We start from the raw sequence: 72089 nt of genomic DNA, 5'->3' as shown, positions 1-72089 counted from the left end.
CAGCAGTACAGTGTTCAATGTTATGATTTACAAATTAATACACGTGATAGGAAGAATAGCAACTCATACTCTGTTTTTAGTGCTATAAGACTAGCGCAAGAAATTAGATTCCTACCTTGGAGCACATTCAAACCTCTCAAAATACGAAGTCCCTTCAAAAGTAAGGTACGATAGCGACCATTCACCTCCCACCATTCGTCTCTACCATTAGATTTCACTCGTTACCAACGACATATCTACCTCCTTCTAGAACTCGCGTAAAAGTGTCAAGAATTGCTTCCTTGAACTCTTATTAAAAGATCATATCTTATCGTTCTGATGTTCTGCATACGTAGCCGAGCGGTCTAAGGAGCTGCATTCATGGACTTTGCGGCTGGTCCCGGTGGAGGTTCGAGTCCTTCCTCGGGCATGGATATGTGTGTGTTTGTCCTTAGGATAATTTAGGTTAAGTAGTGTGTAAGCTTCGGGACTGATGACCTTAGCAGTTAAGTCCCATAAGATTTCACAGACATTTGAACATTTTTTTTCTACATACATAATTAGACTCAACAAGACCACTTTAGAGACTAAAGTAATGTACTACCACGACATTTAATGATATGTTGTAAACTTCCGGTCACATTCACAAGGGAGGCCACGACGTCGGAATCAAACTTTGTACACCTTTATTAGGCCGCTTAAACCAAATTAAATGCAAACAGTAAGGTGCACTACTCTGGCAGTTCCGAGAAAATCGAAAGCTTTACGCTCGTATTATGTAACGGATGTATTTGTGCGCAGCTGCCATTCGTTGGAGTTCGTGATAGTGAAGTGGTTAGCGTTCGAGCTTCGCAAGACGAACGTTTTTGGGGCGACGATTCGACTACCTCTCAAATCTTCATTTCTTTAGTAAAATTGTAGATTCCATGTCATTCATAAAATTTGCACCTACGCTATTGGTTCTTGCTACATCAGCAACGTCTCACCGCTTCACAGATTAACTGCCAAATGAGGCGTGGCTCTGTGTCTGCAACTAAAAGCGTCGAGGTGCGAAATAGTTCCAGGTGCCTTACCAGACTTGCCTGTGTAAGGGATTTCGTAAATCACGACACGCAGTCATTTTCAGGAAGACTCTATGCGTTTCTTTATATACTTGTCGATAGTTCTAAATATCTGTGTTTTCATAATTAAATTTCATTATAAACAGTAAGTAGTCAAATAACACGAATTTCACTAAACCTTCAAGCAAATACACATGATTTTTTAAATTATATTAACTCTGAAACGACATATAAATTAAATAATATGACAAGTGATGAAAAAGATAAAGTTTAAAAATTGAGTTTGGATGGGTGTCGAATCATCGTCTAATACACGTTTTTCTTAATAAGCTCGAAAGCTAACCGCTCGACGTACATGAACTGTAGCATTCAACCCGTATGCACAGATACATCCGTTATATAATAGTCGCGTGAAGCTTCTCTTGCGATTGTCTCGGAATTTCCAAAGTAGTGCAACTTACTGCTTGCACATTATGTTGTTTTAATGGGCTACTAAAATATACAAAATTTGAAGAAAAATTTGCGATCCCACCGTCGTGCCCCTCCCCCCCCCCCCTCATTCGTCAGACAATTCACAATAAATATAAATAAAGGTTTGTCCATAAATAAATAAGTCCTTATTCTTGTGCAAGTGCACTCAAGATAAATAGCCACAGACTGTCGTTAAAACAGTTTTAAATAGTTGCTTAAGCACGCCTGTCAGAAGCGTCTATCCGCGCTCTTTACAGAGGTAGTGCCAGCTAGCAAATGCAATTAATTACATCTTATATTACGATGATTTTGTATTATCACTTTGTAATTGATATTATAGACCCTTAGTGCAAAAATAGTAAACTGTTCATTAAATAAATACTCAAGTGCGACAAAATGTAAGGTATTCATACTGTATTCATCTTCGTGTAATTATGGAGGATATGATGTTCTGACGAACATTTTCATAGTAAAAAAGGAACAAAAGACGTCGTAAATCAGTGAATAAAACAGCTAGAGATACGTGGCTTTCAGATATGACATCTACAGTACAGTCTGAGATGATAGGACTGCACTGCATATGCTGAAAATGCACGAAGCGTTTAAAAGTTGTTAACCCAGAGGTTCACTGTAAACATGTATATTCATTGTGAAATATTAACTTCGGTAGTTTTAAAGGCATTGAAGTTATTGATGTGTCTTCGGATGCAACTCATCTTTCTCAAATAGATCGTCCACGTTTCCAGATTGGCTTTAATATCTAACTGTGATTTACTGTCGAACTTCAGAAAGCTGTAACGTAGCCATCTTTAAGGTTGTCTGACACTCCACCACTCCTCTTAAACAAGCATATGCGTTCAAAATCCCCATACTGGGATTTATCCAGATCCGACCATGTGCTGACGCCCATGCATCTGGCTTACCTGCGGAGGCCGCTGAACTTGCCTCGCCGTGGTGCATTGTGGGCTCTGACAACTGTCAGCTCTGCAACAATTTCACCTCTCCTCATACCACCTCCAGATGGCCAGATCGCTCGCCTATGTATGCGTAACGTTACACACTACCACTTAACGTGACACATTAGCTCACAAACTTGGCACGTTAATTCGTACCAGATCTGACATAGTTACTCGTACATAACATAATAAATATATACATAATATATATTTGCGTATCAGAACAATAGTGTAAGTATCTTTGTGGTGGTGTATGAAACAGCAAGTACCTCCAAGAACATGACATAACACATTATAAGCATTCATTTACTAAAAACAAATTATAAAATGTACAGCATAGTAATTAAATGTCCAATAAACATAAATCATAAAATTTATGAAAACGTTTGATATGAGTCGACTTTTATTCATTTGAAATATCATTTTGCTTTGAGCACTCCTTCGTAGCACTTCGGCAACATAAACACAGCACATACTCGTATCAGTTTTCTGGCATCGAAACTCAGATTGTTCGTAGTTCAGCCGTCTGCGCAGAATTTCATTTCCGCTTGTTCACGTGCTGCGCCGAATATGCGTCAGTCCGCAGTCACCTTCAGTGTTGAAGGACGACAGCTGTCGAAATACGACTTTAGTGTAGTTACCAATAATAATATGACTTCCCGAATCCTCTGAGATCAGGCAGCGATCGATACATTCACAAACAGGATAGCAAGCAAAAACTGTTGTATAGAATACCTAAACACTTGATTCAGCTCGACATTTCAAGCACTCTGTCCATGTTCCCAATAGAAGAAACGTCATTCGTGCTATAAAAGTTGTTCGAACACCATACATCAACTAACATTTTATGATTTCTTAACAATTTTACAGATTATAGTTGGAAGCCTTAAAACTAATGCTTCCTTGTGCAGAAATCGGCAACTTTCCTTTCAAGCCAGCAGAAAACTGCATTTAAAATTAATCAACATATCATTTTCATAATGAAACACTTATCCTCATAATTATTCTCTTAAACATATTTCTAAATTGTCCCTGTAGTTTTACGTGCATAAAGGTGTTCAAAACCATTCGAAAATGACTTACATTACCGAATTATCCTACATAATATACCTCCCAAAACTCATCGCATACTCTGCATGTAACTAAATGTTGCCTCCTCCCCAAGTACTTCAAGTTTTAATGAGTTCTAATGACCTACACACATCGGATTTTGTGCAAGCAGTAATTACAAATAAAATATACATATTACACTAGAAACCCTTTAAAAATACTACAAACAACACATTTATATAGCCCCTAGAAGTTGTCCCTCAAATCTTCTTTACAAACAATTCATATACTTCTCTTACGTGAATAATGAAATTTTCCAACCTCTGCACACCAAGAGTTTTGCGGCCAATATATACTTACATTGAACTGGGCTTCCCTCCTTCATGACATGCATTTTAAGTTCACCAACACTTTACACAAAACAGAAATAACCGCCAAAATCCTTAAAACTACAAATGAAAATACGTTATTTACACACTTATATTAATATACGTCCCATTCTTCTCCTACAAGGTATCATTCCGCCACCGTCTCGACCTATAACATTTATCTACCTCGCCTGAATATGTTAAATATCACTTCTTTATGTTTATTGAACTGCTCAAATAGGATGCCTCTTTCCACATTCATTAACGGACTTTTACATTTGCAGATAAAAGTTGTGAGTACCATTGGAACAACATTCTTACATTCGAGAAACGCACAGTTTCTTTCTTCATCAACATCGTTTATTTCACTTACAGGCAACCCATTTTTAATTTCACGCCTCTCGAAACGCTGTTGCCTCAATAGATCATTTTCAACGTCCCTTTCTTTCCCCTCCCCATTAATCATATATACCAGATCAACCCTTAGTCTCACTATCAACATCAGACATCACATTGTAGATTTCCTTAGCCCCGTTTTCGTCTTTCCTCCCTTCAAGACCTCTTGCTATTTTACATTTCCCTTATGCCTACCAGTGAAATAGTAACGATTTCAGTATTTTTCCATACCATGTCCAATTGTTTATAGAGTAGTCATCACTTTCTTCCGTGCTGTACCAATCAATACTAACATCGTAGCCTAAATGAATACTTGACCCGTTATCCGTTTTCATATTCTCCCGATGCACTTCTAAATCATTTGTAAGGTTTAAATCCTCATAGACCGTGGTTTCATCATCCCGTAAACATCAAATATACCATTCCCTGACTCCGAATTACGATACCAGTAAATGCAACATACAATTAACCACTCAAAACTTCATCTCTCTTGAAAAAAGCCTCATTTATTTCCGCCGAAACAATATATACTTCATCAAAAATTAACCCCATTAACATCCACCGATACCTCACAGGCTACGTTACTTAAAGTATCGATTACATCCGTCAATACGCTATAGGATTCGCCACCAATAACTACGTCAACTTCCCCCGATCCCATATATAAACTACCGCTACTACATCGTTCCACATTAGAATTCACAGTATCCTCGAACTGTGCCAAACTCCGATCTATCTCTGTTCCCGTTACATTTTCTCTGCTCTCAGATTCCTCCGACACTCTCGATTCTGATCTACTACCTAACACATTACTATCAAATTCATCCTTCCACGTCCTTAATTCATGCTCATCAAGAGCCACCGATTCACTTCCATTAATAGAAATAAATGCACAGACTCCTTCCTCCGAGATATCTAGATCAGTACGTTCAACCGTCGCAACTTCATCACCTAAAACATCACCTTTACTTCCCATTTGCCGGCACATAATAAAATTAATCACCAGCTGACGCGACGACTGATTCCCTGCCTTCAGAAATACTTCAGTCGATACATCACAAAATACACCTCCAGCTGATGAGGCTACAGCTTCGTCATCTTCACAGATAGCTGCATCTACTCCCTCCGGGACCAAACCATCCACATTACTTTCAACTACCGTACTGGCCATTAAAATCGCAACACCAAGAAGAAATGTAGATGATAAACGGGTATTCATTGGACAAATATACTATACAAGAACTGTCATGTGATTACATTTTCACGTAATTTGGGTGCATAGATCCTGAGAAATCAGTACCCAGAACAACCACCTCTGACCGTAATAACGGCCTTGATACGCCTGGGCATTGAGTCAAACAGAGCTTGGATGGCGTGCACAGGTACAGCTGCTCATGCAGCTTCAACGTGATACCACAGTTCGAGTAGTGACTGGCGTATTGTGACGAGCCAGTTGCTCGGCCACAATCGACCAGACGTTTTCAATTGGTGAGAGATCTGGAGAATGTGCTGGCCAGGGCAGCAGTCGAACATTTTCTGTATCCAGGAAGGCCTGTACGGGACCTGCAACATGCGGTCGTGCATTATCCTGCTGAAATGTAGGGTTTCGCAGGGATCGAATGAAGGGTAGAGCCACGGATCGTAACACATCTCAAATGTAATGTCCACTGTTCAAAGTGCCGTCAATGCGAACAAGAGGTGACCGAGACGAGTAACCAATGGCACCCCATAACATCACGCCGGGTAATACGCCAGTATGGCGATGACGAATACACGCTTCCAATGTGCTTTCACCGCGATGTCGATGCGACCACCACGATGCTGCAAACAGAATCTGGATTCATCCAAAAACTGACGTTTTGCCATTCGTGCACCCAGGTTCGTCGTTGGGTAAACCATCGCAGGCGCTTCTGACTGTGATGCAGCGACAAGGGTAACCGCAGCCATGGTCTCCGAGCTGATAGTCCATACTGCTGCAAACGCCGTCGAACTTTTCGTGCAGATGTTTGTTGTCTTGCAAACGTCCCCATCTGTTTGCTCAGGGATCGAGACGTGGCTGCACGATGCGTTGCAGCCATGCGGAGAAGATGCCTGTCATCTCGACTGCCAGTGATACGAGGCCGTTGGGATCCACCACTGCGTTCCGTATTACCCTCCTGAACCTACCGATTCCATATTCTGCTAACAGGCATTAGATCTCGACGAACGCGAGGAACAATGTCGCCATACGATAAACCACAATTGTGATAGGCTACAATTCGACCTCTATCAAAGTCGGAAACGTGATGGTAAGCATTTCTCCTCCCTACACGAGGCATCACAACAACGTTTCACATGGCAACGCCGATCAACTGCTGTTTGTGTATGAGAAATCGGCTGGAAACTTTCCTTATGTCAGCACGTTGTAGGTGTTGCCACCGGCGCCAACCTTGAGTGAATGCTCTGAAAAGCTAATCATTTGCATAACACAGCATTGTCTTCCTGTCGGTTGAATTTCGCGTCTGTAGTACGTCATCTTCGTGGTGTAGCAATTTTAATGGCCAGTAGTGTACATTATTACAATTGCTGCTACAGACTACTCACTCATCAGAATTCGTCATACATTCCACTTTCATCAAATGTAGATCCACCTCAGCCTGTCTTATGATCACAAAAGTTTCTAACAAACATACATTCATTTCTTCATTCACTTCACTTTCACAAAAGAAATTTTTCAACACATGCTCATTATCAAATTTCTCTACACATTTGATAACGTTTCGTGCGCCCTGTTTATTATTCATTTTATTCGTACTTGATACATCTACATCTACATCTATACTCCGCGAGCCACCTTACGGTGTGTGGCGGAGGGTACTTATTGTACCACTATCTGATCCCCCCTTCCCTGTTCCATTCACGAATTGTGCGTGGGAAGAACGACTGCTTGTAAGTCTCCGTATTTGCTCTAATTTCTCGGATCTTTTCGTTGTGATCATTACGCGAGATATATGTGGGCGGTAGTAATATGTTGCCCATATCTTCCCGGAATGTGATCTCTCGTAATTTCGATAATAAACCTCTCCGTATTGCGTAACGCCTTTCTTGAAGTGTCCGCCACTGGAGCTTGTTCAGCATCTCCGTAACGCTCTCGCGCTGACTAAATGTCCCCATGACGAATCGCGCTGCTTTTTGCTGGATCATGTCTATCTCTTCTATTAATCCAACCTGGTAAGGGTCCCATACTGATGAGCAATACTCAAGAATCGGACGAACAAGCGTTTTGTAAGCTACTTCTTTCGTCGATGAGTCACGTTTTCTTAGAATTCTTCCTATGAATCTCAACCTGGCGCCTGCTTTTCCCACTGTTTGTTTTATGTGATCATTCCACTTCAGATCGCTCCGGATAGTAACTCCTAAGTATTTTACGGTCGTTACCGCTTCCAATGATTTACCACCTATGGCATAATCGTACTGGAATGGATTTCTGCCCCTATGTATGCGCATTATATTACATTTATCTACGTTTAGGGAAAGCTGCCAGCTGTCGCACCATGCATTAATCCTCTGCAGGTCCTCCTGGAGTACGTACGAGTCTTCTGATGTTGCTACTTTCTTGTAGACAACCGTGTCATCTGCAAATAGCCTCACGGAGCTACCGATGTTGTCAACTAAGTTATTTATGTATATTGTAAACAATAAAGGTCCTATCACGCTTCCCTGCGGTACTCCCGAAATTACCTCTACATCTGCAGATTTTGAACCGTTAAGAATGACATGTTGTGTTCTTTCTTCTAGGAAATCCTGAATCCAATCACAAACCTGGTCCGATATTCCGTAAGCTCGTATTTTTTTCACTAAACGTAAGTGCGGAACCGTATCAAATGCCTTCCTGAAGTCCAGGAATACGGCATCAATCTGCTCGCCAGTGTCTTCGGCACTGTGAATTTCTTGGGCAAATAGGGCGAGCTGAGTTTCACATGATCTCTGTTAGCGGAATCCATGTTGGTTATGATGAAGGAGATTTGTATTATCTAAGAACGTCATAATACGAGAACACAAAACATGTTCCATTATTCTACAACAGATTGACGTAAGCGAAATAGGCCTATAATTATTCGCATCTGATTTATGACCCTTCTTGAAAATGGGAACGACCTGCGCTTTCTTCCAGTCGCTAGGTACTTTACGTTCTTCCAGCGATCTACGATAAATTGCTGATAGAAAGGGGGCAAGTTCTTTAGCATAATCACTGTAGAATCTTAAGGGTATCTCGTCTGGTCCGGATGCTTTTCCGCTACTAAGTGATAGCAGTTGTTTTTCAATTCCGATATCGTTTATTTCAATATTTTCCATTTTGGCGTCCGTGCGACGGCTGAAGTCAGGGACCGTGTTACGATTTTCCGCAGTGAAACAGTTTCGGAACACTGAATTCAGAATTTCTGCCTTCATCGTCAACATTTGTGGCTTCTTTGCCGAATTTTCGACACCACAGGGTTCTTAAAGTAACGTGTCCTTCTCAACGCCGGTTTATTTCGCCACCTACGGACCTGAGACGTGGTGACCTCTAATTTCTCGACCATGTATTCTCGCGCTACACATCATGTGGTTTCTATCTCTTAAATCCTCATTCCCGGTTTTGATTTTCATTGTTATGAATTCCTATTTCCATTTTCCATTTGAAAATTATTCTTAGTGTGATAACTGCATCTGTTACGATCATTATGATTCGCATTCTGCTACCCATTTCCGTGCTTACTCTTCCCATTATGTGACTTGAATTCAACGGCTGGTCAAATTTCCCAATAAAATCTAAAACTCGTCAATGAAGTTTGTCGGGATGTGGAAAAGATCCCATTGTAAAAAGTCTGGTAGTCGTCTCTTGAGCGTGGTAATGTCAGTCAGCACTCCCATCTGACGATTTATATGCGTCAACTTAGGCAGTTCACACACATAGAAGTCCCGCATCAACATGCTTCCATGTATGAAACTTGGCCCGTTTAGGAACTCATTCTGAAGTCGCGTTTGTTCCGCTTCACTCCAGAAATTTTTCAGGGAACATTACTGAACTAACCTGTGGAATACGTATTAAAGCAGTAGCCTGCTTCACTGCTTAATATTTTAATTCTCTTTAATCTGCTCTTCTCCTTGCATAGGTTTTTCATTAGCGCCGCACTCATTAAATCTGCCCATGACTGTGCGCTGCCTTCAAGATATAGTCTAGCGAACTTAATTTTTTCCTCTTGCGACATTTCTCTCACAAAACCATTTCTGTATGTAGCAAGAAAATCAGCTGGATAATTTTTGCATCATTTGTAAAGCACTTTGCCGCTTCTGAACTAACCTGTGGAATACGTATTAAAGCAGTAGCCTGCTTCATTGCTAAATATTTTAATTCTCTTTAATCTGCTCTTCTCGTTGCATAGCTTTTCCATTAGCGCCGATTCAAAATGTTCTCTATTTTTAAGGACCTCCTTTTCACAATACGACAACCATCTTGAGGTCATTTTTCATGCTTTTTTTGTCTTAGCATACAATTCTCAAAGTTGTACCCAGCTCGTCCTGTATCTTTTCGAACTTGTCCCCTAACGTTTCTCCACTGTATCGACTCTGGTGTTAACCAGTCCAACATTATCAGAAATTTTGCTCACATATGACTTTTTAGCTTCTAACTTTGAATCAATCATCCCTCATATCGTATTTAAATTTCTTCACCTCAGATTTTATACTTTCTTTTCTACTTGTCTCTATATTCTGAACTTTTGTCCTAACTGAACCAAGCTCTTCACAGAATGGAGTTCTGTACCCCCACCACCATACTAGACTGCATTCCTAGCAAAATTTTGCATTAATTGCGACAATGTATAACCTGAAAGCTTAGTTCCCCTCACTAATATTGGACTATCTGCCCCACTAATGTCATCCCTGTCAACAGTACCAAGATCACATTGTGGGCTAACTGGCCCAATAACATTATCTGAACTACATACGTTGGACTATTGCTTATTCGTTGGAAGCTCCATCACTGACGTTAGCCCTACAAGTTCACACATATTAACACTGTCCGTACAAGTACTTAACTCGTCAGTTACCCTGGGTGTGGATCATTCTGCTGTACTGATGCTGCAGCCGAAAGCCGAGATGCTGTCGATGCGGATGCAGATGACGCAGGTGGTCTTCGCTGCCCTTTCCGCTGTTAGTCTCCTCTGCTGCAGGCCATTGCAGACTCGAACTCAGCGCGTCTCTGCATGTACTTCTACTTTCTTAAGGTTCCGTGCGTAGCTCCCCCACAACTAACTTATGCTACTGCTTCTCACTTACCCAATGCTGCAAATCCATATGCTCAGAACCCGTAGGCAAACTATCTGTCATAAAATAGGTTTGGGACTTATATCACAAAATATATTAAAATGTTAGAATTACAGCTGTAACTCTAAAGTGATTAAATTCATATCCCAGATAAGCCCCCAACTGCTATGATACCTAACGATTAATACTGGTGTAGATGTTCTTCTAAACAGCATCCCATACTAGAAAACTAGTTGTGCCCTTACCTGAGGCCACTCATACTTTGTCTTTCTTTTATATTTCCATCTGCTTTAGTTTGTTCACAGTGCAGTAATTATGTAGCCTACGTTTTAAATGCTTGAATGACGATTACTGTGCAAAAAAAATTTGCACATCTGGTAACAAAAATGCATTTATCACACCACCGCACACACATATATATATTATTTCATCATTATTTTTTAAGTGGTAGATTGGAATTTTCAAATAATTGAGCATTATTATAGATAAGTACAACTAAATTAATATTCACAAAAATTCCGATGGAAAAATGATATAAGGAAGAAATTAAACAAATGCAAAAGTTCATACAGTGATTAAAATTATACATTAAAGGAATAGGTATAAAAATTATATTTCAATCAGTTACTCGAATAAAATTAATGATCGAAGTAGTTTCGATAATGATTAAAAAAACTGTGCATATCATAAGATTCAACCCACAACCTGTGGTATATAGAACTTTCATCCTATCCATTACATCAATGTCTCGTTATCAGTGCTCATGGATCGCTACCTGAATGTCCCAATAGACTGTTGAGGAGTACTTGGTTGCCAGATGACAGATCAGTTGCCATTGTTGGAATGCCCAGTTTTTCTCCTTGACGGCCTCAAGAATGGGAGACGTCAACTAGGTGGCACTGTGCCATCAACATCCATATGAAGCAGCACCAGAAAATGCTCAGATAATAGAGCACAGTGCTTCGACACAGACATGAACTGCCAGCCTCCTGACGTCCAGGACATCAGGTGGACCCCAGATGGGGTTGATCTTGGGATGGTATGACTTGAGGATGATTGCACCATGTTGCTGTGACACACAAAATATATGCTAGACATAGTTGTTGGTGACCCACAGCTTCCATTCCATGTGTTTAATGTTAAGGCCACGATCAGGGGGCAGCTTGCTCCACATCGATAGGAGAGTGTCGAAGTCTGCCTCCTCGAGAGACCCTCTATGCAGGCGTTAGGCTTCAGTGAAGCTGATGAGTGAAGCTCAAGTGTGGACAGAAGTATCCAGTGTAGCCAGGGCCTCTTGACATAGTTCGCGGTTCTGCAATCACCTATCGGCCTGTCATTTCGGTAGTTAGAGTAATTAACTGCATACACGTAGGCCGGTGGTTTTAGATGGGTTTCTCAGATGAAACAGCCATCGTAAAGAAATTGACAGAAGTCGCTAACCTGGGAGCGGAGTCTGTTAGCATTCCAGACACAAAAGGTGAGACCATATATTTTAGCATTAGCCATTGCGCTTCCATCAACGTACGAGAAATATGACCTGGACGGTAGCGACGACCGTGTGCATCAAGAGTCCTTGGAGTTGCTAAAGAAGTTCCCTGAAGAACACAAGAATTTACTGCAGCTCGGTAGTCTCTGTGCCGCTGGCAGGTTCCACAGAAGTCGAGGTAGAAGAGGCGCTGGTAGCCACAGCCACAGCTTGAACTTCTGACAGCTGCAGCGAAGGAAAAGTCAACAGCTGATCTGAACGCTCGGCCACCAACTCCACCTGTAAAATATTTCTTTTCTCCACATTGTCGTCGAGGACAACAATATACATTGTTATATCCTTGTGAGTGCAGTGGGAGTTCATGTTGGACGTGGACTGTATGCCAAGCTCTTCCATTAAGTAGTTTGGACAACACAAATTAAAGGTAAGACAGTGGAACACCACTGAAACAGTGAAGCTAGCGAGGAGCTGGGATCAGTAAGTCGCTGCGTAATTAGTCAAATAACATCTATATCACAATAAACATTTATTAGTAAATACCACATATCGTTATTCTTTAACACCTCTTTAGAAGACTGAGAGTTAAAATATACACAACTGAACAGATAACAAAATTTAGCAGTTTGTAGTTGTGCAATTTAAGATCAGTTGATTTTAAGCTCTCCAGTGGGTATTTCCAACCTTAGTGGGCCAGCGCTTATAAAACAAATCGAAGAATAAAACAAATTACTTACTAATAAAGATAACATAAATGGACATTTGGTTATCGGCTCCAACCAGACAGAGACCCATAAACGCAAGGCTCTATAAGAAGTGGACAGTGATTAAAACATGTACAAGTAAAATTCACGACAGAACGCCCAACTGATTTCAGTAACAAGTCATGAGCATTAATGAATAACTAAAGACAGTACACGCACACGGTACGAGGAGTGAGCGATGACAAACAGTATGTACAAGTGAATACTAATAATTAATTTGAACCAGAAGGGCCACACTCATGCGCAACTGATCTCAGTGGATGGCAGGTAATAAGAAATTACAATTATTTTGAGTCCAAGCCCCACACAGCTCCATTCAAGAAAGAACAGTATGAAATAAATCGGGCAATGGTAAAAGGTATATAAATACACTCCTGGAAATTGAAATAAGAACACCGTGAATTCATTGTCCCAGGAAGGGGAAACTTTATTGACACATTCCTGGGGTCAGATACATCACATGATCACACTGACAGAACCACAGGCACATAGACACAGGCAACAGAGCATGCACAATGTCGGCACTAGTACAGTGTATATCCACCTTTCGCAGCAATGCAGGCTGCTATTCTCCCATGGAGACGATCGTAGAGATGCTGGATGTAGTCCTGTGGAACGGCTTGCCATGCCATTTCCACCTGGCGCCTCAGTTGGACCAGCGTTCGTGCTGGACCTGCAGACCGCGTGAGACGACGCTTCATCCAGTCCCAAACATGCTCAATGGGGGACAGATCCGGAGATCTTGCTGGCCAGGGTAGTTGACTTACACCTTCTAGAGCACGTTGGGTGGCACGGGATACATGCGGACGTGCATTGTCCTGTTGGAACAGCAAGTTCCCTTGCCGGTCTAGGAATGGTAGAACGATGGGTTCGATGACGGTTTGGATGTACCGTGCACTATTCAGTGTCCCCTCGACGATCACCAGTGGTGTACGGCCAGTGTAGGAGATCGCTCCCCACACCATGATGCCGGGTGTTGGCCCTGTGTGCCTCGGTCGTATGCAGTCCTGATTGTGGCGCTCACCTGCACGGCGCCAAACACGCATACGACCATCATTGGCACCAAGGCAGAAGCGACTCTCATCGCTGAAGACGACACGTCTCCATTCGTCCCTCCACTCACGCCAGTCGAGACACCACTGGAGGCGGGCTGCTCGATGTTGGGGCGTGAGCGGAAGACGGCCTAACGGTGTGCGGGACCGTAGCCCAGCTTCATGGAGACGGTTGCGAATGGTCCTCGCCGATACCCCAGGAGCAACAGTGTCCCTAATTTGCTGGGAAGTGGCGGTGCGGTCCCCTACGGCACTGCGTAGGATCCTACGGTCTTGGCGTGCATCCGTGCGTCGCTGTGGTCCGGTCCCAGGTCGACGGGCACGTGCACCTTCCGCCGACCACTGGCGACAACATCGATGTACTGTGGAGACCTTACGCCCCACGTGTTGAGCAATTCGGCGGTACGTCCACCCGGCCTCCCGCATGCCCACTATACGCCCTCGCTCAAAGTCCGTCAACTGCACATACGGTTCACGTCCACGCTGTCGCGGCGTGCTACCAGTGTTAAAGACTGCGATGGAGCTCCGTATGCCACGGCAAACTGGCTGACACTGACGGCGGCGGTGCACAAATGCTGCGCAGCTAGCGCCATTCGACGGCCAACACCGCGGTTCCTGGTGTGTCCGCTGTGCCGTGCGTGTGATCATTGCTTGTACAGCCCTCTCGCAGTGTCCGGAGCAAGTATGGTGGGTCTGACACACCGGTGTCAATGTGTTCTTTTTTCCATTTCCAGGTGTGTAAATGCAAACACTCAAAAATGTTCAAATGTGTGTGAAATCTTATGGGACTTAACTGCAAAGGTCATCAGTCCCTAAGCTTACACACTACTTACGTTAAATTATCCTAAGGACAAATACACACCGATGTGGCCGAGCGGTTCTAGGCACTACAGTCTGGAATCGCGCGACTGCTACAGTCGCAGGTTCGAATCCTGCCTCGTGCATGGATGTGTGTGATGTGCTTAGGTTAATTAGGTTTAAGTAGTTCTAAGTTCTAGGGGACTGGTGACCTCAGAAATTAAGTCCCATAGTGCTCAGAGCCATTTGAACCATTTTTTCTTTAACAAACACACACACCCATGCCCGAGGGAGGACTCGAACCTCCGCCGGGACCAGCTGCACAGTCCATGACTGCAAACACTCCCAGCCGGCTTCCACTAACAGAAAATTTATAAGATAGTCAGATAAACGCTTTGTAAAGCTTAGCACTTGCGCTCTTGGCAATTTAAGAAAGATATACACTCCTGGGAATGGAAAAAAGAACACATTGACACCGGTGTGTCAGACCCACCATACTTGCTCCGGACACTGCGAGAGGGCTGTACAAGCAATGATCACACGCACGGCACAGCGGACACACCAGGAACCGCGGTGTTGGCCGTCGAATGGCGCTAGCTGCGCAGCATTTGTGCACCGCCGCCGTCAGTGTCAGCCAGTTTGCCGTGGCATACGGAGCTCCATCGCAGTCTTTAACACTGGTAGCATGCCGCGACAGCGTGGACGTGAACCGTATGTGCAGTTGACGGACTTTGAGCGACGGCGTATAGTGGGCATGCGGGAGGCCGGGTGGACGTACCGCCGAATTGCTCAACACGTGGGGCGTGAGGTCTCCACAGTACATCGATGTTGTCGCCAGTGGTCGGCGGAAGGTGCACGTGCCCGTCGACCTGGGACCGGACCGCAGCGACGCACGGATGCACGCCAAGACCGTAGGATCCTACGCAGTGTCGTAGGGGACCGCACCGCCACTTCCCAGCAAATTAGGGACACTGTTGCTCCTGGGGTATCGGCGAGGACCATTCGCAACCGTCTCCATGAAGCTGGGCTACGGTCCCGCACACCGTTAGGCCGTCTTCCGCTCACGCACCAACATCGTGCAGCCCGCCTCCAGTGGTGTCGCGACAGGCGTGAATGGAGGGACGAATGGAGACGTGTCGTCTTCAGCGATGAGAGTCGCTTCTGCCTTGGTGCCAATGATGGTCGTATGCGTGTTTGGCGCCGTGCAGGTGAGCGCCACAATCAGGACTGCATACGATCGAGGCACACAGGGCCAACACCCGGCATCATGGTGTGGGGAGCGATCTCCTACACTGGCCGTACACCACTGGTGATCGTCGAGGGGACACTGAATAGTGCACGGTACATCCAAACCGTCATCGAACCCATCGTTCTACCATTCCTAAACCGGCAAGGGAACTTGCTGTTCCAACAGGACAATGCACGTCCGCATGTATCCCGTGCCACCCAACGTGCTCTAGAAGGTGTAAGTCAACTACCCTGGCCAGCAAGATCTCCGGATCTGTCCCCCATTGAGCATGTTTGGGACTGGATGAAGCGTCGTCTCACGCGGTCTGCACGTCCAGCACGAACGCTGGTCCAACTGAGGCGCCAGGTGGAAATGGCATGGCAAGCCGTTCCACAGGACTACATCCAGCATCTCTACGATCGTCTCCATGGGAGAATAGCAGCCTGCATTGCTGCGAAAGGTGGATATACACTGTACTAGTGCCGACATTGTGCATGCTCTGTTGCCTGTGTCTATGTGCCTGTGGTTCTGTCAGTGTGATCATGTGATGTATCTGACCCCAGGAATGTGTCAATAAAGTTTCCCCTTCCTGGGACAATGAATTCACGGTGTTCTTATTTCAATTTCCAGGAGTGTATAAATACAACTATAACCAGAACGCCACAGTAGGCTCTGTTAAGACAAAAAAATACAACTTTTCTCGATCTGAGCACGTGTTACAGGCGAGCTCCCACTGTTCGTGATTAATCGACAATGGTCAAATTTCACAGATGCAACTAAGTGTAAGACATAATCCAGTTCACAAACATAACTGCCGGTAAGCACACCTTAGCAAGCGGATCAACTGAAGCACAAAGTACGGGCAACCTTGAGCACAGAATAAGAGGCTCACCAAGTCCACATGCTTCCGCCACGACACTCTCCCTAGGCAGTTACCAAACAGCAGGGTGACACCAAGGCCGCCTTTCAATTCGCGCGCCGTGTTTCCCAGCCACGTGAGTTGAGCAGTTCAAGATTTCCGCTCAGAATACGATCCCATTCCGGCAGATGCTTTCACCCCATAGGTTCCACATAAGTGCCAGCTGAAGCTGTTTGACGTCCTTCTTCCTGCTAGCGCTAGCAACGACATCACACACATCCATGCCCGAGGCAGGATTCGAACCTGCGACCGTAGCGGTCGCGCGGTTCCACACTGTAGCGCCTAGAACCGCTTGGCCACCCGGCCGGCGCCGAGAGGATCCAAGAAGACGCTAACACGACAGACCGTGCTGAGCGGAATGTTGCTTAGGGACCGGCAGAGATTCTACATTGAACTTTTGACTAGATACCGAAAGCTCATACGGCCCACTCATATCCATTTTCAGATGCTCTGATGAGTATGTATATCAACGGAAAGCCTACTTGTTGATGAGCTCCATCTCCTCGCCGCAGTCATCAACAGTGTGTAGGTCGATTCTGTAGATGTCGAGCCTAGAGACATGGATAGATGATCGCGTTGTCGTTCTCTTGATTTTCAGTTTCAGGGATTTAATATCTTCCGTCCACAGGATGACGGCAGGCGGCGGGGAAGCACCTTTCTTCGCCTCTGGGGCAGTGTCACATATGCTGACTGAATCTGAGTTGAAAGGGTTGTCCTCCTTCACAGGGGGAACCTATTCAAGCACAGCAGAGCTGCAAGTATGCTTGGACCGGAGTACGAGAACCTCTAGGTCCGAACGCTGTTGTAAAGGCAACGGAAAAAGCATGCGAAGTTCAGAAGATCGCGAAATCCCGAAGATTGACTAAAATTTACAGACGCGCTAAATTTGGCACGGACTTCAATGCGAGATGCCTTTAATTGGTTCCACAACGAAACATTGTCTCGATATTTGGTAGAAAATCCGAAGAAATTCTGGTCGTATGTAAAGTACACAAGCGGCAAGACGCAGTCAATACCTTCGCTGCGCAGTGCCGATGGTACTGTTACCGACGACTGTGCCGCTAAAGCGGAGTTATTGAACGCAGTTTTCCTAAATTCCTTCGCCAGGGAAGGCAAATGGAATATTCCAGAATTTCAAACACGAAGAGCTGCTAGCTTGATACGGGCAAGTCTTCAGGTCCACATTGTATACCGATTAGGTTCCTTTCCTATTACGCTGATACAGTAGCTCCCTATTTAGCAATCATACACAACCGCTCGCTCACCGATGGATCTGTACCTACGGATTGGAAAACTGCGCAGGTCGCATCAGTGTTTAAGAAGGGTAGTAGGAGTAATCCATCGAACTACAGACCTATATCATTGACGTCGGTTTGCAGTAGGGTTTTGGAGCATATACTGTATTCAAACATTATGAATCACCTCGAAGGGAACGATCTATTGATACGTAATCAGCATGGTTTCAGAAAACATCGTTCTTGTGCAACGCAGCTAGCTCTTTATTCGCACGAAGTAATGGCCGCTATGGACAGGGGATCTCAAGTTGATTCCGTATTTCTAGGTTTACGGGAAGCTTTTGGCACCGTTCCTCACAAGCGACTTCTAATCAAGCTGCGAGCCTTTGGAGTATCGTCTCAGTCGTGCGACTGGATTCGTGATTTCCTGTCAGGAAGGTCGCAGTTTGTAGTAATAGACGGCAAATCATCGAGTAAAACTGAAGTGATATCAGGTGTTCCCCAGGGAAGCGTCCTGGGACCTCTGCTGTTCCTGATCTATATAAATGACCTGGGTGACAATCTGAGCAGTTCTCTTAGGTTGTTCGCAGAAGATGCTGTAATTTACCGTCTAGTAAGGTCATCCGAAGACCAGTATGAAGAGAAAACTAAATGCCGGCCACGTTGGCCGAGCGATTCTAGGCGCTTCAGTCCGGAACCGCGTGACTGCTACGGTCGTAGGTTCGAATCCTGCCTAGGGCATGGATGTGTGTGATGTCCTTGGGTTAGTTAGGTTTAAGTGGTTCTAAATTCTAGGGGACTGATGACCTCAGATGTTAAGTCTCATAGTGCTCAGAGCCAGCCAGAAAACTAAATAAGTCCTTCCCTGTACGGGAGTGATATAAATGTGCGAGCACTATGGGAAGGAGACACTAGGACATATGGAAGTTTGGGTCTGTCCCTGAAGTGTCCTAAGTGGGTGGTTAAGGTAGCCGCACGCATAAAGCTGGAAATCCGGGTTTGGGTCTCTATCCGGCACAAATTTTCATTTGTTCCCAGTTTTCAAATACATTTTCTGATTTAATACAACTATAAATCGTAAGCAGTGCCTTTTCCTTCGTACATTCGTGCATGTCGGAAGAAACATTGCATCGAACTTTACAGCGTCAAATACAGACACTGCTCTAATGTGAGAAATGTATCAGTTACCGGAGTCCCACTAAGTCACTTTCAAATTACTGCCACTCTTTCACCCTGCAAATGGCCCTGCTTTACATATTATTCAATATGTTCGAATGTATGTGAATTTCTAAGGGTCAGATGGTTCAAATGGCTCTGAGCACTATGGGACTTAACATCTGAGGTCATCAGCCCCCTAGACCTTACAACTACTTAAACTTAACTAACCTAAGGACATCACACACACCAATGCCCGAGGAAGGATTCGAACCTCCGGCGGGAGTTACATATTTCAGCAGGGAGATGGTACGTATTGAGATATTGCTTCCTACCTGAAACACCATTTCACTGACGTGGCATCTACATCCTAGTAGTTTGTAATTCAGTAACACATTGTGTAAGAGAAAATGAATACCGAGTACATTTAATACCTACAGCAGCTAAGCTGAATGTTCTTATTCACTGCATTCTTCTCTAATTAAACTTACTGACTGTTTCTTAAGGAAAACATATTAAGCATTGCGGAACGGAGATGTAAATGTTTGCCCTTTCTGGGTAAAAGTCCTGGGCTTTGACGACTGAACCACCTCACACAGCTTACAGTACGATCTTCCAGACGATAACCAGTATGGTAAGAATGTAAAGTCGCCGTGAATCTGCGTGTGGTTCTAAGTCAATCTTGTGGCACGATTAAGCCATGATAATACTTCAATGTTTCGCATCACCGCGATGCCTCTTGTGATTTTGTATTTTGTACAGTCTCCACATTTTTGTGGAACAAAAATATAAAAATATCTTATTGTTCAAGAAACACAAGAAGCACGTATAATTTGAGGAATTGTTTTTTCTGTGGCAATGCGGTTTTTTATTAGATAGAAATATTTCAGCGAACAGAACGTGACTAATGCAGAAGTTTTGTTTTGTACGGTGCAAAACTGCGGGACGGCCATCGGAAATCCGTAATTTCTCATATTTCAGCCTTAATCCGCAGCAGGATATAAGTCTCCATTCCGGTGCGCTGTAATCCCGGAGGCTGGATCATAAAGCCGCAGTGTGACTGATGCTCCGAGTCCCGCATCGACCCCTCCCACTCACATCGTGGCGGTCAGCGAATGAAGCCTCCTCAACATGTCGCCCCCCCCCCCCCCTCACCTCCTGTACCCTTCAGTTTCTGCTACTGTATTCCACGGGTTGTAGGGTGGACTAAACAGATAACATGGAACCAATTTTCACGACCACAGCTCCCCCGTGTAATACGTCGATATTGATTACAGAAACATTTCTGCAAAGTATTTGTTCATCCAAGTTTATCACTGGAAAACTGCAAGTGGCTGATTAACAGGGAAACATCGACATCTTGACGAAGCTGTTAGTGAATTAATACTTGAACATGGCAGAAAAAAGTACTGAAACCGAAAATGTAAACATTGCGTTCCTTAGTGATCTTGGACGAAATAAACTGTTATAAACTTTTCCCTAGATTTCTTCCTCTAGGTATCAACATCCGTAATTGGCATTCAACACATCTCGTCTCTCATCAAAGTCTCTCTTTCGTCTGCCGATGCATTTTCCTTTTCTTTAAGTAACCACCAGATTCTCACTCTTTATCGTGAAGCCATATGATTGTTTGCCTCGAAACTGTTAATAACAAAGTTCTTGGACGGGTGCTCAAGTTTTTCTTCTCTACAAAACTTTGAAGATACCATATTTCAGTAATTCCTTGCCGTTCTCAGTGGCAGGGAAGTTCACAATGTAAGTTTTATTCCGCTGCTTGTCGCTGCGTTAGTGCTCCCATGACACGCTAAGCCGCTACATCAATGCTGCTGGAAAATCTGCAGTCAAACCTATCTGCGAGCTACTGTGGGTAATCCTTCACTGGTAGCCACTTGTAGAAAATATCCCGGCAAACACTCGAACCCTTTTCCATATCGTGCTGTCGTTCTCCTCCAAATTCACCAGCTACCATGAGCTTCTTAGTTCACTTAGTGAATCTCAGGCATTGTCTTATTGACGGCTCAGGTCGCTCGCGGAATTCTGGGGGTGGACAAAATGTTGCAAGTGATGATAAACAACCTTTCTGGAAAGTTCCCCCCCGAACAGACGGTGGCAGGCGTATCATCCTGGTGAACGAAATAAGTTTGTTTTCTCTTTTGGGTTGTCAGTTGTTTGAATCCAAGCGATCCACCTTGACTAACTCTTCTTTGTCAGTTTTTCCCTCTAAGAGTAGAAGTTAACACTGAACGCCCACGATTTTTTATTGGATACCTTTCAGTCTCTGTTTTTCCGGTCAATTTTTGCAGTGTCTGGGAACTTCTAGTACCACGAGTACTATTCCCTGATTTCTTTAGCATAATGTCTTACTATTCTGCCGTCCTTCTAATCAATGTTTTCTAGATTCCCTCCTCCGTTCAGTCATCCTATCCCCTCTCACCTTTGTGCTTAGTGCTTAGCATTGGAATTTATTTTGCACTCTTTTTTCTTTTATCCGACACCATATTAACGTCGCCATGTAGGCTGTTATAAATAATTGTCTACATTTACATCCACACACACACACACACACACACACACACACACACGCACACACACACTCCGCAAGACGCCGTATTGTTTCTTGGTGAAAAGTACCTTGTACGAATGCAAGTTGTCCCTGAACTCTAATGTTGATCTGAAGATCTAAACCGGTAGGAAATAAAGAGTTATTTGTCAACAGCTCTTGGCGGTTGAAAGATGTTTTTCAGTTACATGCTGAACAAAACCTTCTCTCTAGCGATATCTGAAGGAGGAACCATGGGGTAAACATTTCTTCGCAGTCTGAAGGAAGAGGACGTGTCTGGCACGTGTCGTGGAGACACATGTCCACCCCCCCCCCCCCCCCTCTTTCCCTTCCGCTTCCGCCTACGGCTCTGTCTGTTACCACCACCCCCGTTGACAGTGAAGCGTAAAGTGATTTTTCAGCCGCGGCCGGCGTTATAGATTTTGCATTATCCCGCGTTCCCTCCGGCAGCTGGCGGTGCGTCGCGGGCCGTAACGATTTTAAGCCAATCGTAAACGCCGGGAGCTGCCGGGTGGGGGGGGGGGGGGGGGGTGGGGGGAACTAGAGCGGCTGAGCTGCTGCTGATCCGGGGATGGGCGATTGGATTCCATTCAACTGTTCAGTAGATTCCGGTTTTCGAGGTTCAGTTCTACTCACCATGTCTGCGTCAACATTCACCGTAACATTGAAAATCCTGAAGTCCCGGTTACGCATGATAATAACGTTCTGTTGGTACATCCTGTATGGTTAGCGCCTCCAGTCTTGGGTGGGAACTACGTTCGTAGTAATTTAATGGTTAACCTTAATATAAGATAACATTAAGCCACAGACAGGTCAGAATATACCTCTCTGCCTACATTCTTACTTTTTTCCCTTGAGTAGCAGAAGGCGATGAGTGCTAGATTGCAAACTGTAGATTGAACGCGTATTGAAGGTTCTGTTTCGTCATTAGGCGAAAGCTCATGTAAATGTTCGATAGTAGCCATTGCTACAATCTACTGAATTAAGCGGATGTCACAGATAAATTAAGAATGGTTAGGTAAATCAGATAAAAGGTAACACGCTGCTCACTCAAATATCTTTATGCGAATTTTGAAGAGAAAATAAACTCTAAAAGATATATTGAAAATTTTCTTAATATTTTACGAATAATATTAATGCTGTTTACAGTTGTCTGACCAGGGATTGCGTCACTACCACACTGCAAACTATTTTGTATCATATTTGCTCCATATTTTTCCTGGGGCGCATGGTTCGTACAGTACAAATTCAAGGATGGATTTTATACTTTCAGGGCACAAATCGATGGTGGGGTAACTTGACGAATCCACCTGTTTTAACTTAGCACAAATGCTTAAGATTTTAAGAAAAATATGAATGAAACATGGAAAATATTTTAACAATAATTGTTTACGTTAGTGCTTAACATGCCACAAAATCAGCAGATTGCTGTTCAGAATATAAAAGTCATTTTAAAGCATTAGTCTAGAAATTAGGCTACTTCATATGTCATTCAGTGTACGGTCAGTGACAGCAACATATTTATTGATTGGCGACTCCGTGGAGTGTTCTGTGCACCACGACCAAATAGCGTATATAATTGAAAGGAAAATCAGCCGTATTTTGTTGTTTTATTGTCCGCAAAATCGAATTCGGTCACTTAGTGACCATCCTCATTGCTGTAATATCCAATTAAAATTGGTAGGCATTGGTATCAAGCGATAACCACAAGCTCAGAGCGATCGCATGTGATAGCATACCAATTTTAATTGTATATTACAGCACTGAGGATGGTCACTAAATGACCCAAAATCGATTTTGCGGACAATAAAACAACAAAATACGGCCAATGCTGATTTTCCTTCCAATTCTAGCAACATATTTTCGCCACATCCACAGCATCGTAATTTATAAGATATAAAATGGAGGTGTAAAGTCACTATTATTACTAATTCACTGAATACTACAGCAGCAAATACACGTGTCATCTTCGTCACTCAACTTTCTGCCGTTTGATGGTTCCACTTAAGAACTCTCCAATCGTGATTTATTTGTTGTTGACATCATGTATGGGAAGACGATAAATGAGTGCACTCTTTGGGTTATATGATTTACGATCTACAAAATATACTTACCAGTAATAAAATTCTATTATTATTTTGTAATAAAGTAACTTTAGTTTCTTTCATCATAGATTTTCTGGAATTTACTTTTTATTTATCTCATTTTGATTAAAATTGCAACTGAAATGTCTAATATACATAATGAATTTCAGGAAAATGGTTACAAATATATAAATTAAATGATTTGAAATTGTTGTTCTTGTGGTCTTCAGTCCTGAGACTGGTTTGATGCAGCTCTCCATGTTATTCTATCCTGTGCAAGCATCTTCATCTCCCAGTACCTACTGCAACCTACATCCTTTAGAATCTGCTTAGTGTATTCATCTCTTGGTCTCACTCTGCGATTTTTACCCCACGCACTGCCCTCCAATACTAAATTGGTGATCCCTTCATGCCTCAGAACATGTCCTACCAACCGATCCTGTTGTGCCACAAACTTCTCTTCTCCCCAGTTTTATTCAGTACTTCCTCATTAGTTATGTGATCTACCCATCTAATCTTCAACATTCTTTTGTAGTACCACATTTCAAAAGCTTCTATTCTCTTCTTGTCCGAACTATTTTTCGTCCATGTTTCACTTCCATAGAAATACTTTCAGAAACTACTTCCTGACACTTAAATCTGTACTCGATGTTAACAAATTTCTCTTCTTCAAAAACGCTTTCCTTGCCATTGCCAGTCTACATTTTATATCCTCTCTACTTCGACTATCATCAGCTATTTTTCTCCCAAAATAGCAAAACTCCTTTACTACTTTAAGTGTCTCATTTCCTAAACTAATTCCCTCAGCGTCACCCGACTTAATTCGACTACATCCCATTATCCTCCTTTTGCTTTTGTTGATGTTCATCTTATATCCCCCTTTCAAGACACTATCCATTCCGTTCAACGGCTCTTCCAAGTCCTTTGCTGTCTCTGAAAGAATTACAATGTCAACTCGTTGGGTAACAGAAGAAATATTGAACTTAATTGATGAATGGAAAAAATATAAAATTGCAGTAATTGAAGCAGGCAAAAAGGAATACAAACATCTCAAAAATGAGATTGACAGGAAGTGCAAAATGGCTAAGCAGGGATGGCTAGAGGACAAATGTGAGGATGTAGAGGCTTATCTCACTAGGGGTAAGATAGATACTGCCTACAAGAAAATTAAAGAGACCTTTGGAGAAAAGAGATCCATTAGTATGAATATCAAGAGGTCAGATGGAAACCCAGTTCTAAGCAAGGAAGGGAAAGCAGAAAGGTGGAACGAGTATATAGTGGGTCTATACAAGGGCGATGTACTTGAGGACAATATTACGGAAATGGAAGAGGATGTTGATGAAGACGAAATGGGAGATAAGATACTGCGTGAAGAGTTTGACAGAGCACTGAAAGATCTTAGTCGAAACAAGGCCCCGGGAGTAGACAATATTCCATTAGAACTACTGACGGCCATGGGAGAGCCAGTCCTGACAAAACTCTACCATCTGGTGAGCAAGATGTATGAGACAAGCGAAATTCCCTCGGACTTCAAGAAGGATATAGTAATTCCAATCCGAAAGAAAGGAGGTGTTGACAGAAGTGAAAATTACCAAACTATCAGTTTAATAAGGTACAGCTGCAAAATACTAACGCGCATTCTTAACAGACGAATGGAAAAACTAGTGGAAGCCGACCACAGTGAAGATCAGTTTGGATTCCGTAAAACACGTGAGGCAATACTAACCCTACTACTTATCTTAGAAGCTAGATTAAGGAAAGGCAAACCTACGTTTCTAGCTTTGTAGACTTAGAGAATGCGTTTGACAATATTGACTAGAATGCTCTCTTTCATATTCTGAAGGTGGCAGGGGTAAAATACAGGGAGCGAAAGGGTATTTACAATTTTTACAGAAACCAGATGGCAGTTATAAAAGTCGAGGAACATGAAAGGGAAGCAGTGGTTGGGAAGGGAGTGAGACAGGGTTGCAGCCTTTCCCCGATGTCATTCAATCTTTATACTGAGCAAGCAGTGAAGGAAACAAAACAACAATTCGGAGTAGGTATTAAAATCCATGGAGAAGTAATAAAAAATTTGAGGTTTTGTCGATGACATTGTAATTCTGTCAGAGACAGTACCCCATCTAAAACGTAATCAGTCTTAATAGCTCACAAAAATTTATTACTCCTTAGTTCTGAGAAACTCTTCCGCCTTTAATCCTAAACGGCACAAAAGTAACATTTTCTTTTTCCTCAGAGAACTTGGGGACAATTCTGGTCCATCAATTACACTGGACAGAAATCAACTGCAGTCTGTGAGAATGTCAGGTTCCCTTCACTCACTTCAGAAGTATTCTCTAAGCGCTTTCGCATGGAATCTCACACCCTCTGGAACCGGCTATAAAAGGTTGTGTGCCTCTGGATCACAGGGTCCCGGGTTCGATTCCCGGCCGGGTTGGGGATTTTCTCCGCCCGGCGACTGGGTGTTTGTGTTGGCCTCATCATTTACTCATCATTCGTGAAAATGGCGAGATAGGACTGAGCAAAGGTTGGGACTTTGTACGGGCGCTGATAACCGAGCAGTTGAGGGCCCCACAAGCCAAACATCATCATCATCATTCTCAATCACTGCACTCCCTCTTTCGTTCAACTCTTACGCTACTGTCTGGACGACGCACTACTACGTGACACTGCCATGTTCTCTAAATCACATCTGTATCAGGAACCCGACTTTGGAATAAGCTTCCTCAACATATCAGAGAAATTCGTTTCTAACTTCAAAAGACAGCTAATGGTACACCCTCTATCACAAAAGTTATCTCCTCCATATACTTGTCTGCAGCTCACACTCGTCAACCCCAACCCTTCCCAATAACTTCTCGCTCCCTGTTCTTCCTTACCACCTATTGTCAATTTCATTACCATCTATCCTTCATCCATTATCCCACCATTAAGTAGTAATTTTAATGCACTTTATTATTATTATTATTGCTAATCATTGTTATTTGAGCTGTTATCATAGCAAATGTGTTGTTATATACGCTACTGGCCATTAAAAGTGCTACACCACGAAGATAACGTGCTACAGAAGCGAAATTTATCCGGCAGGAAGAAGATGTTGCGATATGCAAATGATTACCTTTTCGGAGCATTCACACAACGTTGGCGCCGGTGGCGACACCTACAACGTGCTGACATGAGGAAAGTTTCCAACCGATTTCTCATACACAAACTGCAGTTGACCGGCGTTGCCTGGAGAAACGTTGTTGTGATGACTCGTGTAAGGAGGAGAAATGCGTATCATCACGTTTCCGACTTTGATAAAGGTCGGATTGTAGCCTATCGCGATTGCGGTTTATCGTATCGCGACATTGCTGCTCGCGTTGTCACGATCCAATGACTGTTAGCACAATATGGATTCGGTGGGTTCAGGAGCGTAATACGGAATGCCATGCTTTATCCCAACGGTCTCGTATCACTAGCAGTCGAGATGACACGCATCGTATTAGCATGGCTGTAACGGATCGTGCAGCCACGTCTCGATCCCTGAGTCAACAGATGGGGATGTTTGCTAGACAACAACCATCTGCGCGAACAGTTCAACGACGTTTGCAGCAGCATGGACTATCAGCACGGAGACCATAGCTGCGGTTACCCTTGACGCTGCATCACAGACAGAAGCGTCTGCGATGTTGTACTCAACGACGAACCTGGGTGCACGAGTGGCAAAACGTCAGTTTTTCGGATGAATCTAGGTTCTGTTTGCAGCATCATGATGGTCGCATCCGTGTTTGGTCACATCGCGGTGAACGCACATTGGAAGCGTGTATTCGTCATCGCCATACTGGCGTATCACCCGGCGTGATGGTATGGGGTGCCATTGGTTACACGTCTCGGTCACCTCTTGTCCGCATTGACGGCACTTTGAACAGTGGACATTACATTTGAGATGTGTTACGACCCGTGGCTGTAACCTTCATTCGATCTCTGCGAAACCCTTCATTTCAGCAGGATAATGCACGACCGCATGTCGCAAGTCCTGTACGGGCCTTTCTGGATACAGATAATGTTCGACTGCTGCCCTGGCCAGCACATTCTCCAGATCTTTCACCAATTGAAATCGTCTGGTCAATGGTGGCCGAGCAACTGGCTCCTCACAATACGCCAGTCACTACTCTTGATGAACTGTGGTATCGTGTTGAAACTACATGGGCAGCTGTATCTGTACACGCCATCCAAGCTCTGTTTGACTCAATGACCAGACGTATCAAGGCTGTTATTGCGGCCAGAGGTGGTTGTTCTGGGTACTGATTTCTCAGGATCTATGCACCCAAATTGCGTGAAAATGTAATCACATGACAGTTCTAGTATAATATATTTGTCCAATGATTACCCGTATATCATCTGCATTTCTTCTTGGTGTAGCAATTTTAATAGCCAGTAGTGTAATATACATCAGGAGGAACACAAGCATAAGCAGTAATGATCTTAGGCTAGTAAGTGATATACAATGCACCCAACCATAGCAAAAACAATGTTAGCACCAGACAGATAGCATAAAAAGACACAAATAGACACACACGATCAATAGCAAGACATTAACCATACGTATGTACTGCAGCAAGCAAGACGAAGAAAGGTGGTGGCAGCAAGAAACAGAGAAATTTGAACCTAAGCATAGTGTAATGAGAAGCAGCTTTCCTTTATAATCTTGTATGTATCTTCTCGATGTATCGATCGTTAGCTACGCTCAGGCTCTTTGGACAGTCTGCCTTCAGAAGAGAGCGGGCTCGGAAATATGGAGGCTCTTTATTAAGTCGTGCTAAGCTCTGAGGGCGTGGATTCTGATAGCTGCAAACTGGACGGAGCGCCACGGGCGCCGGACGTGATCTTCCCGGAGTCAGCGAGTCGCGAGCCAGAGGCATGAGCCGAGGAGGGCAGCGCCGTTGTCGCTGTGAACGAGGACGTACACAGCAGAAGACTGCGACCAGCGTCTGGACGAGGAACTGTGTGGTGGTAAGGGTTGTGGTCACCGCATGAAGCCGAAGGTCACGATGTTAATGGCCACCTTGCTGATCAGTAATTGGTGAGCATCTGTTCCCTGCAAAGACAGCTTTTTCTCCTGCTGTGACTTCAATAGTTAACACAGATAGTTTCCAGTGCCCTTGTGTAGATTGTGTCTTGAACATTTGTTTACGATGAGCGGTCGACTCTAGTATCCCTCAGTATAAATCCTCCAAAGGAAAGTGAAAAGTCCGCTTACGTTCGTTAAGGTTGTGCTCCGCTGAGTGTTTCCCTATCTCATGAACGTTAGGCGCGTTATTCCACCCGTTGTTTGATTCAGTATTGAACTGTGCACTACTATTTTGCTCCATTGGCTAAAGTAAATCAGTGTTGATATTTATGTGCCAGTTCTCGTGAAGTACGTAGGTGAAATTTCTGGTGTACATGATTTGCTAGCATTAAGCAGTGCGCTATTACCTTGTTGTATCTGCTAAAACTATATCATTTTGCCGTTTACGTAAAATTTCTTGCGAGGTTATGAACAGAAAGATTTCGATTTACAGGGTGATTATAATTAAACTTTCAAAACTCTGCAGAAATAACACAGAATGACGTTAAACTTCCACGAAATATTACCGGAGTAGGGAAAAAAAGTATGGGAGAAGAAAAAAATTAGAGTGAAAATTGATGAATAGATGGCGCTGTATGTGTCATAATACGTAAATGAAAACACCTGTCATTTACACGGACCACTGAAGTTGGTATAAACACACTGGGTACACGGATTTTCCTCCTTTCCCTCCTTTCGCGTCCGCCATGACTGTCTCAACGCAGGATCGCGCTCTGCTTGTAAAGATTTACTACAAGAATGATGACTGCACACTTCGCTCTGCAGAGGTTCCGGACACTGAAGGGTTCGAAAAACGGCGTTGATCCGGTAACTGCCATGCGTCTGGAGAAAATGATTCGGAAATTCGAATAGACGGGTTCTTTTGGTGCGTAACCTGGCAGAGGAAGGAAACGAATTGATTCTACGTCAGTGGAAGTAGTGGCCACAGAAATGCAGGAGGAGACAAGTGGTGGTGTGCAAAGGTGTAACACACGGAGAATTGCCCGACCGTTTGACATACCCGTGGCACAGTGCGAAAAATCCTACGAAACATCCTTCTTTGCTATCCATTCAAAAATACCCATCTGCACGAGTTGCTTCCTGTTGACCTGCCTGCCAGCCAGAAAGACGTTTACTTTAGAATTTCTTGATCGCATGGAAGTGGACAATCGTTGCCCGTGCCAGATTTTGTGTACAGACGAAGCCCACTTCCATGTGACAGGATACACAGAAATGTCGAATATGGGCCACGGAAAATCCACACGCAAATCAACCAGTACCCCTTCAACCTCAAAAGGTCATTGTGTGGTGCGGCTTTACGGCATCGTTTATGATAGGGCTATATTTTTTTCGAAGAGACAGATGCTTTCAGTCCTGTCATCTGTACCATAGCCGGCCAGAGCGGCCGAGCGGTTCTAGGCGCTTCAGTCAGGAACCGCGCTACCGCTACGGTCGCAGGTTGGAATCCTGCCTCGGGCATGGATGTGTGTGATGTCCTTAGGTTGGTTAGGTTTAAGTAGTTCGAAGTTCTAGGGTACTGATGACCTCAGATGTTAAGTCCCATAGTGCTCAGAGCCATTTGTACCAATTTTGAACCTGTACCATCACTGACAAGCGATATGAGTGTTTTACGCACAACCACGTCATTCCACCTCTCCAACAGAGTGGATGTGTGGATGGGCTCATTTTTATGCAAGAAGGTGCACCTCCGCGGATTGAAAATCCAGTTAAGCAGCTGCTGAAGTGGCATTTTGGAAATGCTAGAATTATCAGCAGCCATTTCCCTGTAACCTGGTCTTCCCGATCATCTGACCTTAATCCGTGTGACTTCTGGCTGTGGGGCTATCTGAAATATGTTGTGTTCAGTGTTCCGATTGCAAACATAGGCGCATAGAATGCACTCATTGCGCAACACATTTTGAACGTGACCCCGGAAACACTTCGATCAGATGTGGAACCTGCTGCTTCTCGATTTCAATTTGTTGCAGCCGCGTGGTTCTGGACTGCAGTGCCTAGAATAGTTCGGCCACCGCGGCCGGAAATTATGTCTAAAAGATTTAATCAGTTTCATTGCCCATAAAGTTGAAATAATTTTACTTGCAATTGCCTGAAAACTTTCGCATTGGATTGAAACTTTTGCGACTGCCTTTGTAATTCCTCCTCAAAGATTTCTGGCTAATTAACGTGCTCTTTTCTGGAGTTATGTTGTTCAAGCACCAGTGTACGCAAGTATTTGACACTCAACAAATGGTTGTAAACGAAATTTTAAAGCAATGGTTTGTCACCTAAGGATCCTTGTATCCAAGATGTCCTGCTCTGCCGTACTTGGTGCGTATCAATTTCCAGGCACAACAGCAGGCTCATTTTAGTTTACAAATGTAACCTCTTGGTGCAAGTGTCCCTGCGCAGACTCATCCGTTTTCGTGACAATGTAACACTGATCACCTCATACACTGCCTTCTCACTGTCATCTCAGGGATCTCTCTACAGCAAGCGCTTCCTTGCTCGTAGTTGCGCCATCCTCCCTGGATGCTTCAACCACCATTCTTGCCGCAGCCGCATCGGTGTCCTCTGTTGACAGCAACAGCGTCCGCTGCCGATCCGTCTAGCTGCCTTAACTTTGGCCTCGACCCTAGGTGGCAGCCGACGTATTTCTCATGCTTTCGCTGTTCTACTACAACCGCCTCTGCTCCACTGCGATTGCCTCGACATCGACCGCTTTTGGCGCTCGCACCAACTCTATCGCGCTACGGGCGATCTCTCGCGTCTCCCACCTACAAATCAAGCTGCACATGCGCCGCCAGGAGTGGTGGAGAATAACATGCCGCAAATCACTGGACAATTTTAATAGTCTTATAAAAATCAGAAGAGGAAGAAAAAGAGGCTAGGGCACATCCAAATGTTACAATGGCTGGAAACTGACGTCGTCATTCTGGGTGGGAGCAAGCGAGAATTATTTTAAGATAGTAGGTGACATTGAAAGTCTTCTGTACACAGTTATGAAAAAAATTACGGAACTGTTATTGATGTAGATAAATTACATTACAAGAGTGAGCGAGGAGGATGCAAAGTCCAGAGCAGAACAAAGTGAAGAGGCTCTTTGTTGACGTGAAATACTTTGACACAATGTAAGAACGATTACACCATACCGGTGAGTTATAGTACAGCGCGGAAGAAATGCGTGATGGAGTGAAAGAAAAAGGAACAGAGAACATTTCCTGTAACACGTCCCATATTATGTAACATGAGAGGACAGAATGTAATGAGTAATCATTAAAATTGTTCAAGAAAAGCGTGCAAAGAAAACATTTGTAGGTGGGGAAATCACATTAATGGGATATTTTTTCACATATTCGCAATTTCCATCGTGCCTCTGACGCAAGAGAATCCATTTTTTACAAACGAATCTATTTTTATGAGAGAAGATGTGTTCTATATGTCTTTTTTTGCTTTCATCATAGAATTTCATGCGTGATATCAAAATTCCATTACATCTTATGTCTGTTCTTAAACTGCTACATTTTTGGCCTTTATTTTGGAAATGAAAATACTGTAACTTACAATCTTCACGTATTTTGACGGACATTTTAAACATGAAAATAATATTGTGACGCTTGACATAAACGTTGTATGTTGTTATGTTTCTCCCTTCCTACTATGGTGCTTATTGGAGTGTCGTTTTGTTCAAACTCTTATTTAGGCCTATAATGTAATATCAGATGCCGGCTTAGCATGCTTCCTGTATTTTGTACAGCTTGGAGCTATAGGACAATTTAGAAGTGGAATAAGCATTGTGGCAATTAGTTTTACAATTCAGAGCTATGCCTTAGGCATTAACTGTTTTCTTCCAGTAGCTGAAGGGAATTCAGACTGCCGTAGAATGTGTGTGCTAGGCAACAGGTGTCTTGTGTAGTTATAGGTTTGGTGAGGAGTGTTTTTGTACGTAGCCACATTTAGGCTTAAAAAATAAATGTGAAATGCCTCCTTAGCACGTTATTTTTCAGCCAGATGCGTTTTATAAAGACTGTGCTTTACATTAGGAGTGGCAGAGATATAGAACCAGAGATGTTCTCAAGTACCGGTTAATCTGAAAGTTCATGGCATAGACAACGTTTGCGTATGGATGCGTGTGTGTATGTGTGTATTTTGCTGACGGCGATCTTACTTATTTTAGATGTAGAAATAGTACAGGTTACACCCTTCACGTATTTTTTTATTCTTACTTTCGAACATGATGAAAAAAAAAAAAATCAGATTGTATGGATACTATTGAATATGGGCAATATGGCAGCTCTGAGGATACATTATGACTGACTGTTTCATTTCGATGGATGGTAAAGTATTGCGAAGTGACTGGTTGTTCTTTTTAATCTCTAACAACACTGCAAGAAATTAGGTACGGTTCCTTCCACTGTGAATGACGTTAGAGATAATGAGGCATGGTTTGTCACACGACAATTATGATGTCGTAGATAAGAGGGCGCGGTGATGTCAAACATTTGCGCGTGGCGTGCAGGAAATCGGACAGTCAAAGGTCAATGTTGACCAGGTTCCCCGTGGACCTACTACTAAACAGCACACGGTGACGCATATGCTTCTTTTATTATAAATGTTTCCGTTCCAGCACATGGGTGGAGTCTCTGCCTTCCACTATTATAGCCAACAGGATGATTATAAAAATGAGCCGGCCGAAGTGGCCGTGCGGTTAAAGGCGCTGCAGTCTGGAACCGCAAGACCGCTACGGTCGCAGGTTCGAATCCTGCCTCGGGCATGGATGTTTGTGATGTCCTTAGGTTAGTTAGGTTTAACTAGTTCTAAGTTCTAGGGGACTAATGACCTCAGCAGTTGAGTCCCATAGTGCTCAGAGCCATTTGAACCATTTATAAAAATGAGGGGGGGGGGGGGGGGGAGGTGGAGGAATTTGTGAAAGTATTATGTTCTACGTGGTTTCTATTTGACGAATAACCGTCTTTACAGAACTTCTACCATTGAGAGCACTCTGTGGGCATAACACGATTTTGGAGTTTCTGAATTCGCTATTTTGGACTGCTCAAATTGAGCTGAATTAATATTTGTAGTGGTTGAAGCTCTAATAAAACATGAGTAAATATTCACAAATTGTTAGCACAAGCTACAATTATCGTTCATGATAGGCTGTCAGTTTCTTCATGACAGTAAAATGCGAATAGTGTAACTAAAGGACACTGCGATTTATTTGAGGATAAGTAATTAAAATACAGACGTTAATAAGTATCGAACTAATCGTCTACAAGAGGTCTTTTGCTTCTGATAAAGTAACTCAGTCGTATAACTACGGTCAGCAGTTCAGAAGGAACACTTTTTATGGAAGGCATATTAATCATTTTTAAAGGCGAAGCAGTAGAACTGATAGCCTTTTACTCGAGTTTTAACAGTCTTCACCCTAAATTGCTTTTTGCCCATGAAACTATGATTGAGCAGGGTGTGCTAAATTACTTAGATTTATCCCTCCAATTGGTTAATAATGAGGTATGTTTCAACGTTTATAGGAAACCTACTACTAGTTCTTCAGTGATTCTCGCTCCATCAGACCATCCAAGATGCTGTGAATTAAGCTTTTTTAGGTTGGCGAATGCTGGAGTGTTTGAAGTTCCCCTCACCTTGGAATCTATTGAAAAAGAAGTTAGTAACTTTTCGTATAAAGCAGACAATAATGGTTTTAGTGTGTCTTTGGTCCGTCGTTTATACAACGAATACCAGGAACGAGTGGAGCTTAAGGCCAGGAGTTCACAATCACAAACAGTTGGCACTGATGTGTGTTTAGCTATTCCGTTTCTGGGCCCCTTCTGTTATGATCTGGTCAAACTGTTTAGGAACAGTAAGACACAAAATGTGTTCTCTAGAAGTGTGACGACACAGTTCCTGCATCCTCACAGTGACATACCTAGGTCTTTTCCCATCTCAAGATCGGGAGTGTATAAAGGCTGTATAAAATTGTCTTGAGTGTGATGCACAGTATATCGGCTATGCTGGGAAAGTCCTTTACAGCCTGTTTCAATGAGCGCCTTTTCGCACAAAAAGGGGGGACTTAAAAAATATTCTCCCTTCACGCAACATTTGAAAACTTCTCTTCTTCACCCACCATACATAAATGATTTCGATAATTTGCATGTTGTGCAAAAAGGCAAGAAGATGAACATCCTCGAAGAATTTGAAATTTCGAAAAGAGTGTACAGCAAGAGCCCAGGCCCGTTTAACGAACAAGTGACCTTTTCTAGTAAGGGTTACTTCCAGGCTAGGATGTCACTTTTTAAATAAGTGCCTATGCACACGTGGCTTTGTTTTATACACTGATACTGTTTTGTCATACGTCCTTGTTTTTATATTACACGATGGATCTAGGTTAATTGTTACTCCGTAAACAGTCACTGTTTTCCCGTCCGGTGGCGCCAGCTAGTGCCATGTCGCGCTTTGATTCATAGCCCTGTATTAGGAGCTGTAAACGTGTGCCATAAGAACGCTATATACACCTGGCCTATGTTGTAAACATGCCGTGCGTTGTGTTAAGAGCCAATACGTGTCAACACAGGTAACGTGTGACTCCTGTACGATTTTATTTCATATTTTACCGCCGGCCGAAGTGGCCGTGCGGTTAAAGGCGCTACAGTCTGGAACCGCAAGACCGCTACGGTCGCAGGTTCGAATCCTGCCTCGGGCATGGATGTTTGTGATGTCCTTAGGTTAGTTAGGTTTAACTAGTTCTAAGTTCTAGGGGACTAATGACCTCAGCAGTTGAGTCCCATAGTGCTCAGAGCCATTTGAACCATTTGAACCATATTTTACTCACATTCTGTAAGATCAAAGGTCTCTTGGCCCTCAATATTTGTTCCCCTAAGTCCACCTTTATTTACGTGGTTTCTTATGTTTGTTCCGCTTAGCGCTCTTCTCCTTGAAACATATTCTGATTTATTTCCATAGGGGGATCTGTCCTGTATATTTCATTGGAGGACGTGCCATTTTTGGTGATTGCGGGACGTTCCGTACTCTTGTCAGTCGTCCTCGAGTATTTTCACCTGGTGGACGTATCCTGTAAACTTTGTTGAATGACGTGCCAGGTTTGGAGATTGCGGGGCTTTCTGTACACTTGTCAGTGCTCGTCGATAGTTTTTATTCGATGAGTTTGTGCTTGGCTACACTCTTTTCACATCTCAGGTCTTGGTTTCTCAGTTGCTTTATTGAATTGACAATGCAGCTTTATCGCGGATCCCTGGCTCAGAAATTAGTACTGAGGGAACCGTTTTTCTCCAAGATGTCTGAGGATGCTCCTTTGAGAGTAAAACGCCTTACAAATTAAATAAATAAAAAATAATTTTACAACCGAGACTGCCTATTCTTTCTTGAGTTTTGATAATAGTTCCTTTCACTGAACTTCTAATAGTTAATGAATTTATCTTTGAATAAATGCAACTTTAGCTTCAGTACAGGAGATTAAACTCACAGTAAATACGACGCCAATTTCGACTGTTAAAACAAGCGGCTTCACAAAACATTTCCAAATAAAATTGGAACAAATTTGAAATAGTCATTATTATAAGACTGAATTCAGTTTCATCTTGGCAAGCTAAGCATATTATTTTAGTCAAGATCTGTTACAATATGACCCAACACAGTTCCATATCTTTACTTCCTTATACAAATTAACAACACAAATTTTCTGTTAACTGCAATCCCTTTTTCTGTTAACCAATAATATTTTTGCATAGGACTTAAGTTACTTTCTGGAGTGCTAGTTCTGCATGGTTCACAGGAGAGCTTCTGTAAGTTTGGAAGGTAGGAGACGAGGTACTGGCAGAAGTAAAGGTGTGAGGACGGTGCGTGAGTCGTGGTTGGGTAGCTCAGTTGGTAGAGCGTTTGCCCGCGAAAGGCAAAGGTCAAGAGCTCGAGTCTCGGTCCGGCACACAGTTTTAATCTGCCAGGAAGTTTCATATAAGCGCACACTCCGCTGCAGAGTGAAAATCTCATTCTGGAAACTGCAAAGTACTTGTAAAAGGAATGTAACAATGAAACACTTTTGGCAACGAATTATTACTGTATTGATTCTAAATAACAATCACTGCACTTTGTTTGAAAAAAAGGTACCTCCGTCCTTTTATGATACTAAGCACGAAACATACTGTATGACTACGAAGTCTTTCGCGACGGAGTCCTTGCATAAAAAGTTCTCGGTTTACTTGCCGCGTCAAATTTGGATAAAATCTCCAGCTTTCGATGACTACCTCCGTCATCTTCGTCAGGGGTAAAACTGACTGTCGTGGACCGGTGAGGCTTCCGCTTTTATAAGCAGTGGACGGCTTCTCATTGGCTGGATGACGTCACGGTGAAACCGATGCGTACTGAGGTGGCGGCCTCTATATCCATAGATTTTTATTGCGCGCTTTATCCAGCGTTGCTTGCAGCGCCATCCATCGCAACAGGCGGAGAACTACGAGGAATGTAAGAAGTCTCCCTCTGTGCTCTTTCTATGTCAATTGCGCGCTTCCATGCATTGCTGAGTGCATAACCGGAATCTCTGTTGAAATTATTTTCACAGAGTCTAATTTCAACTGCTTCCCTGATGACAGAGTCCCAATAGTTTGAAGCGTGAGCAAGTAGTCTTGTTTCATCGAATAAAATGTTATGTTTATTTAACAAACTGTGCTCAGCCACCGCTGATTTTTCTAGATAGCTGTATTTCAGGTGACGCTGATGTTCCACACTGCGATCGGCGACAGTTCTTATAGACTGGCCCACATAACTATTGCCACATTCGCAAGGAATGCTGTAAATTCCCGGTACTCTCAGGCCAAGATTATCTTTCACGGGTCGCAGCATTTCCTTAATCTTCCTGCGTGGCCGGAAGACTGGTCTGATTCCTTGCCGGCTCAGGACTCTGCCGATCTTGCTGGTCGTTGCACCGCAGAATGGTAGCCGCGCGATGTGTTGGTCCTCTTGATCTGTTCGAACAGCGTCCTTTCTTGGTTTCTTCGTCAGAGTAGATCTGATATCACGAACAGAATAACCATTTTTTATGAATACCGTCGTCAGATGGTTAATCTTGGAGCCGAGATGAGCCTTGTCCGAAATAATCCTTGCTCTATGTACCAAGGTGTTCAGCATAGCTCTCTTCTGAGCTGGGCGGTGAAAACTACGCGCGTTTAGATATAAATCTGTATGCGTCGGTTTTCTGTGCACAGAATGTCCGAGACGTCCATCTGATTTTCGCTCCACCAGTACATCTAAGAAGGGTAACTTTCCATCCTTCTCCACCTCCACTGTAAATCTTATGTTCTGATGTATACCATTCAAATGTTCAACAAACTGCTGCAGTGCCTCATTGCCATGTGGCCAGATTAAAAATGTATCGTCAACATACCTGAAGAAGCAGGATGGACGTAAGGGAGCACTGTTCAACGCTCGTTCTTCGAAATCCTCCATGAAGAAGTTAGCTATGGCTGGTGACAGTGGCGAACCCATGGCTGTTCCGTCAATCATTTCATAGTATTTTCCACCATACAAAAAATAGGTGGTCGTCAGAGTGTGTCGAAATAACTTCAGTATTTCAGGAGAGAAATGAGCAGCCAACATTTTTAACGTATCTTCCACTGGAACCTTTGTAAACAAAGAGACCACATCTAGGCTGATCATGATGTCATTCGGACCTATCCTCATCTGCTTTATAATGTCAACAAACATTTTTGAGTTAGTAATATGATGGCTACAGTGGCCGACTATAGGTGCAAATAATTTGGTTAAGTATTTTGCCAACCGATATGTAGGAGAGCCAATAGCACTAACAATAGGTCTCAACGGAACCCCATCTTAATGGACTTTGGGTAGACCACATAACCTGGGTGGTCTTGGTGCTCTTGGTCGTAGATTCTTGACTAGTTCTTCTGGGAGGCCGGAGTTCTTCAGTAGCTCCCCTGTCTTCCTACTAAGTGCTGCTGTGGGATCACGTTTAAGAATACGGTACGTGGCATCTTTCAATAATATGGCCACTTTCTTATGATAATCGGTAGCATTGAGGATAACTGTGGCATTCCCTTTGTCGGCTGGTAGTACAACTAACTCTTCATCCTTCCCCAACGATTTCAATGCCAGTTTCTCCACTCTGCTCACATTGGGCTTAGGAGGCTTGGCTGTTGCTAAAATCCGACTAGTTGCAAGCCTTACCTCATCTGCTGCCTCTTCGGGAAGGTGCCGAACCGCTTGTTCTACTCCGCTGATAATCTCGGCCACTGGTAGCTTTTGTGGAGCTGGAGAAAAGTTCAGTCCCTTACTGAGAACCGAGATGGTGGCGTCGTCAATTTCCTTGTTGGAGAAGTTGATAACAGTGCGATGTGCGTCGCTGGACCCAGAAGTTCCTTTTCCCCGGTTTAGGCGCGCATCCGAACTGCTGCAGTGAATAGAATTTTGCGAGAGACAAGTCATGCGATCGTCAGGGAGAGGATACATCATACGAGGTATGAACTGGATGCCAACGCTCGGTCTTTATATAGTTGCCATCTGTTTTTGTCTGCAGTTTTGTCACCGTGGGACTGGGAATGGGTAGACACGACCTTGGCTGCACATCAGCGAGCTAATTTAAGCAAGACTACAGCAAAACGGGCTGATAAATTTGTGCGCCTAAACCGGGGAAAAGGAACTTCTGGGTCCAGCGACGCACATCGCACTGTTATCAACTTCTCCGACAAGGAAATTGACGACGCCACCATCTCGGTTCTCAGTAAGGGACTGAACTTTCCTCCAGCTCCACAAAAGCTACCAGTGGCCGAGATTATCAGTGGAGTAGAACAAGCGGTTCGGTACCTTCCTGAAGAGGCAGCAGATGAGGTAAGGCTTGCATCTAGTCGGATTTTAGCAACAGCCAAGCCTCCTAAGCCCAATTTGAGCAGAGTGGAGAAACTGGCATTGAAATCTTTGGGGAAGGATGAAGGTAGCGCAGTTACAAGCGCAGCTGTCTGGTCTGGTGTTGGTCACCAGTTTAAACCCAGCCACCAGTAGTTCTTTGTCTTCTGGTATTTGTCATTTCTGAACGAGATAACATGATTGTCACATACGGCATTGCGATTTTGTTTCAGCTCTGTTACTGTTACGGGATAATGAATTGTGTGAGCTTGGTACGTTGTGCTCGGGGTTGGTCTTGGAAGGCTCGACAGTCTCATAGAGCCCGTTGAAGTCTGTTCAAGTTTTCTCGAAAGCATGGAACGAGAGCCTCCTGTGTGAGAGCCAGCTTCAGCGGAAGTGTTCCTTTTTCACGAAATACTTAATGTGGGTTGTTCTTGGCACCAATTAGTTCGCTACAGGCACATTGCCACCAGTCGCCACAGATTTAATATGAAGATGCTTCAGGCTAAAATTTGCTCGAGAAAGTTCGTTGCTTCCGCCCAGAATTGCAGACCATCCAACCCAAAGTAAAGCCTCCGCTACCATACACAGTACACATTTTGGTTGACCAATGGAGAGAAACTTCGAAACCAGCACAAATGTATTGAATCGCAATGACGATTTTTGCAAAGTTTGAGTACAGAGCCGTAGCTGTGGGACTTGCGAGAGTTTAGCAGAAAAGGTGCAAAGTACTTGTAAAAAATGTAAATCTGTTGACAGTAAATTGTCACTATTGTTCCCAAAAAACCATCACCACGTTCTGTTTCGATAAAGATATGTTTGTCCGGCTACAATACTAAGTATCAAATAAATTGTCAGTAGCTTGCCTTTTCGTACACAGAGCAGTTGAGAATACGGTGCAAATTTGATTTCACACTGTGTTCACATCTTCTATTGTTCGTGTAGACCAAGCGTGCCGTATTTTCTACATTTTGGTACAATTCTCGCGGTAAATATCTTGCATAGAAGGATACAATTTAGGTGAGACTACTTTTTACTGCAAAAGTGATAATTATAGCTTTCATCCATAAACTGCCGCATATTTGGCAGAAATTTCAAAATCTTGTAGAGCGAACTATAGCTCGAATCTTACTCAACCATTGCTCAGTGACTGTTCTCTGCTTTGCACTCTGGCAGCAGCACATTTCTTCTAAAGAGGGACAGTACCAAGCAAGGAAAAGACCTGCTAACCCGATAACCACGCCGTATGCTGGGCATTGCTTCCAAAAGAAATTCGAGAAACGGAAACGTCAAGGTAAAAACTTGGCATTCTGTATATGAACACCAAGTTTTTAGGGTGGGATAACACGGGTGTAGAAAAATTTCGAGTCCATATGTACTTGATCTAAACAACGTCCCAGTTAATATAAGGAAGAACAGAGAGAACAGTTACACGGAGTATAAAGTGATAAATGTGATAGTACATCAGAAAATTTGAAATGGTTTCGGAAAAGCCTGTTCTTACTAGTTGTACTCAGTGCCTGGAACCCTGTCTGAAACACACAAATTTCTAACTAAATATCATACGGCGTGGAGTAATCTGCAGGAGTCGACTAATCAACCGTGAAAACACAGTACCCTTTGTTAAATTCTTCTGTTGTTCTGAGAAACACATTGACAGGAAGAGATGCGTAAAGAGCAATAAATATTAAGAAACAATTGAGAGCGAATGCATATTAATGACGCCTATTGAAACAGAGAAGAACAGATTCTGCCAGTGATTGATTATCAGAAATCGACAGCGCTAATGACAGATTGTCACAACAGTAGAAAGGCTTACAACAGCAGGCAGGATGGGGTTAGCGCCGAGAAAACCATATGCCAACGTAGCTGCTCCTGCTCTTTAACTGTTGCTTCACATACACTATTTTCCTCATCTGCGAATTCTGTTAATCTAATGATTCTCTTACGCAGCTTAAATACAGTTAGTTTTATTTTGTCTAAAATTTTCCTTTCGACGCAGGGCTTCCGCGACTGTCAGTGATATTCCATTGAGTCACAGTAAAATTTACATCTAACTTTCTTCATTACCGGTTTCATGGGACATCGAAATAAGTGTCCAAGGAATAGAAAAGCAACTGGAATCACTCAATAGAGGAAAGTCCACTGGACCTGACGGGATACCAATTCGATTCTACACAGAGTACGCGAAAGAACTTGCCCCCCTTCTAACAGCCGTGTACCGCAAGTCTCTAGAGGAACGGAGGGTTCCAAATGATTGGAAAAGAGCACAGATAGTCCCAGTCTTCAAGAAGGGTCGGCGAGCAGATGCGCAAAACTATAGACCTATATCTCTTACGTCGATCTCTTGTAGAATTTTAGAACATGTTTTTTGCTCGCGTATCATGTCATTTCTGGAAACCCAGAATCTACTATGTAGGAATCAACATGGATTCCGGAAACAGCGATCGTGTGAGACCCAACTCGCCTTATTTGTTCATGAGACCCAGAAAATATTAGATACAGGCTCCCAGGTAGATGCTATTTTTCTTGACTTCCGGAAGGCGTTCGATACAGTTCCGCACTGTCGCCTGATAAGCAAAGTAAGAGCCTACGGAATATCAGACCAGCTGTGTGGCTGGATTGAGGAGTTTTTGGCAAACAGAACACAGCATGTTGTTATCAATGGAGAGACGTCTACAGACGTTAAAGTAACCTCTGGCGTGCCGCAGGGGAGTGTTATGGGACCATTGCTTTTCACAATATATATAAATGACTTAGTAGATAGTGTCGGAAGTTCCATGCGGCTTTTCGCGGATGATGCTGTAGTATACAGAGAAGTTGCTGCATTAGAAAATTGTAGCGAAATACAGGAAGATCTGCAGCGGATAGGCACTTGGTGCAGGGAGTGGCAACTGACCCTTAACATAGACAAATGTAATGTATTGCGAATACATAGAAAGAAGGATCCTTTATTGTATGATTATATGATAGCGGAACAAACACTGGTAGCAGTTACTTCTGTAAAATATCTGGGAGTATGCGTACGGAACGATTTGAAGTGGAATGATCATATAAAACTAATTGTTGGTAAGGCGGGTACCAGGTTGAGATTCATTGGGAGAGTGCTTAGAAAATGTAGTCCATCAACAAAGGTGGTGGCTTACAAAACACTCGTTCGACCTATACTTGAGTATTGCTCATCAGTGTGGGATCCGTACCAGGTCGGGTTGACGGAGGAGATAGAGAAGATCCAAAGAAGAGCGGCGCGTTTCGTCACTGGGTTATTTGGTAACCGTGATAGCGTTACGGAGATGTTTAATAAACTCAAGTGGCAGACTCTGCAAGAGAGGCGCTCTGCATCGCGGTGTAGCTTGCTCGCCAGGTTTAGAGAGGGTGCGTTTCTGGATGAGGTATCGAATATATTGCTTCCCCCTACTTATACTTCCCGAGGAGATCACGAATGTAAAATTAGAGAGATTAGAGCGCGCACGGAGGCTTTCAGACAGTCGTTCTTCCCGCGAACCATACGCGACTGGAACAGGAAAGGGAGGTAATGACAGTGGCACGTAAAGTGCCCTCCGCCACACACCGTTGGGTGGCTTGCGGAGTATCAATGTAGATGTAGATGTAGATGTAGACATCAGTTCGGCCACTTTAGACAGTTCACAACTGGACAACAGGAGCCTTTTGTTATTTGGTGTGTATCTGGTTCGCTCCATCTAATAGAGGAGCTTCTATCGCTCAGACGTGATAAGGGACGACACTGGAAGTCGGCATATTTCCGTGGATCCGGTGCTGTGATTCGTTAGAGTTAAGTAGCTTTCTGCTAGGCAGCGAGTTAATAAATTTACGTCAGGGAGAATCTTCACATTGAGCCCTGTCCGTTGCAAAATTAAGAGAGATTTCTTGTCCCTGTCTTGATTACATAAGACAATCGAATTCGTCCACAGTTGTTGGGGTTTGTGAACTTATAAACTGAGAAAGTAAACACGTTGATGGAGGTCTCAACACAAAAAAAGGAAGGGTTATTAAAAAGATATCGATGTATTGAAAACGAGAACTTACACATTGCCGACAACAGCCTGCACAAAAGTACGATTGGGACCAAAATCCCGACACTTAAAGGGAAAAAGGCTTTGTTAGTATATTTATGAACAAGTAATGGTTACAGAAGGCGCCGACAACGTGCTGTTATTTTAAAGCTTAAATTTAATCCCTACACTGTTGTGGGTAAGCTTACTCAATTATTCAACGAATCATTCTTTGTATGTATGCTATTCATTGTCTTTGTCTACAAATTTTGGCCTCCCTGTTGTCTTAATACATGTCCTATTGTAATGTAAGGACAGAACACACACGCATATAAGTGACATTATACCGGTATGTTCTTGCTAAAGGTGTTTTGCGTTACAAAAAATGATTACAATGTATTCCATATGTCAACCGACTACAGTTATTCTTCCATTTCGAATATTAAATCCCTCTGATGGAAGAATATTGAATCTAGTAGGTCAATATAAAGGTCGCCCTAGGATCTGGCAATGAACTGCCAGATTTCATACCCTAGAAACATACAAATATTTATGTTGAGATTGGTCGTATTTAGCTTCGTAAAAGTTTAAATGTATTGTGGTCTGGTGACTGAAAGCTGAGAACCTTTTCCAGTTGTGAATATTAAAATCATTCATGATTCCTTTTAGTTTTGTAAGGGGAGATCATCTTTATTTCTTTCTCTTCATCGTTTCCGAAGAAAGTGATACATGTTCATTTTAACATCGTACATGTCTGTATGTATCTGTTGAGACCTGTATTTTCTACATAACCCCTCTCTTGCTACATACTTAATGCCTAATAGTTTCATGTTTAGGAAAAAGTTATTTGTGTCACATAATTGAATTATTATGTCCAATATTTTTGTGTCATTTAGCACTTTCAATAAACAAATTTAATCTAGAGGCGACAAACTATATCTGTACTAAACGTCCTCATTTAAACCAAGCAATTGTATCTTGGTATTGAGTTCTTAGTGACATAGCTTGGGTCTTGTTTGTAGTGTACTTTACCCATCTTTCCCTAATAATTACACCTGGGTTTTTTTCTGAGAATTTCAAACATCTTGCACCATTTTACGTTATCGAACGTTTTTCCTAGGTGGATCAATCTAATTTCTGTGTCCTTTATCCATAACACAGGCCAACGATGGAAACACTTTTTGCTGAAGATACCTTATTCTTATGTTCTTTAAGGTGGGAAATGCATATATGATACTGAAAAACTGCATCGCCCACCATTTCTTCACATTTTACAGTTAAATTTATTAAATTGATCTATTTTTAAAGAATTTAAGAGTTTTTGTGTAGTTAAAATAATTTAAAAAGGAATGGTAGCACTGCTGAAACCATTTTCTGGCAGGAAAAGGTCGATTCTGTTTTTGTGTTAACAGATGGTGTTTCGTTTTCTGTCAACCTAACCTCACTTTCCCGTTTCCTGTACATGTGCTCAGTACAATGTCTAATCGTGGTTGTAAAAACTCTGCTGACAGTTTTTGTTATATTTGTGGTGAATTTGTGATTAAAAAACACCAACAAAATATTACAGACTTGGTTAAAAATGTTATCTAGCATACTTTGGATCTAAACTTGGTGATCAAGATAAATCTTGGGCTCCACATAAGATATGTTATATGTTCATTTTCTCAGGGAAATGCTCCAAAAAGGAGAAAAAAGCTTTTAGATTTGCTGTTCCTATGATATGGAAGGAGCCAAGAAATTATTCTGATGATTGCTACTTTTTCAGTGTTGATATTACTGGCCATTATTCGAAAAAAAAGGTAATAAGCTACAATAACCTTCCATCCGCCATCTGACCAGTAGGGCATGGTGTAGATTTGGCAGTTCCTGAACCACTAGATGATTTAAATTCTATTCCAACAGAACTATTTTCTGATGTACAATGTGATTTAGATGAACCAGAAAGTCTAGAACCCAAATTGTTTACTCGGACCGATATTAACAATTTGGTTAGGGATCTGGGCTTAACTAACGAAAGAGCTGAATAGCTTGGCTCTAGATTAAAAGAAAAGAACTTATTGGCAGCTGGAACCAGCATATACATGTATGGAAAGTGAGAGCAGCAATTTTCCATGTTTTTTTCAACAAGAAGGTGATTTCGTGTACTGCTCAGACATTCCCAGTCTGATGAATGAGTTTGGTATTGAATACAAAAAGGAAGACTGGTGGCTGTTACTGATTCATCCAAAACTTGTGTAAAGGCTGTTTTATTACACAATGGTAACATATATGTGTCTACACCTGTTGGACATTCTGTACATATGAATGAAAGCTATGAAAATTTAGAAACAGTGCTCAATAAAATAGGCTATTCTGCTCATGGTTGGATGATATGTGCTGATATAAAGCTCCTTGGACAGCAAGGTGGCTTTACCAAAATTTCCGTGTTTCTTGTGTGAAAGGGACAGTAGCGCTACGGATCAACATTGGTTCAGAAAGATTTGGCCTATGAGGGAGTCTTTAAAACCTAGTGAGAAGAGCATTTACTCAAAAACCTTGTAGATCCAAAAAACGTACTCCTACCACCTCTACTTTAAAGGTAGGCCCAACGAAACAGTTTGTAAAGGCTTTGCCTGAAGATGGACCATGTTTTAAGTATCCCTGCCAAAAGTTTCCACACCTTTCAGAAGCTAAACTAAAAGAAGGCGTCTTCGTCGGATATGACATTAGAAAATTGATGTTTGATGTTAACTTTGAATCCACAAGGACCTTAAATGAGAAAGAAGCAAGCCGTTACAAAGTTCTAAGGACATGAAAAAGACACAGAATATGTTTCTATTATAGGTATTATGTTGTTGTTTAAACTTTAGGATGTTTAATGAGCCTGAAAGTTCACTTTAATTACTTCCCGGACATTATGGGAAATGTTATTGACGAACAAGGAGAGCTTTTTCACCAGGACATTAAAATGATGGAAAAACGCTACTAAGGCCACTGGAACACCAACACGAGGGGGGACCACTGTTTGTCAGTTCATCGAGAAGTTCAGCAAGCCATTCATCATAGAAAAAGTTACACAGGAAGCTTACAAGGAAAAAGAGAAAGAAAATACAAACCAATTCCAGCTGACAAGTGAAATCTCTATTAACACATGTTGTTGTTGTTGTTGTTGTTGTTGTCTTCAGTCCTGAGACTGGTTTGATGCAGCTCTCCATGCTACTCTGTCCTGTGCAAGCTTCTTCATCTCCCAGTACTTACTGCAACATACATCCTTCTGAATCTGCTTAGTGTATTCATCTCTTGGTCTCCCTCTACGACTTTTATCCTCCACACTACCCTCCAATGCTAAATTGGTGATCCCTTGATGCCTCAGAACATGTCCTACTAATCGGTCCCTTCTTCTAGTCAAGTTGTGCCACAAACTCCTCTTCTCCCCAATTCTATTCAATACTTCATCATTAGTTATGTGATCTACCCGTCTAATCATCAACATTCTTCTGTAGTACCACATTTCGAAAGCATCTATTCTCTTCTTGTCCGAACAATTTATCGTCCATGTTTCACTTCCATAAATGGCTGCACTCCATGCAAATACTTTCAGAAACGACATCCTAACACTTAAATCAATACTCGATGTTAACAAATTTCTCTTCTTTAGAAACGATTTCCTTGCCATTGCCAGTCTACATTTTATATCCTCTCTACTTCGACCATCATCAGTTCTTTTGCTCCCCAAATAGCAAAACTCCTTTGCTACTTTAAGCGTCTCATTTCCTAATCTAATTCCCTCAGCATCGCCCGACTTAATTCGACTACATTCCATTATCCTCGTTTTGCTTTTGTTGATGTTCATCTTATAACCTCCTTTCAACACACTGTCCATTCCATGGAGCTGCTCTTTCAGGTCCTTTGCTGTCTCTGACAGAATTATAATGTCATCAGCGAACCTCAAATTTTTTATTTATTCTCCATGGATTGTAATACCCTTTTGGTTCCTTTACTGCTTGCTCAGTATACATATTGAATAACATAGGGGATAAGCTACAACCCTGTCTCACTCCCTTGCCAACCACTGCTTCCTTTTCATGCCCCTCGACTCTTATAACTGCCATCTGGTTTCTGTACAAATTGTAAATAGCCTTTCGCTCCCTGTATTTCACCCCTGCCACCTTTAGAATTTGAAAGAGAGTATTCCAGTCAACATTGTCAAAAGCCTTCTCTAAGTCTACAAATGCTAGAAATGTAGGTTTGCCTTTCCTTAATTTATTTTCTAAGATAAGTCGTAGGGTCAGTATTGCCTCACGTATTACAACATTTCTGCGGAAATATATTAACACATATCATTGTTTCACATAGCTTACTGTAAATACAAACCATGTTTATGTTGTAAAAAATCGTTTCATCAATTTCCCCACTTACTGTACAGCATAGGATTTTATACTATATAATAAAAAGCATATTGCTCGAAAACTGTGGCCGATACATAAATACTGAAGCTTGATTTGGTTTAATCTCATAAAAATCTATAAAGATCAGCTATCAAAGTAAGAAACGTTTTTAAAAAAATTTTCTTTGGCCTGTGTTATTTGGGCAGTCAGAGCTGCTACTCTGGTGTCTTTACATTTTTTAAGTCCAAACTAACCCTCCATTTTCTTTTCGTTAGTTCTGTATGTTGTTCTTGTCAGCTATTTAGAGACATAAAGTGTATTTAACGTTGTGTTTCAGTAATATGGTCACGATGAACATACGTGATGAATGCAGGTTACGGTAGTATATTAGCTGCTAAATACGCCATACTGTAAGTTAATGGTTTCGCACTGTGGACAACGTCAGTCATATTACGTATCTTCCATTTGTATCCGTATCCTGGAACATGATAACTGACCTATAAGATCAGAAATATGTTTTTTAGACGATGACATGTCACAGATAGGTCAGGCATATTTTACCGTTTCAACAAGAACTTCAGATTGGCACCAAAGGCCGAAATCATAATTGTCTAAAATAAAAGAACAATGAAAAGTGAAATGGCGGAAATTTCTTTAAAAATAAAAAAAAGGGAACAAAGTAAACCATATAGACCTACCTGACTAATCCTTACTAAGCACTAGCACTGGTTTACACCAAACACTCCAGTTAAACCCCACAAAATGGATATAGTGCTATATTCGCAGCGGTTGCTCACGATGGTGTTCCGTAATATCTACATATCACACCACCACGCAACGGAGTTCTTCAAACAATGTCACACACAGAATTGTTTGCCAGTAGAATCTGCTCAGTACATTTCTATTCGAGATGTTAGGTTATAAAGCTGAATGGCAAAGTACATGTTGTGACTGTGTTAAGGTTACTTATCACTGTTCATTGAATTTAAAAAATATTGTCGCTTTTTCTGTATAACTGTAAGTCATGTTACTCGAAAGTACCGTCTGCTACAAACTATACGACGGTCCATTCACTATAAAAATGAGGGTTTTTAAGTCATTTTTCTTACGAATCTACTCCGCACATAACGTGAAACCTTGTTTCATTGTTTAAGACAATGATGAACACTGCTGTCGACTCTGGTTGTATTGTTCCGTGATACATTCAAGGAGGTCATTAATTAACCTCCAACTGGCGTCCGAAGTTTCTAAGATATTCTAGCCTTAACAAAGCCTGTAAGAAACTTTTAAAGGGCCCGTCTTAGCTACGTAAGAGCTGGTCTCTCTTCGTCAGCAGTCACAAACTTCGTCCCCCACTTTATGCCAAAAGTTTAACACCAAACGCGCTTCTTTATTACTCTTTCAAAATTGTAAATTTATTAATGGAGAAACTTTGCTGTGTTACTTGTGTCCATTTGCAGTTTCGTTATGGTTCAGTGATTCGATGTATTGCCGCAACAAATGCAGTTTGTAACATTACAACTCAGTATCACAGATACAACAAACATAATTTCTTTTGGCTTATGCGGAAGTTTCTGTGCTGCATTCAAAGTGTTAGTAATAATTTTTATGCTTAAACTTACAACAATGATTACCAAAGTACAAATGACAAATAAACCTAGCAGAGAGATATATATGTTCAGTAAACTAGATAAAAAATCAATAGTGTTATATCTCAGAGAGAAACTGAAACTTTCGGCAAAAGGCAGGGGCATGTAGAGGAAATATAGATCAAGTTTAAAAGAATAGTTGACAATGCACTGGATAGATATGTACCCCATAGAACAGCTCGTAATGGCAGGCAAGCTTCTCGTATACAGTCACCATAAAGAAATATGCAGTCACTGTAAAGAAACTTCTAATGAAACACAGACTACTGCCTAATAGATGTAAAAAGAAGCATAAGATTGTAGGCAGAGATGCCGAATGAAACGGTTTTGGCTGTCAAGAAAGCAAAGCGTGGTATCATCAGTGACTACCGTGTTCTCAAATGATATTTCACAAACCCGAAGAAATTTCGGTTGTGTGTAAAGGAGGTTAGTGGCATCAAAGTTAATGTTCGGTCCCAAGCGAATGAGACAGGAACTGAAATTGAGGGTAGCAAAGCACAAGCTGAAATGCTTAACTCCGATTTCAAATGTTTCTTTACAAAGAAAAGAAGAGTGAAATAGTGTCAGTGGTGTTGAGAAACAGCTGAAATCTTTAAAATTGAAGAAAGCTCAAGGGCATGATGTAATCCCTGTAGGATTCTATACTGAATCTGCGGCTAAGTTAGTCCCTCTTCTACCTATAATCCATCGTAAATCCCTTTAATAAAATCTTTGCGCAGTCCTTGAAGAAAAAAAAAAGGACAAATCACACCTTCTACAAGAAGCGCAATAGAAGCGATCGACAAAACTATCGGCCAGTACCTTTGAAATAGGTTTGTTGTAGAATCTTAAAACATATTCTGATCTCAAATATAATGAGGCATCTTGAACAGAATGACCTCAATGCCAACAAGCAACAATGATGGTAAACACCACTCGCACTTTTCTCACGTGACATATTGAAAGCTTTGCACCAGGGCAGTGATGCAGATGCAGTATTTGTTGATTTCTGAAAAGCATTTGACTGAGTACCATACCTACGCTTGTCGTCACAATTGCGATCATATGGGGTACCAAGTGAAATTTATGACTGTATTGAGGACATTTGGTTGGGAGGGCGCAGCATGTTGTCTTGGACAGAGAGTCATCTTCGGGTGTTTCCCAGGGAACTGTGCTGGGACCCTTACTGTTCATGTTGTAAATTAATGACCTTGCAGACAATATTCATAGTAAAGTCAGACATTTTACCGAGGAGTCAAATTCCGATAGATTTGAAAGTGGTGCAAAGTCTGCCAACTTTCTTAAAAAGTTCAGAAATGTAAAACTGTGCACTTCAGAAAAAGAAAAAATACGTAGTATCCTATGAGTATAATATGAACGAGTCACTGTTGGAATCGGCCAGCTCTTACGCATACCTGGGCTTAACACTTTACAGGGATAAGAAACGGAATGATCACATAAGCTCAGCAGAGGTTAAAGCGGTGGTAGACTTCGGCTTATTGATAGAAAACTGGGGATGTGCAATTAGTCTACAAGGGAGATTGCTTACAAATCACTCGCGCTACGGGTTCTAGGATATTCGTCAAGTGTGTGGGATTGAAAGGGCGGCACAAATGGTCACAGGCTTGTTTGCCCCTTGGGAGAGAGTTACTCAGAAGTTGACACAACCGAAGTGGAAAACTCTTGAAGACTTTCGCGATAAACCCGGTTAAACAAGGGTTAAGAACCGGCTTTTAACGGTGACTCTGGGAATATATCACAAACACTTACCTATCGCTCACGTAGAGTCGTGAGGATAAGATTAGAATAACTACTGCACGCACAGAGAGATTCAAACAACCATTCTCCCCGCACTCCATACGAAAATGGCACGGGAACAAATCCTAAACAATGGTACTATGTGATGTACCCACTGCCATGCACCTCATAGCGGTTTGCACAGTATAGGTGTATAATCGCTATTTCATGAGTACGAGGGTGCTGATGGTGAAATCTTTTCACACCGTGTGAAAATCAAGCCGCTACCATGTACTTTGTGATGGTGTTAACCGTTCTCTACATATTTTCCCTTCAGTATGACACAGTTTCCCACAAGATAGATGATTTGGTGCAGACCTTGGTAGTAGTAGTCCACACATTAGCTATTCAGGAACATTTCCACACGAACAAAGTCGACGACATACTAGAAATGCGTGCCACACAGTGGTTTCTTCGTACAGGGAGGAAGAGGCGGAGGAGGAAGTCGCTGGGTGCAGCATCAGAAGAGTATTGTGTGAGCCAGTTTGAGAGCTCACAGAATCAGTGTGCTGAGGTTGTCTGCATATCAGAAGGAGCTGGGGCATTTTCGTGGGCTGCAGGCATGCCACCGACATCAACAAACAAATATATTTATTTCAAATATACAAACAAGTGACTCCCACAGACAGTAATATTTGCCAATTCCCAGCATCCTGCAACACACAGACGTGTAGACTTCCACTCCATGGAGCACCACAACCGATTAGAATCACAAGCTAAATCAGATTACAAAAATTTGTTAAAACTAACTAAAGAAATTTTATGCGGTAAACAGGTAAAGAAGAGAGAAAGGAGAACAGCACTTCTGTATCCTTTGTAGAAGTAACTATTCCACATTAATAAGAAATGCTACCCCCCTCGCAACACAGCAGGAATACTGTTGTCCGCATTCCATTCTAAGTAAGATCAAGAGTGGTACATACAGGATTTCATGCAGTTTGTGTAGTAAATTAAGTGTAGATCAGTCGGGTAGGGATATAGCAACACTGACGGGAAAAAAAATCGCAACACCAAGAAGGAGATGTGCGACATAAACGAAAGCTGGTACGCACGCTTCTAAATATGAAAGATGATGTCCATTCAAATTTCGCGTCAGTCGCATGAGAGCGACGCTGGTAACAGTGATGCAAGTAGCGGTAGTGTGAAGATGAAAGTCAGGCTCGCTTTAAATACACGCTGTAACGGTCATTAGCGATAGTTACCTGTCAGACTGGGTAGTCAAGAACGCCTTTGAGGCATCCTTTCAATGATTACCGTAGCATAATCCTATCGGAAGGCCTTTCACAAAACCCAAACAAATTCCGATCACATGTAAACGCTATCATTTACACCAAAATTAGTGTTCTCATGAACAGGGATGGCAGGAAAGGTGAAACTGACGGGTTCGAAACTAAAACAAATATTTGGAGCATTTTTAAATGTTCCTTTACAAAGAAAAATCCAGGAGCAACGTTCCAGTTTAATTCGTGAGCCACTGCAATGGTCAATAGAATATTAATGGCGCTGAGAAACAGCTGAATCGCTAAAGTGGGACCAAGCTCCAAGATGCGATGGGGTTCCTTTCGTATTCTATCGAAAGTTTCTGGTTAAGTAGCCCTTCTTTTAGGCACAATGTACTGTAGGTTACTCGAATAAAAAGTGTGACCATCACTTTGAAGAAAGCGTAAGTTAACGCTCATCCACAAGAAGGGTAGCAAAAGTGATCCACAAAATGACTGACCAGTATCTTTGACATTCATCTATTGCAGAATTCTGGAACACTTTCTGGACTCAGAGTTAATGAGGTAAATCGAACAGAATGATCTTCGTTCTAACCAGAATAGATTCTGCAAAAATCGTTCATGCGTATCTCAACTGGCGTTTTTCCCACAGGACGTCCTGAAAACCGTGGCACAAGACAGGTTGGTAAGTGTTATATTTCGTCATTTAGGGAAATCATTTGAGGCATATCACACCAGCGGCTGTTACTGAAAGAATGATTTCATGGGACATTCAACAAAATTTGTAAGTCGTGTGAGGATTTTTGGAAGGGAGGACGCAGAATTTTGAATGAAGAGTCATTCACAGATGGTACTTGAGATGTGTCTCAGTGGACGGTATTGGGAACTTTGCTCTTCATTTTGTATATTAATTACCTGGCAGACAATATTAGCAACATCACTTTTCTTGTAAATGAAGCAAATTCTGTAATGAAATACTGTTTGAGAAAGATGCAGAAATGTTCAGATAAATCGCGATGAGATTACAAAGTGATTCAGAGTTTTTCATAACGCATAAATCGATCAAAAATGTAAAATTGTGAACTTTCGAAAAGAAAAAAGGTAGTATCTGATGAGCGCAACATCAGTGAGTCACAATTGGAGCAGTCAACTAATAAAAATGCCTAAGTTTAATAATTTTCTGGAATATGAAACGGAATAATCAGTCCTTCCAGAGATACGTTTGTTCTCGGACGGTGTAGGTGTCCGACTAACCTGTCTCTTCGTCCGATATGAGTCATTCATAGATCTATTACTCCCTACATATTGTCCTTAGTTTTTCTTCATTTCGTATGTTGTCTACATACTTCAATTTTGTCATTCCTCGACAGCACAACATATGAAATGCCTCAACTTTCGTCTGCTATCGTCTTCCAATGGACCAGGCTTCATATTTATACAGTACAGTGCTCCAGACGACCTCATTTCCATATGAACATTTAACAGCAGTCCAGCTATTATGTCGAATACACCTTTATTTGCCCATGACAGTCTATGTCCGATATTTTCGATGCTTCAGCCATCCTATGTACACTCCTGGAAATTGAAATAAGAACACCGTGAATTCATTGTCCCAGGAAGGGGAAACTTTATTGACACATTCCTGGGGTCAGATACATCACATGATCACACTGACAGAACCACAGGCACATAGGCACAGGCAACAGAGCATGCACAATGTCGGCACTAGTACAGTGTATATCCACCTTTCGCAGCAATGCAGGCTGCTATTCTCCCATGGAGACGATCGTAGAGATGCTGGATGTAGTCCTGTGGAACGGCTTGCCATGCCATTTCCACCTGGCGCCTCAGTTGGACCAGCGTTCGTGCTGGACGTGCAGACCGCGTGAGACGACGCTTCATCCAGTCCCAAACATGCTCAATGGGGGACAAATCCGGAGATCTTGCTGGCCAGGGTAGTTGACTTACACCTTCTAGAGCACGTTGGGTGGCACGGGATACATGCGGACGTGCATTGTCCTGTTGGAACAGCAAGTTCCCTTGCCGGTCTAGGAATGGTAGAACGATGGGTTCGATGACGGTTTGGATGTACCGTGCACTATTCAGTGTCCCCTCGACGATCACCAGTGGTGTACGGCCAGTGTAGGAGATCGCTCCCCACACCATGATGCCGGGTGTTGGTCCTGTGTGCCTCGGTCGTATGCAGTCCTGATTGTGGCGCTCACCTGCACGGCGCCAAACACGCATACGACCATCATTGGCACCAAGGCAGAAGCGACTATCATCGCTGAAGACGACACGTCTCCATTCGTCCCTCCATTCACGCCTATCGCGACACCACTGGAGGCGGGCTGCACGATGTTGGGGCGTGAGCGGAAGACGGCCTAACGGTGTGCGGGACCGTAGCCCAGCTTCATGGAGACGGTTGCGAATGGTCCTCGCCGATACCCCAGGAGCAACAGTGTCCCTAATTTGCTGGGAAGTGGCGGTGCGGTCCCCTACGGCACTGCGTAGGATCCTACGGTCTTGGCGTGCATCCGTGCGTCGCTGCGGTCCGGTCCCAGGTCGACGGGCACGTGCACCTTCCGCCGACCACTGGCGACAACATCGATGTACTGTGGAGACCTCACGCCCCACGTGTTGAGCAATTCGGGGGTACGTCCACCCGGCCTCCCGCATGCCCACTATACGCCCTCGCTCAAAGTCCGTCAACTGCACATACGGTTCACGTCCACGCTGTCGCGGCATGCTACCAGTGTTAAAGACTGCGATGGAGCTCCGTATGCCACGGCAAACTGGCTGACACTGACGGCGGCGGTGCACAAATGCTGCGCAGCTAGCGCCATTCGACGGCCAACACCGCGGTTCCTGGTGTGTCCGCTGTGCCGTGCGTGTGATCATTGCTTGTACAGCCCTCTCGCAGTGTCCGGAGCAAGTATGGTGGGTCTGACACACCGGTGTCAATGTGTTCTTTTTTCCATTTCCAGGAGTGTAGTTTCTCTCTCTACACAGGAGAAATGAGAGAGTTCCAGCTACATGGAATGCCGTAGCCTTATCCGTAATCCAAGCTCAAGTCGAATCAGTAAGGCGCTGTCAATAAGTGAAAATGTGCTGTAGTTTGATATTGTTCATAAAAGAATGGCATAAATGTCATTTACTCACTGGATGGGTATGAACCCTGTGTGGATGACCTACATGTGTGTATGATATCGTTAAATTTTTACACGTGTTAAAGCTGGAAACCATTGCTGTGTTCCACATTAAAATCATTGAAGGTCGAAAGAGTAATCCTTAATTTTAAAAATAAATAATTTTAACGAGCAAAAGCGAGAATGTTATGTTTTTAAAATACAAAATTTCATAAATCTGGTGCATTTGTCCTGCAACTGTTGTGCTGGTTTGCCGGCGACAATTTCTTTTTCTTTTTTTTTTTTGCCATTATAATCAAGACTGTCTAAATTCTTCGAACAATTCCGTTGCACTTTCTATGCCTGTTACTAACACAGTCTTGTGCTGAATCTCACATGTCAGTGAACAATTTTCCGGCAGCATGCATAACTTGGGTTGTAAATTAATAGCTACTGTTATTAAATATTTGGAAATGTATTACATTCGTGACAACGGAATTTTTGTTCTTTCTTTCTTTTGCCTACTTGATGACCACTAGTTTAAATTTGATGCTTAGTTTGATGGTATTTGTTCTTCATTCAAATGTCACTATTTTGTGTTGAGTCATATATTTTACGATTTTTCACTTTATGCAACGGGATTCTCATACCAAAAGATTTTTTACACCTTTGAAAATGTAGTGTGGACTAAAAGTCATGAAGGGGTTAAAATGTGAATGAATTTCCTTTTTATCATTAGTTTTCATTGACATTTCAACGACTCGAAGACGAAGAATTGGAGATTGTTTACACTCACGTACGGAAAAAAAGAAAGATAAAAGAATAAATAAAGTTGTGAACAGTTGAAACGCCAGTCAACCGCTGTGGCCAAACGGTTCTAGGCGCTTCATTCTGGAACCGCGCTGCTGCTACGGTCGCAGGTTCGAATCCTCCATCGGGCATGAATGTTGTTGATATCCTTAGGTTAGTTAAGTTTAAGTAGTTCTACTTCTAGGGGACTGATGACTTCATTTGTTAAGTCCCATAGTGCTTGGAGCCATTTGAACCATGTTTTTGAAGCCACTTCCTGACTTCGTAATATTTGGTCCAGCCTGTATAAATAAACATCTAAACTGAATGCAATGGCAATTAACAGCTTTCAGTAAGTACCCTTGATCTCTAGAATTATACCGTACTATGTTCTAAAGCAGTATTCGTCAGGTCAACCTGCAACTTTAATAGAGAAGAGACCATCAGAATTGTCTGAAGGAGGGTATTACACAGAAACGGGTGGGTAAAAATGTAAAGGAGCCCAAATCCCTTTACGCACGTTGAAAATCCGTCTCTAGAGAACAGAGACATGTTCTCGCTACAAGGGGAGTTGCAGAGGTGGCTTCAAAACTTGGACAGCGGGGCATGGGGAGCGCTTCCTGCATGTTCCAAGTGGTTACTTTTGCGTCCTCCGCTCTGTGACTTTGTCATCGCCGGATGCTCATAAAATGCTTTCTAGATATTCACTAGAACAGAAGGTTGCCGGAGCAAAGGAGGAGAGGGAAATTCATGGCAGGAGCTGTTGTCGGAGTAAAAGCGGTAAGGGGCGAGAGAAAGGGGGAGGGGTTACTTTGAACGTGACAGCAGCGAAGGGAGGGGGAGGGGGGGGGGAGGCCGCATTCGCGACGTCAGACGCCTCCACCGTCAGCGCTTTTACAGGAGGAACTGGAAGCTGAAAGTCTACAGCTTAACGAAGGCTGACTTACGCAACATCGTAGCTCCTGTCCTGCGCCAAAGAGCTCTCTCGACCGTTGTTAACTTTGACTTGTCGCTGAGTGTCGGGAAATGTAATTTCATTATTTTATTGATTTGTAGATTAAAACTAAAGAAATTACAAGAAGGGAGGCAATTATGTATTTGGGACCTGGATAAGTTGATAGATTGAGAGGATGTTAGTAGTTTCAGAGGGAGCATTAGGCAGCAACTGACTAAAACAGGGTAGAGGCATACAGTAAAAGACGAATGGGCAACTTTGAGAGATGAAATAATGAAGGCAGCTGAGTATCGAAATCAAGACAAGGCCTAATAGAAAGCTTTGGATAACACAGTAGATACTGAATGTAATAGATGATAGGAGAAAATATAAAGATGCAGGAAGTGAATCTGGCGAAAGAGAATATAAACGTCTAAAAACTGGAGCTGACAGAAAGTGCAAAATCGCTAAGCAAGAGTTGCTAAAGGAAAAATGTAAGGTTTTAGAAGCATATTTTACCAGCAGAAAGATACCGCCTACAGCCAAACTAAAGAGGCCTTTGTAGAAAAGAGAATCAACTGTATAAATATTAAGAGCTCGGATAAAAATCCAGTGCTATGCAAGGAAAGCAAAGCTGAAAGGTGGAAGGAGTACATAGAGGGTCTACACAAGGGAGATTAATTTGAGGGCAATATTATAGAAATGGAAGAGGACGAGATGAAGACGCGATGGAAGGTGTGATATTTCGAGATGAATTTGACAGAACGATAAAAGATCCAAGTTGAGGCAAGTCCCCCTGCAATACGAAACTCTTAGATCTGGTGTGCAAGATCCTTGAGACAGTCGAACTACCTTCAGACTTAGAAGAATTTAATAATTCTAATTCCGAAGGAAGCAGCTACTGGCTAATTCTGAAAACTGCCGAGCTATCAGTTTGATAAGTCAAGGTTGCAAAATACTACGAACCGCGTTCTTATGAAAAAGGGCACTAAGTTACTAAAACCGCCTAAGGAAACTGGCTTCCGAATATTTAGATGATAAAATACTAACGCAAATTCTTTACAGAAGAATGGTAAAACTGGCAGACGCCAACCTCGGAGAAGACCAGTTTTGATTTCGGAGACATTTAGGAACACTCAAGGAAATACCGATCATACGACTTACCTTAGAGGATAGGTTAAGGAAAGGCGAACCAACTTTTATAGCATTTGTAGACTCAGAAAAAGCTTCTGACAATGTTGACTGAAATACTTACTTCGAAATTCTGCAGATAGAAGGTGTGAAAGGGTGTTTACAGAAACCATAAAGCAGTTATAAGAGTCGAGGGGCATGGAAGAGAAGAATACGGTTGTAGCCTGTACTCGATGTTATTCAGTGTGTACGTTGACAAGCAGTTAATAAAATCAAAGAAAAATTTAGAGTAGGAATTAAAGCACAGGGAGAGAAAATAAAAGGGTTGAGGATTTCCGACGAAGTATTTCTGTCACATACAGTGAAGGACTTGGAACAGCAGTTCAACGGAATGGAAAATATCTTGAGACAAGGATATATAAGGATGAACACAAAAAAAGCAAATCTAGAAAAACGGAATATACTCGAATTAAATCAAGTGATGATAAGGGAATTAGATTAGGAAACGAGACACTTAAAGTAGTAGATAAGTTTCGTTATTTAAGCAGCAAAATAACTGATGATAGGAGACATAGTGCAGATATAAAATGTAAACTAGCAATGGCAAGAGAAACGTTTCTGAAGAAGGGAAATTTGCTAACATCGAATTTAGATTTGAGTGTTGAGAAGTCTCTTCTGAAAGTGTTTGTATGGAATGCAGCCATCTGAGGAAATGAAACGCGGGTGACAAACAGTTAAGAGGAGAGTAGAGGTATTTTAAATGTTGTGTTACACAAGAATGCTCAAAATTGAATGGGTAGATCACATAACTAATGGGAAGAAAAGAAATATGTGTCACAACCTGACTAGAATCGGTTCATAGTACACATTCTGACACACCAGAGGAACACCTATTTGATATTGAAGAGGAGTGGGAGGGGTGGGGTGGGAGGAGTGGGAGAGGGGAGGTCAAAATTGTAGAGGGAAACCAATAGAGGAACACAGTAAGCAGATCCAGAAGGATATAAATGGCTTTAGTGACTGAGATGAATTGGCCTGCACATGACGCAGTGTCATGGGGAGATGACACAGACAAGTCTGCGGACTGAAGACAGCAATAACAACATTCATTTGTCATATTGTAACTTTGGAATATTGGCTTTTCTTTAGTTTAACACTAGTATCAGGTTAAATTTTATCGGAACTCTGTCTATGAATATCTTGTATAACGACAGTCAGAATTCGCAAAGATATTTGAAGGTCTTGTTTCTCTAATAGATAAGGCATGAGAATACAACTTGTGCTGACAGTTGTGGTTAGGACCTATTCCGGATATGTAATTTAATAGTTATGATAGTAAAGGGAAAATTAGGTACTGGGCTCTGTTCGTAAGAAACAGATTTTACGACATTCAATAAACGAGAGGTAGAAAGATTCGTTACTCTGTTCTTAAAAGTAGATTCAACTGCGGGTTTTTCTGACACTCTGTTTGCTGTATTAACTAAACGAAATACTTTTTTAGAACTGTTCCACAAACATTATTAGTATCGTACACTCTAGATTTCGGGTTGTAAGTCCATTTTGTAGTTCTCATCTTTGGGATCTGTTGTGTACTAGAAACTGGACTGGTGACCTGTAATCTAGATCGTACAGTAATAGTAAAGTTTGTGAAATAAGGCTAAAGAAGTTTTTTATTTAGTTAATACTTAAAAATAGAGATTTCTTCTGTAGACTATAATTATTTCATGTATTAACTTTTCCAATCTGTTCTCATCCAGTGGGGCCTGTAGCCGATGGCTAGGGAATGTGGCAGATGCATGATGGCGCAGGAGTATAATACGGATATACAGTCTACGATGGATGGGTCGAGGAGGACATGTACCTTCGCCTGCAAGAGAACCCGATATGAATGAGAACTGAACAGCTCCCATGTTGAGATGGCTGAAGAAGTAGAGCTCGGGTGTAACCTCCCAACAGAAAAAATATATAATGAAACTTATAACATTCACATTTCGTGTAACCTCCGCCAGCTCGCATTAGTAACGTGACCCTCTCAATAATAAAAAAAAAAGACTCATATATAACCTTTCAATGATTAACTGACTGTGAATCTGAACTGGTAAATTTTGACGTCGGTAGTGCTGCATCATGGCCCTGAAAGATCCTTCTGAATAACTGAAAATTCTTACCTCAATGAAGTCGCTGGATAACGCGTATATATCTACTCCTATAAGATATTTTTCTGGGACAGCCCAGTGCAATGCTGGCGGCTAGATTTGTCATGTATAAAAGGAAACAACTGATTTTTCTTTACGATAATCGGGATGACCATGGATTGCAGAAATTAGTAAATTCTTTAAATTCAGATGAATGATTGTCAAAAGTTAATTTCATAAGAGAGATTATTATTAAAAGATTTTTAAAACATTTACATGGGACTTGATATGACAATAGCACAAATTTAGTTGTAACACATCAGATACGGGCGCGGCTGCCTTTACCTTATACTACATCGCTCACCCTCTACCGGCCCAACCGCCCCACTGCGAGCTACCACCACTACCTCCCACACTGCACCTACTGCCGCCGACAGGGCTCCCTGCTCTGAGATTCTGTTGTAGCTTGCATATCGCAGGCAGCGCGTGAGCAATCCATCGAAGTTACATCTGCTCGAGTGCACTAGCAATAAATTCCTTAGGTATGGACCTCTTACACGGTTATAGTCATGACCAGCTTTGCAAGATGATCCGGGGAAATGTGAAAGAATCCACAACTCACTGCAGGGACGAGTACGATACCTCACGCGAGTGCGAAGACGACACAAAGCAAAGTAATCTTAGGACGCACGAGAGTACAGTAAACGGGTATATGTAACGTGCTGAACTACTTTGCCTGACAATAAAATAAATAATCCGGGATACATGGTCGGATGTGAACGTAACTTCCTGTACGTACACAATTTCGGCGTGTATGTACACTACTGGCCATTAAAATTGGTACACCAAGAAGAAATGCAGATAAATATATTATACTAGAACTGATATGTGATTACAATCTCACGCAATCTGAGTACATAGATCCTGAGAGATCAATACCCAGAACAACCACCCCTGGCTGCCCATTCAGTTTCAACACGGTACCGCAGTTCATCAAGAGTAGTGACTCGCGTATTGTGACAAGCTAGTTGATCGGACACCATTGACCAGACATTTTCAATTGGTGAGAGATCTGGAGAACTTGCAGGGCAGGGCAGCACTCGAACATTTTCTGTATCCAGAAAGGCCCGTACAGGATCTGCAACATGCGGTCGTGCATTATCCTGCTGAAATGTAGGGTTCCCAGGGATCGAATGAAGGGTAGAGCCACGGCTCGTATCACATCTGAAATGTAACGTCCACTGTTCAAAGTGCCGTCAGTGCGAACAAGAGGCGACCGAAACGTGTAATCAATGGCACCCGAACCATCACGTCGGGTGATACGCCAGTATGGCGATGACGAATACACGCTTCCAATGTGCGTTCACCACGATGTCACCAAATACGGATGCGGCCATCATGATGCTGCAAACAGAACCTAGATTCATCCGAAAAAGTGACGTTTCGCAATTCGTGCACCCAGGTTCGTCGTTGAGTACACCATCGCAGGCGCTCATGTCTGTGATGCAGCGTCAAGGGTAACCGCAGCCACGGTCTCCGAGCTGATAGTCCATGCTGCTGCAAATGTCGAACAGTTCGTGCAGATGGTTGTTGTCTTGCAAACGTCCCTATCTGTTGACTCAAGAATCGAGACGTTGGTGCACGATCCGTTACAGCCATGCGGATAAGATGCCTGTCATCTCGACTGCTAGAGATATGAGCCCGTTGGGATCCAGCGCGGCGTTCCGTATTACCCTCCCGAACCCACCGATTCCATATTCTGCAAACAGTCATTGGATCTCGGCCAACGCGAGCGGCAATGTCACGATACCAGTGATGTGTGTCGCTATGGATCGGAGGAAATCCTCTCTGGCTTCCGGCGGCTATCTGATTTGGTGAAGACTGCCAGTCTCGCTAGCGGGATGAAAGCAGAGCTCACCATCTGCCGCATCGTCGACAGGACTGACTGCGGACCTTTGGTACAGAGCCGAGTGGAGGGTCTGCATCAGAGGCTGAGACAGTTCTGCGACCGTGTGGGCTGCAGATTCCTCGACTTGCGGCATAGGGTGGTGGGGTTTCGGGTTCCGCTGGATAGGTCAGGAGTCCACTACAGGCAACAAGCTTCTACACGGGTAGCAGGGGTTGTGTGGCGTGGGCTGGGAGGTTTTTTAGGTTAGATGGCCTTGGGCAAGTACAGAAAGGGCAACAGCCTCAACGGGTGCGGGGCAAAGGCAGGACATGTGGGGACCAAGTAGCAATCGGTATTGTAATTGTCAACTGTCGAAGCTGCGTTGGTAAAGTACCAGAACTTCAAGCGCTGATAGAAAGCACCGAAGCTGAAATCGTTATAGGTACAGAAAGCTGGCTTAAGCCAGAGATAAATTCTGCCGAAATTTTTACAAAGGTACAGACGGTGTTTAGAAAGGATAGATTGCATGCAACCGGTGGTGGAGTGTTCGTCGTTGTTAGTAGTAGTTTATCCTGTAGTGAAGTAGAAGTGGATAGTTCCTGTGAATTATTATGGGTGGAGGTTATACTCAACAACCGAGCTAGGTTAATAATTGGCTCCTTTTACCGACCTCCCGACTCAGCAGCATTAGTGGCAGAACAACTGAGAGAAAATTTGGAATACATTTCACATAAATTTTCTCAGCATGTTATAGTCTTAGGTGGAGATTTCAATTTACCAGATATAGACTAGGACACTCAGATGTTTAGGACGGGTGGTAGGGACAGAGCATCCAGTGACATTATACTGAGTGCACTATCCGAAAATTACATCGAGCAATTAAACAGAGAACCGACTCGTGGAGATAACATCTTGGACCTACTGATAACAAACAGACCCGAACTTTTCGACTCTTTAAGTGCAGAACAGGGAATCAGTGATCATAAGGCCGTTGCACAACCCTGAATATGGAAGTTAATAGGAATATAAAAAAAGGGAGGAAGGTTTATCTGTTTAGCAAGAGTAATAGAAGGCAGATTTCAGACTACCTAACAGATCAAAACGAAAATTTCTGTTCCGACACTGACAATGTTGAGTGTTTATGGAAAAAGTTCAAGGCAATCGTAAAATGCGTTTTAGACAGGTACGTGCCGAGTAAAACTGTGAGGGACGGGAAAAACACACCGTGGTTCAACAACAAAGTTAGGAAACTACTGCGAAAGCAAAGAGAGCTTCACTCCAAGTTTAAACGCAGCCAAAACCTCTCAGACAAACATAAGCTAAACGATGTCAAACTTAGCGTAAGGGGGGCTATGCGTGAAGCGTTCAGTGAATTCGAAAGTAAAATTCTATGTACCGACTTGACAGAAAATCCTAAGAAGTTCTGGTCTTACGTTAAATCAGTAAGTGGCTCGAAACAGCATATCCAGACACTCCGGGATGATGATGGCATTGAAACAGAGGATGACACGCGTAAAGCTGAAATACTAAACACCTTTTTCCATAACTGTTTCACAGAGGAAGACCGCACTGCAGTTCCTTCTCTAAATCCTCGCACAAACGAAAAAATGGCTGACATCGAAATAAGTGTCCAAGGAATAGAAAAGCAACTGGAATCACTCAACAGAGGAAAGTCCACTGGACCTGACGGGATACCAATTCGATTCTACACAGAGTACGCGAAAGAACTTGCCCCCCTTCTAACAGCCGTGTACCGCAAGTCTCTAGAGGAACGGAGGGTTCCAAATGATTGGAAAAGAGCACAGGTAGTCCTAGTCTTCAAGAAGGGTCGTCGAGCAGATGCGCAAAACTATAGACCTATATCTCTGACGTCGATCTGTTGCAGAATTTTAGAACATGTTTTTTGCTCGAGTATCATGTCGTTTTTGGAAATCCAGAATCTACTATGTAGGACTCAACATGGATTCCGGAAACAGCGATCGTGCGAGACCCAACTCGCTTTATTTGTTCATGAGACCCAGAAAATATTAGATACAGTCTCCCAGGTAGATGCTATTTTTCTTGACTTCCGGAAGGCGTTCGATACAGTTCCGCACTGTCGCCTGATAAACAAAGTAAGAGCCTACGGAATATCAGACCAGCTGTGTGGCTGGATTGAAGAGTTTTTAGCAAACAGAACACAGCATGTTGTTATCAATGGAGAGACGTCTACAGACGTTAAAGTAACCTCTGGCGTGCCACAGGGGAGTGTTATGGGACCATTGCTTTTCTCAATATATATAAATGACCTAGTAGATAGTGTCGGAAGTTCCATGCGGCATTTCGCGGATGATGCTGTAGTATACAGAGAAGTTGCAGCATTAGAAAATTGTAGCGAAATGCAGGAAGATCTGCAGCGGATAGGCGCTTGGTGCAGGGAGTGGCAACTGTCCCTTAACATAGACAAATGTAATCTATTACGAATACATAGAAAGAAGGATCCTTTATTGTATGATTATATGATAGTGGAACAAACACTGGTAGCAGTTATTTCTGTAAAATATCTGGGAGTATGCGTGCGGAACGATTTGAAGTGGAATGATCATATAAAATTAATTGTTGGTAAGGCGGGTACCAGATTGAGATTCATTGGGAGAGTGCTTAGAAAATGTAGTCCATCAAGAAAGGAGGTGGCTTACAAAGCACTCGTTCGACCTATACTTGAGTATTGCTCATCAGTGTGGGATCCGTACCACATCGGTTTGACGGAGGAGATAGAGAAGATCCAAAGAAGAACGGCGCGTTTCGTCACAGGGTTATTTGGTAAGCCTGATAGCGTTACGGAGATGTTTAATAAACTCAAGTGGCAGACTCTGCAAGAGAGGCGCTCTGCATCGCGGTGTAGATTGCTCGTCAGGTTTCGAGAGAGTGCGTTTCTGGATGAGGTATCGAATATATTGCTTCCCCCTACTTATACCTCCCGAGGAGATCACGAATGTAAAATTAGAGGGATTAGAGCGCGCACGGAGGCTTTCAGACAGTCGTTCTTCCCGCGAACCATACGCGACTGGAACAGGAAAGGGAGGTAATGACAGAGGCACGTAAAGTGCCCTCCGCCACACACCGTTGGGTGGCTTGTCGGAGTATAAATGTAGATGTAGATGTAGATACGATAAACCGCAATCGCGATAGGCTACAATCCGACCTTTATCATAGTCGGAAACGTGATGGTACGCATTTCTCCGCATTACACGAGGCATCACAACAACGTTTCACCAGGCAAAGCCGGTCAACTGCTGTTTGTGCATGAGATATCGGTTGGACTCTTTCCTCATGTCAGCACGTTGTAGGTGTCACCACCGGTGCCAACCTTATGTGGATGCTCTGAAAAGCTATTCATTTGCATATCACAGCATTTTCTTCCTGTCGGTTAAATTTCTTCGTGGTGTAGCAATTTTAATGGCCAGTAGTGTAAATGATTAGAGCTGCATTTTGCGTGACAGGTAGAACGGCCACAAGAGCTCCTTAGAATAATTCGAGTTTAGTGTTGTGGCAGACAGTTACGGGATGTAAGGGGCATAAACAGTGCGAGTTGTTAACTGTTCACTTTGATAGATACGGGGGCGCCGCACACTCGTGTGAGGCAGCATTTGAAAGCGGTCTCATGGTGTCTCCATTTGGTCAGCCGGTTTTGGGGGTATTTGGATGTGGCACTGGTCAGATTCTAGACTGTCTGCATGGAGATGTAAGGGCAGGCATGGTCGTCGAAGAGTTCTGGGCGACCACGTGGGAGGATTTGTAAGAAAACGAAACGCTTATAGCCCTCCTTATGATCTTATTTACTGCTTCAATGCGCCATCTTCAGACCTTAATTAATGCGGAAGGGTTTATCACGACCCATATACACTTTTCATGAGTGGTCAACATAACTGGTTATCGAAGACTATCTGTAACTGTGATGTCAGCACTGCAACCAATTGCCAGCTGACACAGGATCAACTAACGCCTGAAGAAGGCGCATTGAGGCGGTTAACTCGTTGCTGCACAATAAGATCATAAGGACGGCTGTAGGCATTTTATTTTCTTACGATACTGAACGTCCTTGGTCCCCAAGACGTCCAATCAAAAGGTTCGACATACAAATCAAGGGAGGATCATTGTATGGTACCTCAAGCACATCGTAGCCCTATTAAATCGGCGCCTACCTTCCGACAACAAGGCATGGACTCCTTGTAAAAGTCTGTGTCGTCCCGTACCATTGGATGGAGACAAACTGCCTCCAGACCAGGGACTCGAGGTGCCCTGCGTAGGCTGCCGTTAACATCAGACCGTAGACTTCAGCGTTTGGAGTAGCAGCATATCAGTGGCTTGGATTGCTAATGATCGGCGTCGTATCGTGGTCACAGACGAATCACAGTTCTCCGTAACACGGATGACCGACGTCGGAACCGAGCGAGGTGGTGCAGTGGCTAGCACATTGGACTTGCACTAGAGATGACGACGGTTCAAACCCGCGTCCGGTCACCCTGATTTAGGTATTCCGTGATTTCCCTAAATCGCTCCAGGCAAATGCCGGGGTGGTTGCTTTGAAAGGGCAGGGCCGACTTCCTTCCCCGTCCTTCCGTAATCCGGTGAGACGAATGACCTCGCTGGCTGGTGTCCTCCCCCAAAAACAACCCAACCATCGGCGGCGAGTATGGCGGCAACCTCGGGGACGTTCCTTTCTTCCAGTGTTTTGAAAAGGCACAGCGGTGTTCTCCTGCAGCCGTGGTGTGGGTAGCCTTGATGTATGACTGTCGCTACTCTGATCCCCTGTAGAACATGTCTGCGACTAGCTCCGACATCAACTCCGTCTCTTCGGCAGGATCCACGATGCCAAGGACCAGCTACAACAGTTCTCCTGAGGTTACATTGGCTTTATGACAACGTTCTGCACAGCATCAGTGAATGCGGCCGTGTTAGATGAATTAAAAAGTCATACTGATATTTGGGCCATAGTGACAAGATTTTTTTTTAAATTTCACGGTATTTTTTAATCATTGAAATACCATCACACATACTTTCATCTCCTCCTCTCCTTCTGAGTGCTTCAATTTTTTGTCAGGCAGTGTAGTATTTTATTTCTTTTTAAGGTTGGCCATGCGTCAAATTTGAAACCAGTAAGATGGGGACTTAATCGAGAATTTTACATTTCAAATGGAAAATTACGAGTAGTCTACAAACTCAAGAACGTCAGTATGCCACTTTCTGGTCAGATAACAAAATTAAATACATTGAAATTGGATTTAATATAGAATCACTTAGTTGTGCTGAGATGTCACGAGGGAGTAAGTGAGCAATGACTTCAGCGACGAAATTGAAATGCGCGTTACTAGCTGATCACGCGCTTTGTTGGCTACGAAATGTCTGACTGCAGCGGCTCTTACTTCGTGGAGCAGTCGTCTATAACGTTTCGAGCTAGGAGTTGCTTCTTCTAAAGATTGGACACAAGTGGTGCTGGGACGCTGAGGTTAGGCGCATAAAAAAATCAGGTACTGTCCACGACGCGCGAGGAACGCAAAGTTGTACAACCTGCTCAATGGGCACCATTAAAGGTTCTCCTAGCGGAAGTCTATGAACAGACAGGGAAGGCAGCCTTTCTCTCAAGCTTCTGTATCCGGCACCAATCCACACACCTAAACGACTCTCAGCAAAGTGTATCTTCGCTTAATCCGGAAAGAAAGTCCGTTTTGAGATACGACGACAGACAAATCAGTTAAAATACTATCTGATGAACGGCGATAGCCTTCCTACTCCACCACAATACGCTGACATTACGGTATCTGGTGATCACGTTATTAACTCTCCTTTCTCTCTCTCTCTCTCTCTCTCTGTCTCTCTCTCTCTCTCTCTCTCTCTCTCTCTCTCTGTCTCTCCCTCTCTCTCTCTCTCTGTCTGTCTGTCTCTCTCTGCCTCTGTCTCTCTCTCTCTCTCTCTCTCTCTCTCTGTCTCTCTCTCTCTCTCTCTGTCTCTCTCTCTCTCTCTCTGTCTCTCTCTCTCTCTCTCTGTCTCTCTCTGTCTCTGGTGGGAACATACAGAATTCCCATATTAAAGTGAAACGGTTATCAAAGAATTATTCAGTTAAAAATCCAAATACAACGAACTTTTTCGATTTATGTGAACCTCAGTTACTGGCCTCGACAGTTCTTCCAAAACGTTCTAAGGCTGATTTTATTCATTGCGTATAAGTGACGTCAGCGCACTAATTACGATGTCAGCTTCAACTAGGAACTGTAAACAACGTAAGTATCTTTATTCCATGAGTCAGTTGCGAAGAGGCAGTGTTAAGTAGTGAACGTGCAACCGCAGTGTGTCAACGTTGGTGTTCCACAAATCGCAGGGGAGTAACGTCTCTAAATCAAGTGTTCAAGATATTGTCAACAATGTTTTCAAGAAGAGAGAGGTGTTTTCAAAGTTTTTTGCGCTTACATTGAGTCAAGAGCAAAATCGAGAACGTGTGGTAGCTTGCCGCTGCGTCACTGAAATGCAAAACATGGGCAAATCTTTTCTGGAAATAATCAACACTGGTGAAGTGACTTGGTGCTGTCAATATGAACCTACCACAAAACGAGAGAGCACAGAAATTTGCATGAAGACGTAGTGCTTTGACGACGTAACCCACATTCGATCCAGTTTGACACACAAACTGAACAATTTCCGAAGACGGACTTTTTGGTAGTTTCACCTGGTTGTATGAAAGATCTGCGCATTGTTCTTAGGTGAGGAGAGGTGTGTGTGAGGGAGGGGAGGGGGGTGGGTCTCTATATAGAACACCGAAAGCATTAAAACCACCATCTTAACTTTTCACTTTATTTTATTAATCTAGTTTCGATTCTTTTTTGCACTGATGAAAGACGCTGTAATATCAAAAACTAGTACATAATTTATAATGAGCAAAAACGAGGAGCGAACTATAAAGATGGATGACAAAGCATGCATATTAAAAAGGTTTAGGAGGCGCAAACTGTGTATCAAAGAAACAATGAAGGAATTAAAAGAAAGTCTTAGCAGTGGGAGTCAAATTCTGGATGGAAAAAAAGATTGACTCATGACTCTGCTGACCTCACTGAAAGTAAGGAAGGTGATAGGTTTGCATTTTAATTAGCACACTCCTAAAAATATACGTATACCTCGAGCACCGCAGGGCGACTGACGTGTGCTTCTAAGGCATAAACAATCAATGCTTGGGAGATCTCATGGGAGATGCGTGGAATGCTGATAATGCAGTCAATATCGGCGTGAGCAAGCGGACATTGCCGGGTGCTTACGGAAGCTCAGTGTGTGTACCAAGGAAGTGACCTGTTAGGTTACGTCGGCCTGTATCCCAGTATTGGGCTGTAAAGCTAGATTCGTGGCAACAGCAGTGTGTACTGGATGAAGAACACGTCTCAATCTGCACGTTTTTGCACTTTCTTATTGTTCACGAACCCCGTACAACATTTCTGTGTCGGGTTACAAAAAGGTAATGGGAGCCTAAAGCAGGGGTAGTAGAAAATTTTTACAATGATACTGAACACACCGCATTGCAATTTAAGAACAACGAAAATAACCGAACTCATATGTACAGGTGTTTATTTATTTACAGCTGTAGTTTGACAAGGATGGGACGTCGACTATCGCCTTAAATTAGGAACCATCCTGGAATTTTCTTGAAGTGATTTAGGAGAACTAGAGAAACCATAAATGAGGGAAGCCGGCTGAAGCCTGGAGACTCCACCCTCCAGAATACTCGGATAGTCTGTTTAAAACAGTGCTACCTCATTCGGTCTGTCCACAATGTACAATAATTTTGCAAAGAAGTCGTTTAAAAATGTAAAACCGTTGTGCTACACTTTTAATTCATTTCTCATTTCCAGTCACTGCAGACACTGCACGTAATATTCACTCCTTTATTTAGTAATGTAACCCCACATATACTAATAAGTGACGTCACGACAGTAGCGACTATGTATGGTTTCCATTATTTGTACCGCAGCTACCAATTTGCTAACTTGAAAAACTGAGTTAACGTCCCTTAATCAGTAAGAGGTTGAGCTCAGAAAGAGTATAAGGTGTTAATATTATACGTGGTGAGTCACCTAACGTTACCGCTGGATATATTTCGTAAACCACATCAAATACTGAGGAACCGATTCCACAGACCGAACGTGAGGAGAGGGGCTAGTGTAATTCTTTAATACAAACCATACAAAAATGCACGGAAGTATGTTTTTGAACACAAACCTAGGTTTTTTTAAATGGAATCACGTTAGTTTTGTTAGCACATCTGAACATATAAACAAATACGTAATCAGTGCCGTTTGTTGCATTGTAAAATGTTAATTACATCCGGAGATATTGTAACCTAAAGTTGACGCTTGAAACCTCCGACGTTCAGTTGCGTGTTGTAACAAACACGGGCCACGGGCGTTTCATAGGCCATGGAGGACGCATAAATTGGCCAGCCCGTTCTCCTGATCTTACACCTCTGAACTTCTTTCTGTGGGGTACGTTGAAGGAGAATGTGTATCGTGATGTGCCTATAACCCCAGAGGATATGAAACAACGTATTGTGGCAGCCTGCGGCGACATTACACCAGATGTACTGCGGCGTGTACGACATTCATTACGCCGGAGATTGCAAATGTGTGCAGCAAATGATGGCCACCACATTGAACATCTATTGGCCTGACATGTCGGGACACACACTATTCCACTCCGTAATTGATAACGGAAACCACGTGTGTACGTGTACCTCACCCCTCATGGTAATGTACATGTGCGTCAGTGAAAAAGACCAATAAAAAGGTGTTAGCATGTGGACGTAATGTGGTGTTCCAGTCTGTTCTGTACCTAAGGTCCATCACCGTTCGCTTTGGATCCCTACGTAATTCGGTGCTCTCCGATACACACGATCGAACAGCGGAGGAGTGGTACTCAAGCGTCAACTTTAGGTTACAATATCTCTGGATGTAATTAACATTTTACAATGCAACAAACGGCACTGATTACGTATTTGTTTATATGTTCAGATGTGCTAACAAAACTAATGGGGCTCCATTTAAAAAAACGTAGGTTTGTGTTAAAAAACATACTTCCGTGCATTTTTTTATGGTTTATATTAACCAATTACACTAGCCCCTCTCCTCACGTTCGGTCTGTGGAATCGATTCGTTAGTATTTGATGTGGTTTACGAAATATATCCAGCTGTCATGTTAGGTGACTCACCCTGTATATAAAATAGTTTTGACAGTAA

Source organism: Schistocerca serialis, chromosome 1, assembly GCF_023864345.2.
Source record: "Schistocerca serialis cubense isolate TAMUIC-IGC-003099 chromosome 1, iqSchSeri2.2, whole genome shotgun sequence".
NCBI lineage: Eukaryota > Metazoa > Arthropoda > Insecta > Orthoptera > Acrididae > Schistocerca > Schistocerca serialis.
Note: the sequence above shows the minus strand (reverse complement) of the source record.